We start from the raw sequence: 72,089 nt of genomic DNA on the forward strand, positions 1-72,089 counted from the left end.
AGCACAGGCGAAACAGCTGCGCGCAAATGAAGAGGAATTAGCTATCAAGCCGTCTTCCTGTAGTTCAGGATGATGTTCATGGACATAAACATGTTCCAGAGTAATAAAAATAGCGTTTCCCGAGCGAGATCCAGGGATGCCGACGATAGCCTATCTGTGACGGATGGTCCATCTGAGGACCGCAGGGGAAACCGCATCATCTCTGACTGCCTGGCTCCTTCCACTCTTACTAACGAGGGCTCCGGGCTCTAGCAATTAAACGGTGGGAGGAAGGTCAACACAGATGGAGATCTGAGGACAAATCATCTGGCCACCAGAAAGCGGACTGCTGTCTGACATTCTCACAGAGGCTCGCCTTGCCAAGCTTATGAGACAGTCTTCATCTTTCCTGTGATTTAAGAGCTGCAAAGCATATGGATATTGTGAGAGACAATTTTGCGGGTGTAATTATTAAGTCTGGGGAAAGAGCAGGGGAAGAAAGTAAGTATGGCCTTTCCAAAACTGTGACTGGGGAGTCCAGACGTTAAACTTGGCTGCTGTCTGTGAAGAAACGTGACAAGCACTTGCTTTGTGCCAAGAGACGAGTTACAGAGAAGGGTGTAGAAAGAAGACAACAGGAAAGATTAAAGGCCTGGGATTGGAGGGGATGTAAGGGCTTTAAGTGGCTATAGAGCCAGAGAGAGACGAGAACACAGTCAGGGAATAAGAGCGTCGTGGGGGCAAGTTGTTTGTTTGGGTTCTGCTTACGCTCAGTCGCTCAGTTGTGTCCGACTCTTTGCGACCCCATGGACCTTAGCCCGCCAGGCTCCTCTGTCCATGGGATTTTCCTGGTAAGAATACTGGAGTGGGTTGTCATTTCCTTCTCCAGGGGATCTTCCCAACCCAGGGATCAAACCCATGTCTCCTGCCTGTCCTGCACTGCAGGCGGATTCTACACCACTGAGCCACAGACCAAGCCTGGTTCTCTGGGCCAGCATTTCCCAGAGTGTACCTATTCCCTAGACCACGAGCTAGCTCTATTTAGCAACGCACATTTGGCTACCACTTGGAGTTTCACAGTGTTGGTCTCTGCATTAAATCCTCTAACAAGTCCTCCCGTGCGGGGCATTTTACTGCGCATTGAAACAGAGTGTTCAGAGTAGATGGCTATGCTGTGACCTGGTCGTTTAATTTTCAGGAATTTGCAAACAGGTTTTTAAAAAGGGTCATTGTTTTGAAAAATAAACTATATGTACATAGTTAAACACATTATCATAGGAACACTAACATTATCTTAATAAGCCTTAATAAGGTTGTGTTATTACATTTTCCAGTTCTTTCTTTTCATTTGTTTGAAGTGTATTCTCAACTGTTTTTTGGAACATTTTATTAATAGTTTCTCCTAATATCTTTGTCATATAATTCCAGCATCTGTGCCACTTTATTGGTGTCTGTTGACTGTCTTTTGCCATGCCAGTTGAGAGTTTTCTAATTCTTTCTGTACCAAGTAATTTCTGGTCACATCCTGGACATTTTGACTATTATGTAATGAGACTCCGGGTAAAATGTACAGAAAGTATTGGTGCTTTTGTTGTAGTAGACAATCAACCCAAGGAGGCTCAGGCTGCGAGCTCCCGCTCACCGTCTCTGGCTTCCGGGTCGGGTCGCTTTCAGGGTCTTTGCTGCGGTGTTTGGATCTGCCCCTCGCACTCGCTGCCCAGTGACTGGGCCGGGACCTGCGTGGTCCAGGGTTTCGCCAGTGTCACAAGGTCCTCACCACACTCCTCTCTTCTCTTGTGTCGTTTGTGAGGACTTCCCAGTGTCCTGGGTGCCCCTTTTGTCTTCCTAGAAACCTGGGGCTCTAGTCGCTCCCATTTCCTTTCATGATCCTATAAACAATCATTTCAAGACTCCTCCCCAGCCCACTCACTCACCTCTGGATTTTCCCACGCGTGTCAGTCCCTTTCTTACAGGGACCATGACATGGCACCAGGACACGGAACCGTCACCTCCCTTGCTATGGATGTGTAAATGCATTCACGCAGTTGGACTTTTCCTTCAGGCTCAGCCCAGATTCTCTGAGATCTCACACCTTTCGTATATGCCTAATGTCCGGGCTCCGCTATGCAACTGGCCTTGGTGCTTCTCCCCCAAACGCAGGCTGCAGCGCTGTTCATGCTGTGTCTGACCTTGTCAGCTCTACACCCTGATTCTCGTCTATTGAAGTAATTTGGAATTCTGATGTGATCATCTGCCTGTGGTTTTTAGTTACCCATCCCACTCGTAACAGAGAGAACACAAGGAAGCTTTGTGTGTTCTGAGGAGCCTGGCAAAGTGGAAGGGCTTTCAGGGGTCCAATTCCAGCTCTCTCTCCTGACTCCAGATGGTAACGCCCTCACCCAGACTTCCCATTAGCTTTTTCTGAGCATATCTAAACCTCCATTGTGGACAGAGTTTGAATTCATCCCTTTGGAGACTGCCCAGTGTCAGACAGGGGCTGTGTGGCAACACCTATTCCAGCCTGCTACGGGTTTAAGTAGGTGCCTTAGATGAATGCCCGATGGTGGCTGAGCACTCGCCCACCGGCTCTGGAGGGGTCTGGGTTTGAGGACAGTGGTGGGCAGACCTCCCCTCATGTCTAGGCAAGAGGGTTGAGTTAGAACTGATGGGAAGGAAGAGAAGAGTAGCGGTGGGAAGAGACACGGTGGAGGGAGGCAAAGAGAAGGGGAGGACACAGAGCGGGACCTGAAAGGGGGGAAGCCCCTCGTCCAAGTTCAGCCTGGGCTCCTGAGGGCGGGGACCCACTCACTCCAACAGAATTAAAATAACACTTGCTCAGACACAGCGAGTGAGAAACACTGTCTTATCAGGCTGGGATATCTTCAGAAAGACCTCCAAAAATCTCATTGTCAGAGCCAGTCAGCTGGGCAGGTGGCACCCTTTCCAGAGTAAACATTCGGGGACTCCAGGAGGGAACCCAGAGTCCAGTGAAAGAGAAAAGTGAAGACCGGAGAGAACTGAGGAAAATGTTTCTGTGGAACACTTCAGACCATCCTAAAGAGAATAATGTCATAAGCTCCAAGCACCCCATGTGCAGCTTCAACGATACTCAGCTCATGGCCAGCTGGTAGACCTCTGCCCTCACCCACACCCCCTCCACTGCTCAGCCTCCTGCACTGCTTGGAAGCAAATCCCAGGCTCCAGAGCATTTCCTTCCTGATCCTTGGATGTGTAGGGGGAGGCACTTAAACTGAGATGAATTCTTTGCAGAGGAGGTGCCTGTAAACTCCAAGAGAAAGAGAAACTTGAACAAAAACAAAAGTACAGCCAGCCAGGAAAGATCTGCAGGATGGAGAAGGGGGAACGGAATTCATTCCCAGGAATTACTCTCAGATTTTAACGTTTATTCTTTAAAAAGATGTAATATTCCATTACCAATCCTTGTTTCCCCCTTATCAAACACTACAACAGAAATCAGACAATTAAGAAACAAGACTGACGTTAGGAGTGAGTCTGTCCGGTCCTGTACAGTGGAACACGAAAGAAACACATTCGAGCAGCACTGGTCCGTGGTGACAACACTTTTTAAAATACATGGGCCATGACCGTACTTCTAAAGTTTATATTTATTTTGCTTCGTTCCACTAGATGTAAACTGGAATATTCAGTTGTAAAATAGCATTTTATTGCTTCTGGGTAATTCCCCAAGAGAGGAAAATAAAGTTTATTTCCCCTCCAAAAAGTGATAAATGTTTAATGAAACAGCTAGCCCTTTCCCCTTAAAGGTTAGGCATGACTTTTTAGAATATTTTTATAAGCATCTGATTTTTTCCACCTGAATTTGGCTGATGCATCAGAATCCAGGTGTGAGTGTGGAAAAAGGGGGAGAAACACCCGAGACTCTAAAATCAGGATTTACTCTTCAGTGCACAGAGTCATCCAGAAAAGTGAGGGTTCTGTCCTCAGGAAGGGACAGGAATTGCCGGGGAAAGCACCCACTCGGAAACCACGGAAAAAGGTTCAGAGCATCAGCTTTTGCTCAGCTGCTAGCTGCTGGAAAGACAGAGTATGAGGATCTTGTGTTTCACGCTCAGAGACACCTTTACCCACACCCTCCATAAGGGGCTTTTCAGGCATCGAGTCGTTTTTACCCCAACAAGTTTCGGGAAAGTATAAAGAGAGCCAGAAATAAACGTGTGAAATGTTTCTTAGAATAAGGAAAGATTTCCAAGCGAAAGAGGAAAAGTCTTGACAAGGCTTGTTTGGGATTTCCCCAAAGGCCGCCCCTTTGTCGGGATTTCCAGTGACCCCGGGGCACACTCTGCACCCATCAGGGCACCCGCAGCCGTGTCTCCTGCCCCTTCTCTCTCTGCACCCTTGACCTCCTGCCACGCGGTCACCTGCTGCCTCGGCTTTCTGCCTCTGGTCCCACTAAACAAAAGTCAGGAGCAGAAGGCTGCAAATTGCTCACGGCCGGCGTGCTGCAGGGCACCGGGCCTTGTTCCCTACCTGAGGACCTGCCCCGCCAAAGCCTGCACCCCCTCCCGCCTGGGCCCTGCCCGAACCAAGCCCACTTTCTCTTTCCCGGGGTTGTTTGCTCAGCTGGTGGCCTGGTGGAAGGCGGCTTCCTCTAGAACCTAAGGGGCTGTCTTAAAGCGGTGGTTTGGAGCGACAGGAGGGAGCCCCGCGGAGCCCCGGCCCGCAGCGGGGGGCAGTAGCTGTGTGGGCAGTCGGTGTTGCACACTCCGCCTGCGGCGTGGCCCGAGGCAGGCTCCTCAGGCCTCCCCTCCCCCGCCGTCCGTCTTCCTACCTCCCTGACTGCACACACGGCCACCGTGGCCCACGGCCCTGGGGACGCCCGTCTTGTAGAGTTTGGCAGAGCCGGGGGAGGGGGGCAGTTAGAACGCTGTAACTACCCTGAATGTTTAAAAATCAAACTCTTTACACGGCCAAGTTGATATGAAAGCATTCTTCTATCGTGAATACGAAAATAAACACAATATTCTGGAAGGGGTATAATCCTCTTTACCCGATGGCGTAATAATCAGGTAAAGAATGTGTTTGAAGTCGGGAACAGGTAGTTTTTTTTAATATATACAAGCTTGCACATAGAGTCATCAGTGCTGATGCCCGTCTTTTTCTGTTTCATCGTGTAGAACATGGAAAGCTTACAATACCTCCTCCATCAGCATGCCTGTCCTCCCAGCCCACACCGACCCACGACTGCCCACCCCCCGGCGCTCAGACCCCCTTCTCCCCTCTGACCGAGCCCCAGTGACGGCAGCCTTCTACAGCCTCACGGCAGCTCCTGGGGCAGCAGAGCGGTCACAGCTCTCACAGGCGGTCGGCTCTTCCCCGGCTGCCCCAGGCTGGGCCCCGTCCCTCCTCAGTCTGGAGCTGGTCCCCGGGCCTGGTCCCCAGACCCCTGCCCATCACACCCGGTACGGCTAGCGGACATCCAGGGGTGGTGAGTACAGCGCTCACTGCGGCCAGGACACGCCGGTCCCCTGCCGTCGTGGCCCCAAACACCCCTGCTCAGAGGAGTGAGCATGGCGGCCAGGAGGGGCGTCCAGGCCGAGGCCAGGCCAGCCCGCTGACCTGCACCCCGCGCCTGAGGCCACACTCCAGGGAGGGAAGAGGGCACCAGCCCCCAGGGGCAGAGGGTGTCAGCCCCCACAGCCCTCCAGGAGCCCTGAGCCAGCCCCAGAGTCCAGGGGAGGACAGTGCCTCCGGGCCTCGTGTTCTCGGGGGTCAGGGAAACTCCGCAGGGAAGACGGGGGAAGAAGGAGACCACCTGGCAGGCAGGGACGGGCTGGCCACCTGGGGCCTTTAGACTGGCCTCCCGTGGGGCCTGCACACCAGTCCTTCCGATTTCCTGTCGTCTAGCCTCGTCTCTCAGAAAGTCAGAGCCAAGGAGAACGCGTCATCTTCCTGAAAGGGACCCCACGGCTTCTGCAGGTGGTTCAGTGTAACCTGCCGGGAGGGGACAAGCCTGGGTTGGGAGAAGCAGACCTGTCCGTTCCCTGGGAAGAGGAAGGTCAGCGAGTGGGAACGGTTTATTCGCCTCTGGAAGGATTGGGTTTCAGAGGAGGAAGCCAGGAATAAGACAGCGTTTGTTAGCTCTGCTAATCCAGTAAGTGTACGTTGGACAGCGGAGCTGTTATTCGGGACTCTGCTACGTGCCCCGTGACGAGGAAGCGGTGGCCCGCTGAGCTCAGGCGCGGGCTGTGCTAAGCCTGCGTGGAGCTCTCAGCAGCTTTGGGCCGCGCTGGCCCTCCTTCAGGGAGGAGCACACCGTGGCCCTGCCCCCGGGGCTGTAGGGCTAGTCAGTTTTTGGAAGTGCCGTGGTTTATAGTGATTTTCATCAAACCAACTCCAGAATACAGGATTTGTGTTGCTGTGTGAGGTGGCTTTTCTCCCCAGGTGAAATATCCCAGCGACAGAGGAACGTGCTGAGATCAATTAACAGAAGTGTTTGTGTTCCCCTCCTCAGGCCTAGGGCGGGGTCAGGGCCGGCGTGAGCACCAGGGGACCCTCGGGATGGAGCCGCAGGGACAGGACCCTGGGCGATGCCCCACCAGACCCAGAGCCCGCAGAGGAACTGGGGCAGGGTGGTCGCTGCCACCCCCCGGCCCTTGGGGGCTCCGTCCCCTGTCGGCCTCCTTGTGGCCAGGCTGTGGGCCCGCAGCTCTGTCTTTTCTCCAAACACCCCGTCTGTTCCTCGTCTGGGGGGCAGGGGGTAGAGTCAGGGCCCAGGCAGGCGTGAGGAGGGGCTGGGGGTGAGGCTCTGGGCCCATCCCTCAGGAGCATCGTTCTGGGGACTGACCCGCGATGCTGGCCGGCCGGCCTGGACCGGCGAGTGCAGGTTCCTTCCTTGTCTCCACCGCAGGGGACCCGGCAGGGCAGGTGAGGACAGGCTGAAAGGGATCCTTTCTTTGACTGCCGTTCCCCTGACAATGACCCGTCCTAGGAAGTGCGTGGCCGGCAGCAGAGACAGTGACGGGCAGGGTGACTCAGAGGCTGAACCGCAGCCCAGAGGGAAGGCTGCCCGGGGCTCGGCTCTGGGTGCTGCTGCCAACTTAGGGCGTTGCCAGCGCCTCCCTCAGGGGCTCAGCTAGGTGGCAGTGGGGCAGCCTGGGCTTGGCGCCAGCTCCCGAGGTGGGCTTGGGGACAGGCCAGCACCCCAGAGCCTCCACCCCCTGGTCACTGGTCAGTCCAGGGGGAGCCCGTGGGCCCAGTCAGGACAGAGACTCTCTGGGGAGGTTTGGTGGAGAGACACAGAGCGTCCTGCCAACCACACAGTCATGGGGCGTCAGAGGCTTCTGGGATCCACCTGAGAGCAAGGCCCGCAGGTGGGAAAGCAGCTCTGAGAACCAGAGCTGATGGAAGGGCAGAGCCAGAACTCAGCTGCACCCAAGGTCAAAGCGAGCTCTTTCGTGCCGCCTCCTTTTACTCAAGTCAGTGATTTCTGTTCTGAAACCAGGGCAAGAGAGACAGATGGACAGATCCATCAGGGCCAGACCCGGGCAGGGAATCGGAGACCAGGGCAGGAGAGAGATGGACAGACCCGTCAGGGCCAGACCCAGAGAGGAAACCGGAAAGAGACAGAACCAGATGGGCCAAGGGGAGGAGGGGATCCACTGCGAGCCATGAGGCTACGTGAGCAGAGAGCACTTCTGACAATGGGAGCAGCTAGCAAAGCCAAAGGCCTCGGGGAGATCAGAAGCAGAGCCGGGAAGCATTCTCTGGACTCAGGGGTTGGAGAGCAGGGTTGTGGTTCCCACGGCTCCTCCCGCAAACTGCTCTTCTGGGCCAGCTCTGGGCCCCAGGCAGGGACACGATCCCTTCCACGTGTGTCTCGTGCTCCCGGAGGTCAGGGGCTCCATATCGTTCATCTTTTCTTTTTAAGCTATCTCATCGCATTATAACATACATGTAGAAAATGCACGCATCTCACCAAACGGCTCAGCCGTGTTTACATGTGCTCCCACTGTGTGGCTCCGGCCAGATCAGGATGGACACATTTCTAGGGCCCCAGATGCCCACCCCAGCCTTCCCAGTCAACACCCCAGCAGTCAGCTCTCTTCTGACCTTGTCACCGTCGTTGACTCGTGCCTGCTCTGACCTTAATATAAATGGAGCCGTAGAGGGTGTGGTCGCATGTGCCCACTTTTGCTTCCTCACGGGTCACCAGGGGGGACGTCCAGTGTGCCCCGTCCGTCCACGTCGCTGCAGGTTGCGCGGGTCCCCAGGGTTGCACCCACCCTCCTGTCACCGGATGTTCGACACCTGGAGCCTGGGTTGCTGCTGAGGAGTGACGCTGCCGTGGACACTCCTGCACACGCCTCCGGTGGGCACAGCACTCATTTGGGGGCGGCAGGTCCAGGAGTGGAGGCCTGGGCCTGGCATTTGACCTTCTATTCTCAGCAGTCCATCCTATGTATCAGGCCAACAGTGTAGGTATCTAATAAGTAAAAATTGCCCTTGAAATCATAAATAACTTTTCAACAAATCCCTTGAAAGAAGTTAAATTGAATGCCATTTACTAGGGTCTTTATGGCCTTATCAATAAATCTTTCAGATCGACTTCCAAGTAAGTGAATCAAAATTGGAAAAACAGGCCAAAATCTCAATTAGCAGAAGACATAAGCACCTCTCCTTAAAGAATTCATATAGAAGCTCAAATTGTTGTTGTTTGAACTATGCTATTTCAGGAAAATAAGCTAAACAGCCTTAGAAATGAATGAGAAGAACATGGAGAACTGCTCACAGAAGGCTCAGGGAGAAGACTGGGGTCTCGCTGAGAGGAGCGATTAGGCAGTTCTGGAAGGAGGTCGCGGTCAGGGCAAGAGCCACATTTCAGCAGGAATACGGCTTCAGCAGGAATACGGCCTCAGCGGCACGTCGACATGCGCCCTGGGAATTTCACGACAGAACCTCACCGCTCAAGGCACCAAATCTGTGCTTTTCTTTTGAATACCTGCTTCGGTTTCCACCGGTTAGAAGAAGAAGCCACTGGGGCCACACCAAGGGGGAGTGAGAAACGAGCTCTCCTGGTGGGAGCTGGCCCTGCCTGCCACCCCTTCCTCATCCCAGCTCTCTTGATGGGCAGAGTCTGACCACAGATTTGGCCTGAGTTTGCATGAAAGAAAGTGCACTCTTGCCTCAAAGAAAAGATGAAAGGAACTGCCAGATACGTGCGTTTGGGTTTGGACCCAAGCCCTGGTCTTTGTTCCGTCTCCTCGCTTCCCCGGGCCCTCTCCCCAAACCACCACCCTGAGGCAGGACTCAAGTCCAAGCCTGAAGTCAAAGAATTTGGGGTGTTTTTCTAGGCCTCCTCCTATCCCCTTGGAAATCCTTACAAGAGGAAGGGAATAGCCCCTTGCCTGCCCAGCGTAAACCTTCAACACAAGAGGAGGATGAAGAGGGTGAACTCCGGGCCCCTGCACGTCGTGGCTGGCAGACACTGACACGAAACAGGGGCAAGCTGAAAAAGCAGTGAGCACACAGACAGCGGGGCCCTTCCAGCGAGCCGGCCCAGAGAACTCACGGACGTGTCTCCTCCGCGGGCCGGCTCTCCCGTCGGTCAAACCAAGGGCGAGGTCCCGCGCTCTGCGGTCTCACTCGTCAACGACAAACAGGAGCTGAGAGAAGACAGCCTGGAAAAGCACAGCGTGGGGGGACAGAGGCCGTGCCCTCACCCGGGGCGCAGGGGTCGAGCAGCCGGGAGCGGGAGTCTGCTCATCCACCGGGGGCCGCGCACTTCCTGTAACGCCTGCCGGTGTTGAGAAGTACTGACCAGGGTGTCTCGGGAGCACAGGCCACTGTGGTCACAACCCCAAGGCACTGCTCACCAGGTGTCCCTGGGGGAGCAGAGCTGGAGTAAATGCTGTCGTGGATTGAATTCCCATGTTGAACGTTGGGCACATGTCCTGAAATACCCAGAACACTTCAGTTTTAAAGGAGACACCTCATTGTCTTGGTAAGCTTAGCCAAAATGTCAGGGTCACAAGTCCTGTGTTTTGGGGGTGATGAAAACACAAAAAGACACATACACACTCACAGAACAGGAGCATCGCAGATGGAGCAAGGAGGAGGCTGAAGAAGCTGCGAGAGACGGTCCACAGAAGCATCACTGCTCATTGCATGAGCCAACGTTGTCTAAGCGATCAATAAGTTACATTACAAAATCACAGCAGGGTAACAAAGACAGACATACTGACCAATGGAATACAATAGGGACCGAAAATAAGCCCTCACACATGGCCAACTGACCTTCTGCAAGGCACCATGACCATTCAACTGGGGAGACCACAGATTTCTCAACAAAAGGTACTGGGGAAACTGGATCTCCACATGCAAAACTTGGGCCTTTACACTATATATATGTATACACACACAAAAAGAAATTAAGTCGAAATCCATCAAAAACCTAAATGTAAGACCTAAAACTATAAAAGTCTTAGAAGAAACCGTAGGGGGAAAGTTTCATGACATTGGTTTGGCAGGAACCTCGTGAACACAATACCCAAACCACAGGCAACAAAAGTAAAAATAGACAAATTGGACTATATCAAAATTAAAAACTTCTGTGCATCGAAAGGCACCATCAACAGAGTGAAAAGGAGACCTATGAAATGAAAGAAAATATTTGCAAATCATATAAATGAGAAGAGGTTAACAAGAAGATAAAAACTCCTGCAGCTCAACAGCAAAAATCAAACAACTCGATTGAAAAACTGGGCCAAGAAGAAGATATAGAAATAGTCAAAAGTACGTGAAGAAAGGTTCAACATTACTAATCATTACAGCAACAAAAATTAAAACCACAGTGAGGTATTACCTCACACACATTAAGATGGTTACTATTTAAAAGAAAAAAAAAGTCGGGGCGGGGAGTGTTGGCAAGGACGTAGAGAAATTGGAATCCTTGTGTTCTGTTGGTGGTGGGATTGTAAAATGGTGCAGCCACTATGGAAAATGGTAAGGCATTAAATTAAAAACAGAATTAGCATATGATCCAATAATTCCACTTCTGGGTATCTCTCCAAAAGAATTGAAGCAGAGTCTCCAAAAGATATTTGCACACCCACATGCACTGCGCCAATGTTCTCAATCGCCGAGGGACAGAAGCAACCAACGTGTCCACTCGTGGGTGACAGATGGATACGACGGGGTCCATCCACACGAGGCAGTAATGGCCAGCCTTGGAAAGGAAGGGAGCCTGTGACCTGCGACAACACGGAGGAGACCTGAGCACCTCCCCCTGTAAGAGCTTAGCTTCCAGAACACACAAAACTCCTACAGCTCAACAACAGGCAAAGCATGGCCCGAGTTTAAAATGAGGGAAGGCTTTGAACAGACACTTCTTCAGACAAGGTAAACAGCGGGCCGATAAGCACGTGAAAGATGGCCCCCTGGTCCTGAGGAGCTCTCGCCTCACACCAGCTGGGTGGCTGCTGCGATGGCCAGTCTCATGTGTCAGCTTGAGGGGCCCAGACGTCTGGTCACACACTATTCTGCGTGTATCTGTGAGCGTGTTTCTGGGTGAGATGAACATTTGAATAGAAGACTGAGTCCAAAGGATTGTATTCTCTGACATGAGTGAGCCTCATCCAGGGAGCTGAAAGCCCAGCTAGACGAGAAAGAGCGAGTGAGAGCGGCCCCTCCTGCCTGACAGCCTCCCCCTGAGAGTCAGGCTCCTCCTGACCTCTGACTCAGACTTGAACCTTGGCTTTTTCTGGGTCTGGCTCCTGCTAGCCTTGAGTGAGTGTTCAGTCACTCAGTCACGTCTGACTCTTTGCGACCCCATGGATTCCCCTCTGTCCATGGGATTCTCCAGGCAAGAATACTGGAGTGCGTTGTCATTTCCTCCTCCAGGGGATCTTCCCAACCCAAAGATCAAACCCCGGACTCCTGCATGGCAGGCAGATTCTTTGCCAGCTGAGCCACTACGGAAGCCTGCTAGCCTTAGGACTGGGGCTAAACCACCGGTTCCCCTGAGTTTCAGTCTTGCTGATGGAAGATCTGGACATTTGGTAACTGCCATAATCACACAGGCCAATTCCTTAGAATAAACAGATATAAGCATGTATAAATGTAAACGTAGATAAGCATTATGTGTGCACACACACACATACACACACACCCTATTGGTTCTCCTTCTCTGGAGAATGGAGACCCTGGACTAATAAGTTTTCAAAAACAAAAGCTAACAAGCGTTGGTGAAGATGCAGAGAAACTGTAACCCTTGTACACGCTCGGTAAGAATGTAAGATGATACAATTGCTACGGAAAACAGTTCCTCAAAAAATTAAAAATAGAATTACCAAAGAATCCAGCAATTCCACTTTTGATTATATAACCAAAAGAACTGAAATCAGGATCTCAAAAGGATATTGGTCTACTCGTGTTCATAGTAGCGTTATTCACAATGACCAAAAAGTGCAAGCAACCCAAAAGTTCATGGAAAGAGGATGGATAAGCAAAATGTGGTCAGTTCATTCAGTGGAGTATTATTCAGTCATAAAAAGGAAGGTAATGCTAACACCTGCTACTATGACATGGGTGGTCCTTGAGGACATGATGCTCAGTGAACCAAGCCGGCCACAGAAGGACACATGCAGCTTGGTTTCACTTACAGAAGGTGCCTGACGCAATCAAGTGGATGCAAACGGAAAGCAGAGTGGTGACTGTCCTCCGCAGGGGTGTGGGGGGTGGGGGCGGGCAGGGGCAGGCAGGGGAGGGGAGGGGGCGGGGCAGGGGAGGGGAGGGGAGGGGAGGGGGCGGGGCAGGGCAGGGGAGGGGAGGGGAGGACAGGGGAGGGGAGGGGAGGGGAGGACAGGGGAGGGGAGGGGAGGGGAGGGGAGGGGGCGGGGCAGGGCAGGGGAGGCATCCTGAAATAGAGGCAGAGTTCCAGGTTTGCATGATGAGGAGTCCTAGAGACAGAGGCTGTGATGCTGACTGCACAGCAGGGGAATGGACTTAAAACCACCGAACTGTTCACTTTAAAACGGTTATGGTGGTAAATTTTATGTCATGTATATTTTACCACAGTTTAAAATAAGCAAACAAATAAAAATCATTTATGGGTGAAAAAGATCCATTTAAAGTACAAAATATACCAGAAGACTTTATGTTAACCTGGATCCAAAAGTTGATTGATATTTTTTCAGAGTCTATATTACAACTAACTTTTAAAAATTGCAATTTAAGTTTTAGAAAAAGTCAAAGAAGAATAATCATACTTATCCAAAAGTCTACTAAAATTTTCTTCCTTATGTAACTACATCTTTGTGAGACTAGGGTTTTCTCCTTGGACTTTTTCCCTTTATACATTCGAATCAAAACAATGTATTGCAATAGATTAAATGCAAAGCAAATAAGAGAAGCTAACAGTTTTCTACTAAGCCAAAAAGAAATGAGATTTGCAAAAATGAAAACAATGCCACTCTACTCATAATTTTTTTGTCTTGGAAAATATAGCCATTTTCACATAATCATGGTTTTTATGTCAAGATGTAACAGGTTAACTATTTTTATATGAATTAATAAGTATTTTTCAATTTGCTCAATATTAATTTCTAATATCATGAATGCATGTGTGTGTGCATAATCTCTCTGTCGTGTCTGACTCTGCAACCCCGTGGACTGTATCCCACCAGGCTCCTCTGTCTGTGGGATTTCCCAGGCATGAATACTGGAGTGGGTTTCCCGTGCCCTTCTCCAGGGGATCTTCCCAACCCAGGGACTGAACCCGTGTCTCCTGTGTCTCTTGAGTTGTAGGTGGATTCTTATCTGTAGGTGAATATCTGTAGATAAACTGTACATAAAGACAAGCTCTTTAAGGTCCTCAGTAATGTTTGAGTGGAAAGGGCCCTGCAGCCATGGCGCTCATGCCCCAGGACACGCGCACACCTCTGGAAGCAGCTCTCAACAGCGTCCCATGGGCGGGAGGCCATTCTTCTGCAGGTTGAGGCATGGCCTGTTTCTGAAAATGAACAGCATATATTTACGGAGGATAAATGACAGTGTGTTTTCTGTGAATAGCTACATCACTTGCATTCCACTTCCTGTTTCCACCATTTGGAGTATTTATAACGTTTTCCATTTGATCCTTTTTGGGGACAAATGGCTTGTTTCGGAAAAGCGGACAGACAACAACCAAGTAACGTGGAGACCGGGAGCTGCCCTGCAGACAGCACCCTCAGGGGGCCCCCCGCTCAGGGAGGGGAGGCCCTCCCAGGCAGGACCGGGAGCTGCCCTGCAGACAGCACCCTCAGGGGGCCCCCACTTATGGGTGGAGAGGCCCTCCCAGGCAGGACCGGGAGTTGGGCCCTGAGGATGGGACGCGGGGCCTGCGTGGGGCCGACGACCAGCCTTCTAGACCAGCTCCCGCCTGCACCGCGCGTTCAGTCATGACGTGTGAAACACAGAGGTGGTTCCCAGGAGACAGGACGGGGAGCCAGGCTTGGCGCAGACCTGGAGGATAGCTCAGTGGTTTCTCTCCCCAAGGAATCCAGAAAGGAGAGGCTTCAGGGCTGTCTCCAGGGCATCCCTGAAGAGAACCGGTGAGCAGAAATCAAGACCCTAGTGTGAGGGGTGGAGGAGAGACTGCAGAGTGGACGCCTGGACTGGGGGAGACTGGGGGCCACTGGGCGGCGCCCCCGGGGGCACTGACCCAAGGCTCCGTGTCCAGCCGGCCTCTCGGGGCACCCAGGGTCCAAGAACAGATGAGTCCTGCATTTCCCAGAATGGTTTTTCACGCTGGCTTCTTCTCTGGCTTGGAGGCCCAGCCCGTCCACTTGTCACATGCTGACTTCAGGGCAGAGTGCGAGCCACCTGACCATGAGCCCAGCCCAGAGCAGAGCTGCAGCCCCAGGGCCTTGGTGAGCGTCTCCCTTGGAGCCCTGACCCCCAGAAAGGCCTTCTGGGTTTGCCAACGTGCCCACGTGTCCCAGCACAGACACACGTCACTGTCAGGCATCACAGACACGGTGCGAAGCCTTTCTTTGTTTTCACTTTAATCGTCTGACCTTTACGGAGACAAATGCCTCTAGACTTGGCTCCCGACCCTGTAGCCACAGAAGCCAGCGAGGGGAGCTCATGGCCACGAGTTCTCCTCCTAAAACCTACCTCTTGGTCTGCCAGCCCGAGGTGCCACCTCTCCAGCCAGCTGGGTGGAGGGGACACGTCGTTGCTTAGGCTGGGCTCGTGCGGGGCCAGAATCGGAACCGGAGGGATGGGGCAGGTCTGCCCTGCCCAGCTCTCCACGAGGACCAGGGAATGTCTGGGAACCCCCACCAGGATGGATGCGGGGCTGGCCTCCGGGAACCCCCCCCAGGATGGATGCGGGGCTGGCCTCCGGGAACCCCCACCAGGATGGATGCGGGGCTGGCCTCCGGGAACCCCCACCAGGATGGATGCGGGGCTGGCCTCCGGGAACCCCCCCCAGGATGGATGCGGGGCTGGCCTCCGGGAACCCCCACCAGGATGGATGCGGGGCTGGCCTCCGGGAACCCCCACCAGGATGGATGCGGGGCTGGCCTCCGGGAACCCCCACCAGGATGGATGCGGGGCTGGCCTCCGGGAACCCCCACCAGGATGGATGCGGGGCTGGCCTCCGGGAACCCCCACCAGGATGGATGCGGGGCTGGCCCGAGCGGCAGGTGCTTCGCCTGTGCTCACGTGACCCTCCGGGAAGCACCTTCAAAGCACTTGCGTGCTCTTCTTTGTAGGATTCTATTCAAAATCGAATGGCTATTATAAAAGTCATAGCAAAGCATTTAGCCCTATTAAGTAACTGGACCATTTATCACAGTAAAGGGAAGGGAATTGGGGGCTAACGCACTTGTAAGCATTTCATTCAAGGGAGAAAGATGAGGGAAAACACATAATATATCTTAGGCAAGGCAACGTCCTGTTATCGTTAGAAACTGCTGGGACCTCATTACAGCCTATGAAAACATCATCTGTGAGCACTGAAAGGCAATAAATCTTCCACAGCCTGAAGAGAAGGTGGGCAAGGAGGGATGAAAAAGAGGGAGAAAGAGGGAAGGGGAGCATTACCTCCCGCTGCTGGATTTTCCCAGCGAGCCTCGGGCCAGGCTGCGCTGCGGGCTAGCTCCCGGAAGGGCTCAGCTTCCTGGTGCAGGTTGACGTGTAGGAGGCTCTGTTAACTACTCTGAAGTCATTACTGACAGTTAATAAAGTCAGTTTAGGATAGATTCCCCCCACCCCCTTTTCAGTTTTCATACTATATATATATAAAACCTCTCAGCAGTCTTGGTTCTTCCTTGGACATGGAAATTCCTTTTCTTAAACTTTATCCCAGGACTAAAATTGAGCCAACTCTGAAGAACTGAGCCGAAATGAAGCAGTGAAAATTAAAGTTGCTCACGTTGAACTCACTAAACATCGTCCCTGGGGCCTCTGTTATCGGCACACAGCCAAGGAGCATCCTCCAGGCCAAACAGCTTCACAAGATTGCAGGGACTTCATCTGTTCTCTCGTGGAATTGAAAAATGGTCACAGATAGTAAGTAATGGAAAAAATAAAAGAACGACAGCCTCAGCCATGAGCTATGTGGGAAACAGACAAGCAGAATCTGCGGACTAGTCACATCAACAAAAATGTGTCAATTGAGAAAGGAATCTCTTGATAAATAGAAACCACAGTGTATTCTATATCCCACAAATAAGATTCTTTTACCTATAAAGAGATTAGTTGGCTATTCAACTGACCAATGTGTTTTATGATAAAAATTCTTCAGTATCTGAGCAGTATTCATATGTGGAGAGGAAAAGACACTCACCATAGGTGGTATTTTCTTGTCCATTGACTATTTCTAAACACAGCGCTTCTCTAAATATTTTTGCACACTCTTGTCATAGACTTAACTACTACATAAGAAGGTAAATTATTAATAACTATTAAATATAAAATTATGAAGTTAACTAATTTGATACAACATTTAAACAAATGGCTGATAACAAAAGTTAATCAGACTTTTCCAAAGACTTAATGAGTATAAGTCTAAGCACATTAAGAGGACACATTTTGACGATGAAAATGAAATGGATCAGTGCACTTACAGCCAAGCTGGTTCGCTGAAGATGTAATTCTGTGGAGTTAAATTTGCTCCTCTGTTTTCACTCACACATGCACTCACACACACAGTTGCAAACACACACAGTGACATGCTTGCTCACACACTTACACATGTGCACACGCACACACACACACTCATGCACCAGCAAACGTTGTTGATTGGGCTTCTCGAAAGCAGTCGCCAAGCCAGACGTGGGATACAGACACTTGTAGGATCAGCATCTATGAAGCGGAGGGAGAAAAAGCAAGACTGAGCAGGAATTGAACTTGCTGTCGCTCTGACACAACCCACCCTGCAAGCCCAACAGACAGCATCGTGAGACTCTAGTCCCCCGGGGTGGTCCTGCACCAGCCTGACACCCTCACACAGCTTCCGGGTCCACAGGTGAGGCAGGGCTTTGCACACCGGGGCTTCCTCCCTTGAAGAGGAATATGGTGGGACATATTGAACTGTGTCTTGGTGTCATAGAGATAATAGACAGATAATCGGCAGTGATAGATATATAATAAAGAGATAACAGATAATCGATAGCGATAGATAACAGAGATGATAGATAATCAATAGTGAGATAATAAAGATAATAGATAACACATAGATATCAGTTCAGTTCAGTTCAGTCTCTTAGTCGTGTCTGACTTTTTGCGACCCCATGAATCGCAGCACGCCAGGCCTCCCTGTCCATCACCAACTCCCGGAGTTCACTCAGACTCATGTCCATCGAGTCAGTGATGCCATCCAGCCATCTCATCCTCTGTCGTCCCCTTCTCCTCCTGCCCCCAATCCCTCCCAGCATCAGAGTCTTTTCCAATGAGTCAACTCTTCGCATGAGGTGGCCCAAGTACTGGAGTTTCAGCTTCAGCATCATTCCTTCCAAAGAAATTCCAGGGCTGATCTCCTTTAGAATGGACTAGTTGGATCTCCTTGCAGTCCAAGGGATTCGCAAGAGTCTTCTCCAACACCACAGTTCAAAAGCATCAATTCTTCGGCGCTCAGCCTTCTTCACAGTTCAACTCTCACATCCATACATGACCACAGGAAAAACCATAGCCTTGACTAGACGGACCTTTGTTGGCAAAGTAATGTCTCTGCTTTTGAATATGCTATCTAGGTTGGTCATAACTTTCCTTCCAAGGAGTAAGCGTCTTTTAATTTCATGGCTGCAGTCACCATCTGCAGTGATTTTGGAGCCCAAAAAAATAAAATCTGACACTGTTTCCACTGTTTCCCCATCTATTTCCCATGAAGTGATGGGACCGGATGCCATGATCTTCATTTTCTGAATGTTGAGCTTTAAGCCAACTTTTTCACTCTCCACTTTCACTTTTATCAAGAGGCTTTTTTTTTTTTTTATGGTAGCTCTATTTTTTTTTAATTTTATTTTATTTTTAACTTTACAATATTGTATTGGTTTTGCCAAATATCAAAATGAATCCACCATAGGTATACATGTGTTCCCCATCCTGAACCCTCCTCCCTCTCCATACTCAAGAGGTTTTTTAGTTCCTCTTCACTTTCTGCCATAAGGGTGGTGTCATCTGCGTATCTGAGGTTATTGATATTTCTCCCGGCAATCTTGATTCCAGCTTGTGCTTCTTCCAGTCCAGCATTTCTCATGATGTACTCTGCATATAAGTTCAATAAGCAGGGTGACAATATACAGCCTTGACGTACTCCTTTTCCTATTTGGAACCAGTCTGTTGTTCCATGTCCAGTTCTAACTGTTGCTTCCTGACCTGCATACAGATTTCTCAAGAGGCAGGTCAGGTGGTCTGGTATTCCCATCTCTTTCAGAATTTCCCACAGTTTATTGTGATCCACACAGTCAAAGGCTTTGGCATAGTCAATAAAGCAGAAATAGATGTTTTTCTGGAACTCTCTTGCTTTTTCCATGATCCATCAGATGTTGGCAATTTGATCTCTGGTTCCTCTGCCTTTTCTAAAAACAGCTTGAACATGAGGAAGTTCACGGTTCACATATTGCTGAAGCCTGGCTTGGAGAATTTTGAGCATTACTTTACTAGTTGTGAGATGAGTGCAATTGTGTGGTAGTTTGAGCATTCTTTGGCATTGCCTTTCTTTGGGATTGGAATGAAAGCTGACCTTTTCCAGTCCTGTGGCCACTGCTGAGTTTTCCAAATTTGCTGGCATATTGAGTGCAGCACTTTCACAGCATCATCTTTCAGGATTTGAAATAGCTCAACTGGAATTCCATCACCTCCACTAGCTTTGTTTGTAGTGATGCTTCCTAAGGCCCACTTGACTTCACATGCCAGGATGTCTGGCTCTAGGTGAGTGGTCACACCATCATGATTATCTGGGTCATGAAGATCTTTTTTGTATAGTTCTTCTGTGTATTCTTGCCTTCTCTTCTTAATATCTTCTGCTTATGTTAGGTCCATACCATTTCTGTCCTTTATCGAGCCCATCTTTGTATGAAATGTTCCCTTGGTATCTCTAATTTTCTTGAAGAGATCTCTAGTCTTTCCCATTCTGTTGTTTTCCTCTATTTCTTTGCATTGATCGCTGAGGAAGGCTTTCTTATCTCTTCTTGCTATTCTTTGGAACTCTGCATTCAGATGCTTATATCTTTCCTTTTCTCCTTTGCTTTTCGCTTCTCTTCTTTTCACAGCTATTTGTAAGGCCTCCCCAGACAGCCATTTTGCTTTTTTGCATTTCTTTTCTATGGGAATGGTCTTGATCCCTGTCTCCTGTACAATGTCACAAACCTCATTCCATAGTTCATCAGGCACTCTATCTATCAGATCTAGTCCCTTAAATCTATTTCTCACTTCCACTGTATAATCATAAGGGATTTGATTTAGGTCATACCTGAATGGTCTAGTGGTTTTCCCTACTTTCTTCAATTTAAGTCTGAATTTGGCAATAAGGAGTTCATGATCTGAGCCACAGTCAGCTCCTGGTCTTGTTTTTGCTGACTGTATAGAGCTTCTCCATCTTTGGCTGCAAAGAATATAATCAATCTGATTTCAGTGTTGACCATCCGGTGATGTCCATGTATAGTCTTCTCTTGTGTTGTTGGAAGAGGGTGTTTGCTATGACCAGTGCATTTTCTTGGCAAAACTCTATTAGTCTTTGCCCTGCTTCATTCCGTATTCCAAGGCCAAATTTGCCTGTTACTCCAGGTGTTTCTTGACTTCCTACTTTTGCATTCCAGTCCCCTATAATGAAAAGGACATCTTTTTTGGGTGTTAGTTCTAAAAGGTCTTGTAGGTCTTCATAGAACCGTTCAACTTCAGCTTCTTCAGCGTTACTGGTTGGGGCATAGACTTGGATTACTGTGATATTGAATGATATAGATAGATATAGAGGTAGATAATAGATTGATAATGACTGATTGATAGATAAACAGACATACAGGCAGACTGATAAATGATAAATAGATGATAGATACCCACTCAGAATTAAGATTTTAAAAACACAAAAAACAATATAAAATAAGTATCTTAATATTTTAATAACTATCTTAATCATTTAAACTTTTTTAAATGATCAAGCAGGTTTTTAAAGAGAATCAAATTTGTAAACTAGAACTTCTAGAAATAAAAATAATAATAATTAAGTTTAAAAAGGCATTAGATATCTTAAACAGCAGATTAAACACAATCAACAAAAAATTACTAAACTGGAATATAATTATTTAAAATGCAACCAAAAGACAAAAAGAAATGGAAGAGAGAATGGAAAGATGTCATTTATGTAATTAGAGATTAGTAGGAGATAAGAGAGGTGATGGAGAAGAGGCAACACTCAAAAAAGAATGAATGAGAAATTCCCAGACTCGCCAAAAGACTCAAGTTCTCAGATTAAGGCAGTCCGGTTAATTCCCTGTGCGACAGAGAAAGAAAACCAAAGGTAGCTATATCATCATAAAACTGAAGAATATAATGGACAAAGATTTTAAATGCAAGTCAGGAAGAAAAGATATAAAGCTTTAAAAGAAAGGAATTATGTTAAAGGCTGACTTCTTATCAGCAATAATGAAATCCAAGAAAGAGTGACAGTTTTTCCAATATACTAAAGGAGGAATCCTCCTTAAATTCTATACATAATCAAATTAATTTTGCAAGAATCAAGAGAAAATAATTTAATTTTTTTGGAGAGTTTGGCTCAAAAGGCCCCTATAAACAGAAATTCTAAAGAATACAAATAGTACTAGAAATTAGAAGAAAAGAAATACCTGATAAATTTAAAAATTTTTGTCAAATGACATCTTTAAAGGAGTAAGAAAACAAGGCAAAGAATAGCAGAAGATATGTGCAATATGTATCGCTCACAAACCCTGGTATCCATCACACGTAAAGTGTTCCTACTAATAATTAATAAGAATAAGACAACTGAATAGAAAAATGGGCAACCAACTTAAACAGGCATTGCACACAACAGAAAACCCAAATGGCAATAAACCTTTTAAATGCCCCAAATGTATTAGTAACCCAAGAAATGCAAACTCAGATCACAATGGGCTGCCCCCATACTGGGTTGTCAAAAACCTTGAAGTTTGGTAACACCACGGGTCGGCTTGGATGTGAGGCAACCAGGGCTTTCCTACTCTGCTGATGGGCCTGCAAACTGAGAGCAGGACATTATGGAAGATAAAAATGGAGAGCGGTGTGAGACAACCTTTCTAAAAAGCTTCAGCTGAGATTGAAGAATGAAGAGTTAGTCAGACCAAGTAACTCATGGAGGAGAGAGCTCTTTGTGCAAAGGTCTGAATCTTTGAAAAGATTCAGAAAAGAACTCAGGGTATTTGAGGTCCTGGAAGGACAGGCAGCAGCAAGGACCCAGGGCCAGAGCAGCCGGAACGATGCCTGAAGGTGCAGCGGGAGACCCAGGAGCCCTCAGGCCATGCCGAGGACTGTTTATTATCCTGAGCCTCAGAGGTCGGAGAAGGGCTAAAGCCAAGAAATGACGTACTCAGATCTGCACTTTTCAGAGATCGCTCTGGTCGGTACAAGGAAATGGGCTGAGTGTATGCGTGGGCAGAAGTGGAAAACCGCCTGGCCGTTCACAGTCACGCAGGAGTCTAAGAGTGATGAGAGTCTGGGGAGAAGGAATCAGGCTGTGAATGTTCAGGAAGTGAAGTGAGCAGGCCTTGGCGAAGGCTGGTGCGGTGGTGAGGAGGACGTGGATGTGAAGGGTGACCTGGGGTCTGGGGGCTGACTTGTGCTTGGGGCCGCGCACGCAGAGGGGGGGCCTGGCAGAGGCCGGCTGGTGTGAGACAGACAACCGCTAATGCAGTTCTGCACGTGCTGGCCTTGAGGTGCTCGGTCTGCCTCCAGGTAAAGACGCAAAGGATGCATCTGATGTGTAAATGTAGGCCCAGCGGAGTCCAGGAGCAGGCTCACACATGCTCCGCCCCTCTTGCCAGCTATGCAACGTGATAACGTGTCAGTGCCTTGATCTTGGCCATGAACACTTACACCATGGAAACTGGCAAATGCTGCACAGTTCAAGGCTGTTACCCCTCTAGCCGCACGCACCCTTTGGACCGGCGCAGAAGCTGGGTCTGAGACACAACACCTGGGGGGCCTCGGGGCTCTCAGTTGGGCATCGTTAGCAGCAGTTCATCTTCCACCCAGAGTCCAAGGGGGAGTTTGCTCCCCCCGTCCCCATAATACTGCCTGCTGTTGACACACAAATGGCTTCCAGACAGTTCGGACAGGTTGGGGACAGTTTTACACAAAAAGGAGTGAGAAAGAGATGTTTGTCGATGGAACACAATTCTCCTCCTGGCTTTGGCCAGCTAGCGTGATGGGTTTTCGTGAACGCTCCCTTTCCCGCCTGGGGCCCTCTGGACCTGTTTCCTTGGGAGCCTCTGTGTCCTGATGCTGGCCCGGTGGATGCCAGCCCCAAGTGGCAGGCCTCTGGCACACCCAGCCCACCTGAGCTCCCATCCGGGCACGAGAGCCCAGCCCATGCCTCCCGCAGAGCCTGCCCTGCCGGACGGCACAGGGGGAAACATGGGGGCCTAGGGGCTGCCAACTGGAGCGAGGTGTGTGGCTCCAAGCAGGGCCCCCAGGGCTGCAGAGCAGCGTCGGGCATGGTCTTGGGGCACATCCACGATGCTGCCTGAGACGCGGCCACAGCCAGCACCTGGGTCTGGCCCGGGACACACTGGCCCCCCAGCCTATTTACTTACGGTCTCTCATCTTTGTTTCCTCCAACGGCTCTGTGGAGTTGAAAGCATGGTGTCACGGCCTTCCTCTGTTTTACAAATGAGGTAACTAAGGTTCAGAAAGTGTGGCTTTCCAGCCCCTTTGAATTATTGAGGACCACCCAGCGACTCAGTGCTAGGACGCCGTAAACTTCACTGCAAGCCTTCCCCACTTCTCTGCCGTCCAGCGTCTTGTGGTTGCCATCCTGGGTTTCTCCACCTCCTATCTTCCTCTGATTTGAATTCCAGGCAATGGCACGCATTTGTACGTACAACAGAGTATGTAATTCTACACACAATTTTGTCAGTTAGTGACAGCACACAGCTTGCCTTCTGAAACATCGAGACGGCCTGCTTCCTAGAAGGTCCCAAGAATTCCAGCCAGGAGTCATCATACAGGCTTTGGTATGCATGCATTAAAGATGGCTTTAACAACAACCTTCTTCTAGTTATGACAGTAGGGCATGGGTTCATATAAGATTTTAAAAAATCAGGGATGATCATCCATAATTAATGTTCAAAGTAAAAACAGTGATGTAATGGAAACATTAAGATAAACATCAAGATGATATACAGCCCACCACGAGGGCGATTCTCTTGAAAGCCCCCAGTGGCGTTCACAGTATAATGGATACACGCGAGTGTGCCTGCTCACGTGTGTGTGTGTTTCGAGTCTTGTCCCGCAGCCTCCCTTCAAAGGCGCACCCGGGGTGGAGGCCCCTGGTAGCTCTGGACACTGACACACAGTGAGTGCGAGGGGAGAAGCAGGGCTGACGGAACAGCCAACAGGATATTCCAGAAACATCAGGTCGTGGTTCCTGAGGCTGGATATCACACATATCGTGGCTTCCTCTTTGCTCTTTGGGACCACTCCCCGTGTGGAGGTCCTGGAGAGGACCTGGGCTGAAGCCCCCGCCAATGGCCGTGCGAGGTGCCATCTGGAAGCGGGTCCTCCATCCTCCCGACACCCCAGGCCAGTGTCAGGATGATGCCGCCCCAGGGACACCTGCCCATGACTCTATTAGAGACCCTGAGCAAGAACCACCCGCTGAGATACTCCTGAATTCCTAATTTGCAGCATGTGTGAGTCAATCACCCTCTTATTGGTTGAAGCTGGCGAGTTTGCAACAATAGATAACTAATAGGCTGGATTTAAACCAGGCAACCTGACTGAAACGCCAGCTCTGTCACTTCCTTAGATAAGAGGCCTTGGGAAACATGTCATCTCTTATTTACGAATTGTCTGAAATTGAAACAATCATATTTACCTCAAAGCACTGCTTTAAAAAGTAATTGTGAGCCTACAACACAGAAGTCTTGGAAGGACTTGGGGTCAACATTCTTGAGGTGACTGACTCACATAGCTCACCCCAAGCTCTCGCAGTGTGTTGCTGATATGCTGGCATTAGGCCCCCTGACCCCAGGCACACTGACTGCCCGTCCCTCTGGCATGACCTTTCACTGGCTGGAGAAAGTGCCCATGGGAGAGAGCTAAGAAAGAAAGTCTAGAAGCTTCAGGTAGCCTAGCCCACACCCCCCTCGCCCACACATAGAGATTCTGGCTGCAGGGTTTCCTCACCACATCTGTGAGACGTGGGTTCCAGGCTGCGTCTCTCAGAAGCTTGCGGTGGCCCCAGCGGCATCTGGTTGTCTGGGAGCCCTCTGTGGTCCCCGTCACTCTGGTCTCGCAGGGAGGCCCTGGCCTGCCCTGGGCCATCTCTCTGAAGGACGGGATAGTGCCTGCTCCACACCTTCAACGAGGCATCGAGGAAGCATCAGGTCTCACATGTGGCTGGAGATGGCGGTGGCTGAGGAAAAGACCACTCCTTGGATGCCGGAGGCCGCTGCTCCAGAGCCCAGCACTCAGGCCTGACGTCAGAGGCCCTCAGCAGGCCAGGGCCCTGGCCAGCCCCGAGTCGGCCTCCTCCAAGGCCTCGGGTGTCCTTCAGGCTCCCCGGGGTTCTCTACCTGCCTGCCGTTCTCACTGGTAACCTCCTCCACTCACCATTCCTGCCCACCCACCAGACGAAGGGCGGCTCACTTCCCCCTCAGGTCTGCACTGAGGCCCCTCTCCCTCTTGGAAGGGTCCTCCGCCTCCCTGGGAGCTCACCCCAGCAAACAAGACCATTTACGTCACCACTGTGGCTCCGCCGGCCTCTCCCTGTCTGCCCTCTGCCCCCCGTCTCAACACGCCGGTGCCCGTCATACAGCAGACGCTCAACAAAGAATTGTCGATTAAACGCACACACACACAAATGAATGCCTTTCGTTCCCCTTGGCTCCATTTTCCAAAGAGCAACATCTGCAGAGCAGAGTAGAATGCTCCTTCCTTCCCAGGAGCATTGTTGGCTGCAGCGGAGGAGCCAAGGAGGGGAGGAGGCAGAGACGGAGGGCCGGCCACGGGCCCGACACCCAGGTGGACGCCCACTGACAGCGCCTCAGCTGGGGAGCCCTCCCACAGGCGAGGCCAGGTCTGCGGGGACTGCTGCAGAGCAGCCCGCTTCCTGTCCACAGGGATCACTGCAGAAGTCAAGAAGAAAGGGGAGGAGTCTTGAATGAACTTGCTTGCTTTTCTAAACAAAATGACACCAACCTGGGCTGGACCACTTGACAAACTCCAGCGCTTTGTGGGTTCCCTGTAACGAGGAGCCCTCAGCTACCGAATGACCCACAGCAGACACACCGGGGGAGCCGGGGAGCCCGGGGAAGCGCAGGGGTGATGAGCAGGCGCCCCGGCACAGCCGGCCCTGCAGACCGAGGCCAGGCGTGAGTGAGCCCGCGTGCACGGCTGGGCTGGCTTCCTGCCAGGGGAGCCTCTTCACATGTCAGACATCTCATCAGAGAGAGGGGGAATGGCTTCCAGAAACCCAGGCCCCCGACATCTGGTTTAGAGCTCTTTCCTGTAGCCCGAATAAAGGCACTCGCAGCTTGCAAAGTCAGACCGGAGTGAACCAAGGGGTAGGAAGTTTTGACAACAGGCTTCATTCCACCTGGTAAATGAGAGAAAGAGGACAGGAAGTCCAGGGCAGGCCTTGCGAAAAGCAGTGGTGAGTGGGCGACCCGCAGAATGCAGGGCAAGCGAAGACACTGGAATTCAGGCCGCAGGACAACATGTCTGCTTGGGTGCTAAGGAGGTGGCTGGGGGCAGCACTGGCTCACAGCTTGTTTTCTGAGGTCCGCTCTTGCGGGGCTGGTGTTTCAGAGCCGAGTGTGGCACTGTATGTGGTTCCCCAAGACAGCGTGAAGCACCAGGGCCCACAGGTCAGGCTGACCCTGGCCGCCGCCCTGGGCGAGGGAGGGGCAGGGAGCCGGCGTTGACTGAATGTCCTTGAACTCCCACGTGTGTTCTTTGACGTCAACCTTGAAGCACAGGGCAGTGTTATCACCCCAACTTTATGGATCAGATCAAGCAACTTAAGTGCTCACAGCTAAGAAGTGGCAGTTTCCAGTCTGTCCGCGGCTGCTGTTCTGGGGTGAGCCGCCTCCTCCAGGCAGTGACCACAGCGCTGACCATCCAAGGGCACCTTCCACGCCAGGGGCAGAGCCGGGGTTTCCTGGCTCAGGGCAGGTTCCCTGGACCGACCGCCCATAGAAGCAGGGCAGGCCTTGGCCCTCTCAGGCTCCACTCTGCTCCACTCTCACAGTCCGCCTTCTGCGATATTGGAACTTAGCACATTTTCCATGAGACGGAAGAAGTATCAACGTAACTGCATAAAACTCACACTCACTTAGGCATTTTTTTTTTTTTTTCAAATTCAAAAACCCAAATTCCCCATCTGCTCACAGAACCTTGTCTGGAATTAACCAGACAGAGCGATACCCTTACATTACAGAGCGGGCGCAGAGTCAAGGAAATGGATTGCATTTACAGCAGTTACCCCTTTTATGCCAAGAAACTCATCTAACTGGGGTTGGAAAACCAACCCTCAAATGTTGGGTATTAATTGGGCCCTTGGCTGAAGCAGTCGCTCTATCAGCCAATTAAGGTCCTTGGAGCGAGGGTACACAGTCATCCGAAGCCAACACACGGGGCTCAGCCTGGTCACACGCCATTTCCCCCCTCCCTGGCCCCTTCATTCCCAGTCTGCCGGCGAAACCAGGGGCTTTGAAAGCTCTCCAGGCCCCAGCTACCCGTGAGTATTAAATAAGAAGCCCCAGCCGGTTCCTGAGACCTGCAGAACGTCTGTGAATGTTCACGAAGGCTCCTGGAGGAGCGTGTGTTCTCCTGGAGAGAGAAGCAGCGAATCAGGAGAAGTAGGAATCCCAGGGGCAGGCAGGCGGGTCGAGACAGCATGGAGACAGTCTCCACCACCCTTCTCTCCAACGTGGAGAGGAGCACATGCTTGGGACCCACCCCTTTCGGTTGTGGTGGTTTTCAGATCAGCAGGTACTAGCAACAGACGTGGCCAGCGCTTAGGGGCAAGACGCACAGACCCGAAGTCCAGCGTCACTGGACTCCCGCTGGAATCCACAGTCACCCTCCGTCCGGAACCCTGGGAAGGGAGCTGAAACGCTCAACTGTCCCTGCCGCCGACCTCGATTGCCCAGCGATTGCAGTGAAAACTGTCTCACACTGAACACATACGTTAATCACCATTGCGCTTGTTCTCTGGTGATTGTTTCCCCAAGTCCTCTTGGTCTCGGTCAGCCACCCTTCCCCATTAAAAACAAGTCTAAGATCGGACATGAATTGAGGCCTCACATCCGGATGGCTGTCCCCTAAGTGGGCCAGGCCGCTCCTGGTCAAGCCCTGGAGACTTTCTGGTGAATCTCAGAGAACAGATGTGCAGCCCCAAGGACAAGAGGCAATGAGTCAGAGGAACAGAGAATCAAGGCAACTGCGGTGCAATTTTGGACAAAGAGCACGGATCCACTGGAAATACTCCAATCCTCGAGGAAGAAATGGAGGATTTTCATGGATGGGATTGTGTGAGACATGGCCTCAGGCTCCCAGTGCCCCAGTCTCCAGGGACACACAGCTCCCTGCAGCAGTCTGTGTGGCCACCCACACACGCAGGTGTGACCGGAATGGCGGGCTGAGCTGGGAAGGAGAGGGGACAATCCTGGCTGACCGTCCTCGGCTCACAGATCTTGATGGCAAAAGAAGTTGTCACTGGCTGAAGGGTGGCTTCTCAGGGAGCAGCGTCAACAAGGTCTACGGCTGGAAGAAGGTCAACCCAGTGCTGAAAAGTACAGAGAGATTTCTTTTTGACCTTTCTGGTGCTGTTCCTGATACTTACCCAAGACTTGGCCCAATGGGCTTTGTCCAAGAAAAATTTAGTGGCCACCACAATAACTCATGGGCCGGCCTTAGAATTCTTTGCTTCCAAGCCAAGCAAGAAGAGAGTTATGGAAAAGAACCTCCGGGTGCACTCACCTGGCACCTGGACTCCCTCCTCGTTTGCCTTTGGAAGAGACAGCCCAGCCGTCCTTGGATGGACTGACGTGGGTGGTAACCGAGGAGAGACCCTGGAGCCGTTCCCCTGCCCACCCTTCTTCTGAACTGTCTCCAAGGGCAGAAGAAGCTGGCAGGTTACAGTCCATGTGTTCACAAGTCGGACACGATTGAGCAACTAAACAGCAAGTCACCAATGATGCTGCAGTGACCAGCCCTATGCAGTGCGTTAAGCACACGCATCCGTTTCTCTCCAGTACACTGAGGTCCCTTGGTACCTCGAAGATGACATGTCTGCACATATTCTACATCTTTTTAGTTTTGGTTATGCTTTACCCTCTTCCCTCACCTCTCCTACAATGTGAGTCCCACTGAGGCAGCAACTGTTGCCTGTTGGTTCGAGCCTAAGTCTCCAGTGCACAGGAAACAGCTGCTTAGCAGGCATTTCTGGCGACTGGATAAACCGGGGAGGCCTGAGGGTAGAAAGGCCTGCTGCTCCAGGAGCCCCCGAGGGCTGAGCGAGACCGCCTGCAGGGGACGGGAGGCTGCAGGTGAGGCTGGGATCAGAGACGGGGAAACCGGCGACAGGGAAACCGGCGTGAAGGGCTGGGACCTGCCAAGGAGCGTGGGAACCAGGGGAAGGATGTCCGTCAGCACAGGGGCCAGATTCGTGTGGACAGCTTCACTGGAAAGTGTGAAATTCTTGCTCAAAGCAGCTGAAGCTGAGGGGGGCTGCAGTGGGGGGACACGCAGTCCTGCGAGGGGCCGGCTCCTCTGGAGGACCTCTGTCAGGGGGGTGCTCTGCCCGCCTCCCTTTGCCTTTGGCCTGCATCAGGGTGCAGCCCTTTCCTTGTCACCGGTGGGTGTGTGAAGTGGCGAAGGAGGTTCCTGGCCTTTCTCACCCTTGCAGACGCGGCTCCAGGAGAAGAGCGGCCACTGCTCCCTCCCTGTGGCCACCGCTTCTTCCAGAAGGTCCTTCAGGAGTCCAGCTGGGCTCGAGGCTCCTTTCAGGGGACCCGCAGGGATGCTGACCTGCCCAGCATGGCTGGTCTCTGTAACCAGGGGCCCCAGATTCACCTGAAAATGTGTGTGCAAGTGTGTGCTCATGAGCGGGGCGGGTGTGCGCGTGTGCCCATGAGCGGGGCGGGTGTGCGTGTGTGTGCTCATGAGCGGGGCGGGTGTGCACGTGTGTGCTGGTGGAGGAGAGGCTAGGGAGTCAGGGGAGCTTGGGGAAACTGGGCTGAAGAAGCTGGCGCCCTGAAGATAAAGAGAGACATGTGGGGGCATCAATGGGGTGGGAAGTGCCCCTGAAGGGGGACGAGGGCCTGCTGGGCGCTGACATGGGCTCTAGGTGGGTCCCTGTGTCACTGACTGAGATAAGGGAAAATGGAACAGAATCAGGTTTACTGGGGGAGCTTTAGTTTCCTGGTTTTGTTACTCTCCTAACACATGTTCAGACATTTTCAATTTAAGTCAAAAGAATATACCTGGTAATTGCGATCAGTAAGAGGCAAAGGAATCTAAGGTGTATGGTGTCCTTTCCTTTGAGGCTTGAGTTCTAACACTGCTGCTGCTGCTAAGTCGCTTCAGTCACGTCCAACTCTGTGCGACCCCATAGACGGCAGCCCACGAGGCTCCCCCATCCCTGGGATTCTCAAGGCAAGAACACTGGAGTGGGTTGCCATTTCCTTCTCCAGTGCATGAAAGTGAAAAGTGAAAGTGAAGTCACTGAGTCTTGTCTGACTCTTCGAGACCCCATGGACTTCAGCCCACCAGGCTCCTCTGTCCATGGGATTTTCCAGGCAAGAGTACTGGAGTGGGGTGCCATTGCCTTCTCCGTGATATCTAACACAGACAACATTAAAAAATACACAGGGGTGGCACAGATGAAAAATGAAGTTTTTTTTTACCATAGATGTATAAACTTAATATATGCATATGTGTGATAAAATGGAGTAGAGAGATAGCATACTGCCTCAAATTGAGAAGGATTAGAATTTATCAGTTTTTCAGTAAATAGGTAAACTATTTTTAGTGCTCATGGAATAATTAAATACAGGTAATTAGAGAAAAGATCAGTTTTCATTCCAATCCCAAAGAAAGGCAATGCCAAAGAATGCTCAAACTACCACACAATTGCACTCATCTCACACGCTAGTAAAGTAATGCTCAAAATTCTCCAAGCCAGGCTTCAGCAATATGTGAACCGTGAACTTCCTGATGTTCAAGCTGGTTTTAGAAAAGGCAGAGGAACCAGAGATCAAATTGCCAATATCCGCTGGATTATGGAAAAAGCAAGAGAGATCTAGAAAAACATCTATTTCTGCTTTATTGACTATGCCAAAGCCTTTGACTGTGTGGATCACAATAAACTGTGGAAAATTCTGAAAGAGATGGGAATACCAGACCACCTGACCTGCCTCTTGAGAAATCTGTATGCAGGTCAGGAAGCAACAGTTAGAACTGGACGTGGAACAACAGACTGGTTCCAAATAGGAAAAGGAGTACGTCAAGGCTGTATATTGTCACCCTGCTTATTTAACTTATATGCAGAGTACATCATGAGAAGCACTGGACTGGAAGAAGCACAAGCTGGAATCAAGATTGCCGGGAGAAATATCAATAACCTCAGATATGCAGATGACACCACCTTTATGGCAGAAAGTGAAGAGGAACTAAAAAGCCTCTTGATGAAAGTGAAAGTGGAGAGTGAAAAAGTTGGCTTAAAGCTCAACATTCAGAAAATGAAGATCATGACATCTGGTCCCATCACCTCACGGCAAATAGATGGGGAAACAGTGGAAACAGTGTCAGACTTTATTTTTTTCTGGGCTCCAAAATCACTGCAGATGGTGACTGCAGCCATGAAATGAAAACACACTTACTCCTTGGAAGGAAAGTTATGTCCAACCTAGATAGCATATTCAAAAGCAGAGACATTACTTTGCCAACAAAGGTCCATCTAGGCAAGGCTATGGTTTTTCCTGTGGACATGTATGGATGTGAGAGTTGGACTGTGAAGAAGGCTGAGCACTGAAGAATTGATGATTTTGAACTGTGGTGTTGGAGAAGACTCTTGAGAGTCCCTTGGACTGCAAGGAGATCCAACCAGTCCATTCTGAAGGAGATCAGCCCTGGAATTTCTTTGGAGGGAATGATGCTAAAGCTGAAACTCCAGTACTTTGGCCACCTCATGCGAAGAGTTCATTCATTGGAAAAGACTCTGATGCTGGGAGGGATTGGGGGCAGGAGGAGAAGGGGACGACAGAGGATGAGATGGCTGGATGGCATCACTGACTCGATGGACATGAGTCTGAGTGAACTCCGGGAGTTGGTGATGGACAGGGAGGCCTGGCGTGCTGCGATTCATGGGGTTGCAAAGAGTCAGACACGACTGAGCGACTGAACTGAACTGAACTAAATTAGAGAAATGAGAATGAGTCGACAAAAAATGAGACTATGGTGCAAGGGTAGTAAGTGTTGATACTTAGACAGATGTTAGGTGAGACAGGTAAGTAGGTGGACAGATGGATAAATAAACTGGTTTCCAGTAGGGCCATAATAAATCACAAACCCTGGTGGCTTAAACAATAGAAGTATGTCCTCTGTCGGTTCTGGAGGCCCCGGTCTGAGATCAGGGTGGCGGCACCGTGCTCACCCCAGAGGTCCCGGGGAGAGTCCGCCCTTTGCCTCTTCCAGCTTCCGGCGGCTCTGGCGTCCTTGGCTTTGGCCGCGTCGCTGCAGCCTCTGCCCCCCGTCCCAGGGCCTCTCCTCTCCTCCTCGGTCTCCCCCTTTTGTATTTCCTATGAGGACACCTGCCACTAGACTGAGGGCCACCCAGATAATCCAGGAGGACCTCCTATCCAGATCATTCACTTGGGCACGTCTGCAAAGACCCTTTTTCCAGTTAAGGTCACAGTCACAGGTCTGGGATTGAAGACACGGACACGTCTTTCGGAGGGGTTGCCACTTCAGCCCCTACTATGCAGATAGATAGCATTTAGGGTTTCTCTGAAGAAGCTCTCTTTGGTCCACCCCTCCAGTGTTCATCCCTTCAATGTCCATCTTTCCAGCGTTCGGTCTGATTTATTCTCTGCTCCTACTTGCATAACTTCTGCAACTTACACAGCTGCGAGTCTCCAGCTTCGATTTTACCGTATCATTTTGGGCCACAAGCTCACAAAAGACTACATTTTTAAACAGAGGATTGTCAAACCAGAAGCCAGGAACTCTCATGAGACACTCTACAACTCACACCACGGGCCCCCAGGCTCTGTTTTAAGGACAGTCCTGTAATAAAAACAGCGTGTGCACTCCCCGCGGCCTTCCACAGGCTGACTCACAGACAAGTCAGTCACCTGCAGGCCAGCAAGCTTCTGGAGCGTGGTGGGTGGGGTAAAGCAAGCACTTGCTCGAAATCTGTCTTTTGGCCAAGAAACAGTCACCACGCCCACAGTCCCAAGACCAGGGTCCCAGGGACCAGCTGTCATATAAAGCATGTCTATGGGAAAAAAAAATTTTTAAGAGTGTCACATTTCTTTAATCTGCCATTACTTATTGCTAAAATAGCTTTTCTTTAAAAAAGGAATTTGCTTGGGCCAGTGAAAGAGGAAGACTGGGGTTTATTTCTGCTCAATTTCCAAGCTGCAAACAACCTAAAGAAAACAAGGTTTTCTCTGCATCCCAGATGGGTCAGGGTGAGAGCTTCCCGCACGGCTGTCAATGAAGGCGGATTGGAGAGTGATGGGGTGGCCTCAAGGCAGTGTGCCCAGGAGAAAGGAGGAATGAAAACTGATGGGAAACACTAAAGGAAATAAAGATGAAGAAGCCTTTATTAGGGAAGATTTAAATACACAGCAGCTGGGTAGAACAAATGTATTTGTTCATTTTAATTGATCAAGTGAAAGTAAAGTGAAAGTGAAGTCGTTCAGTCGTGTCCGACCCTCCGCGACCCCATGGACTGCAGCCTCCCAGGCTCCTCCGTCCATGGGATTTTCTAGGCGAGAGCACTGGAGTGGGGTGCCACATTGCCACTTCTCTCTTAATCTATAACTCATTTTTTCTTTGTATCAGTGAAAATTCTCTGAGTCAAAGTATAAAATAGCCAATTGAGTTTTTTTAAATAACCTAGCCATATTTCCATCAGTGTGCCAAAATGAAAGAGAGAAACTTGGTTGTTGCTTTTCAAAGAGTTAATTCTGATCACCATGTAGCATCTCTCTTCGGCAACAGGAGCCTGTCAGCCCAGCTACGAACTCAAGCCCTCAGCAGCAGCTCTGCTTCTAAACACCGTCTCATGTCTGGCTCCCTTCTGCTCCGTTCTGTCTTTCACTTTATGCAAGTGTTTCTGCTTTTTCCAACGTGCTCTTGGGTGTATATAAATGTAAATAAATAAATACACACACACACACAAACACACACACACATCAAATTACACGAAGAATTAAGGAAACGCTCTAAGTGAAAGTCACCTTTATGTCTCTGTTTGTTTCTGAATATTTCAGGCAATGAAAATTTAATTCATATAAATATTCATGAGTTTCTCCATCAATCCACATATACATCTTAACATGTATCTTCCTTTTTTCTCTGTGTTTCTGTTGAAAGCTTTTTACTTAAAAAAAATCTTGTAATACAGCATTCCTTTGAATAGAAACTCCATTAATAGGCCAGAATTATGTAGGAAATAAAGTGAACTGGGACTAGTATTATTCACTTATACTTACAGTTTAATACCATATTATTACATTTTCAGTTCCTATTATTAAAATGACATTTATATTCTGTTCAACTGCCAGGATAAAAAAAAAAATCCGCTCCTGAGAAGCATGGTGTCCAAATGTAGAATAAACTATAATGCCTCAAATTAACTGCTTCTATTACTCAACAAAAATAAAAGATATAATACAAATGCTAAAGGTTGCAGAGAACAGCTGGAAAATATTGCCCTCTTGATGGAAGTTACCTTAATTGTGAAATAATTCCCAAACCAGGATATCATTATTTAAATATGCTTTTCTGTCCCCTGGGAAATTTTTTATTATTCTGTGTCTGAGTAATAAAGTCTCCCTCTGTTGTTTACTTATAGTTATTGCTGTCAGTTGCCTGGCCAATAAAATACATAAACTATTATTTATCACAAGAAATACATGTGTTTTATAGACATCTATGGTAGATTTTCAGTACTTTTTACAGGTTCTGTAACCAATACCACATCTCTAAACATCCAAGGCACGCTCTGCCCCGAGGGCAGCCTTTCCCAGCTGCGACACTAAATGCTAGTCACCAGCTATTTTGTGAAATTTATACATTAATCCATATTACGACTCCGCATCTAGTTAGTACTCCATTCATTCTCTTGAGCACCTACGGGATGCCAGGAGCTGTTTTGGGATAAACTAGGTCTCACCAGTGAGAGAGGGCTGGGCGCTTCCTCATCATACAGACAGTGCAGACCCTGAGGCTACACCTGCCAGCTGAACTCAATTTTAAACAGAACTTCTATACCTGTGGCGGATTCATTTCGATATTTGGCAAAACTAATACAATATTGTAAAGTTTAAAAATAAAATAAAATTTAAAAAATAATAATAAAGTAATTTGGAAAAAAAATAAACAGAACTTCTTTACTGGGGAAGTAACAAGCCAACTATTAAAACTAAACTAAAGTAATAATTATGACGATGATGCTTATAATAATCATAATTCGAAGAATACTGAAAGAACGTCAAGGATGACATTTAATAGTGAAAATGTTGGTCGCTCAGTCGTGTCTGACTCTTTGAAACCCCATGGTAACCGCCAGGCTCCTCTGTCCATGGGAATTCCCAGGCAAGAATACTGGAGTGGGTTGTCATTCCCTTCTCAAGGGGATCCTCCCCACCCAGGAATCAAACCCAGGTCTCATGCACTGGAGGCAGATTCTTCACCATCTAAGCCACCAGGGAAGTGCTTTTTAAGTGAACAATGCAAAGAAATAGAGGAAAGACTAGAGATATCTTCAAGAAAATTGGGAGTTCTCAAGGGAACATTTCATGCAAGGATGGCACAATAAAGAACAGAAAAGGTAAAGATCTAATAGAAACAGAAGAGATTAAGAAAAGGAGGCAAGAATACACAGAAGAATTATACAAAAAAAGGTCTTAAAGATGTGGACAACCACGATGGTGAGGTCACTCACCTAGAGCCAGACATCCTGGAGTGTAAAGTCAAGCGGGCTTTAGGAAGCATCACTTATAAACAAAGCTAGTGGAGGTGATGGAATTCCAGCTGAGCTACTTCAAATCCTAAAAGATGATCCTGTTAAAGTGCTGCACTCAATATGCCAGCAAATTTGGAAAACTCAGCAGAGGCCACAGGTCAGTTTTCATTCCAATCCCAAAGAAGTGAAAGGCTAAACAATGTTCAAACTAATCACAATTGCACTCATTTCACATGCTAGCGAGGTCATGCTCAAAATCCTTCAAGCTAGGCTTCAGCTGGACGTGCACCAAGAGCTTCCAGATGTACAAGCTGGATTTAGTAAAGGCAGAGGAACCAGACATCAAATCGCCAACATTCTTTGGATCACAGAAAAAGCAAAGGAATTCCAGAAAAAACATCTACTTCTGCTTCATTAACTATGCAAAACTCTTTGACTGTGTGGATCACAACAAACTATGTAAAATTCTTAAGAGATGGGAATTCCAGAGCACCTTATGTGCCTCCTGAGAAACCTGTTTGCAGATTAAGAAGCAACAATTAGAACCAGACATGGAACAACTGACTGTTTCAAAATTGGGAAAGGAGTATGTCAAGGTTGTATATTGTCACCCTGCTTATTTAACTTATACGCAGAGTACATCGTGTGAAATGCCTGGCTGGATGAATCACAAGCTGGAATCAAGGTTGCTGAGAGAAATATCAATAACCTCAGATATGCAGATGTCATCACCCTAATGGCAGAAAGCAAAGAGGAACTAGAGAGCCTCTTGATGAAGGTGAAAGAGGAGAGTGAAAAAGCTAGCTTAAAACTGAACATTCGGAAAACTAAGATCACGGCATTTGGTCCTTTTTCTTCATGGCAAATAGGTAAATAATAGAAACAGTGACAAATTCTATTTTCCTGGCCCTGTGGCCAGTGACTGCAGCCATGAAATTAAGATGCTTGCTCCTGGAAGAAAATCTATGACAAACCTAGAGGGCGAATTAAAAACCTGAGATGTCACTTTGCCAACAAAAGTCCGTCTAGTCAAAGCTATGGTTTTTCCAGTACAGATGTGAGAGTTGGACCATAAAGAAGGCTGAGTGCCAAAGAATTGACACTTTAGAACTGTGGTGTTGGAGAAGATTCTTGAGAGTCCCTTGGACTGCAAGGAGATCCAACCATAGATCTTAAAGGAAATCAACCCTGAATATTCATTGGAAGGACTGATGCTGAAGCTGAAGCTCCAGTCCTTTGGCCACCTGATACAGAGAGCTGACTCATCGGAAAAGACTCTGATGCTGGGAAAGATTGAAGGCAGAAAGAGAAGGGAACAATAGAGGATGAGATGGCTGAATGTCATCACCAACTCAGTGGACAAGAGTCTGAGCAAGCTCCGGCAGACAGTGAAGGGACGGGGAGGCCTGGCGTGCTGCGGCCCACGGGGTCACAAAGAGTCGGCAACAACGAGCAACTGAAGGATAACAACAGCAATGACCACAAACCACACTGAAATTGTCATAACCAACAAGTGGGAGTGGTATATGTGTGTAAGAAGCCTCCTAGTAAAGAAAACAAAGAGGGATTAATGGTGAGCATATTCATTGCGAATGTTAAAGCATGCTTCCTGTCAGTTAGAGTCCCGCATGCACACATGCATGCCAAGCTGCGTCTGACTCTTTGTGATCCCGTGGACTGCAGCCCACTAGGTGCCTCTGTCCTTGGGATTCTTCAGGCAAGAATACTGGAGTGGTTGCCATGCCCTCCTCCAGGGGATCTTCCCGACCCAGGGATCGAACTTGGGTCTCTTAAGTCTCCCGCATTGGCAGGCAGGTTCTTTACCACCAGCGCCACCTGGGAAGCCCCAGTTAGAGTCCTGCAGGAGACTAAAGTTGACAGCAGCCAGTGGCCAGGATGAGGCAGCAGTTACCCACATTTTCACAGCAGTGTGGTGGATTCTAAACGACCTAATGCACTAAAGAAAGCTGACCCCCAAACCCGTCCAAGTAAGTGTCCTGGTTGGAAAAATCAGATGCAAACCCACATGTGGGCTATGTGTGTGTGAAATTACCATTCTGAGGAATCTTTTAATTTTAAACAGAAACCTCTTTACCCAGAGTTTGCAATGCCAACTGCCAACGCTAAAAGAAGATTACAATAATGATGATAAAAACCAAATCGGTTAGAAAGAAGGGAAAAGAAATCCTTCTTGTTGGACAAAGAAGTTAAGGATTCCTTTTCTCTAAGTTTCACATTCATCTTTTTAAAAACTTTCTTCCCATAAAATGTCATAGTAAGCACTTGTACCATCAAATCTCAAGGATAATTTTTAAGCAGTTTTGTTTTCACTGGCATTCCTGAAATGAATACAGAAACTGAACCGTCTGCCCCTTGCCTGTGAATTTCAGACCCTACACACGTACCTTAGCAGACTTTCAGAGACTGACTCGCTCTTAACCAAAGACTGTTTAGACTGCCTTCCCCCTCTGTTCACGCCATTCTCCAGAGCAGGAAAATGTATCGTGTATCCTATCATTTGCCCCAAACCAATTTTTCCAAGTTTCATGGTCATCATCTCCGTCTTCCCGGAACAGAGCATCTTGCAAACGTTGCCAGCAGTCATTTAGACTTGACCGCTGGTCACTTCTGAGACAAGGCTGTCCTGACAACCGGTACCTGGTTTCCCGACGACCAGGCTACGTAATGAGACACTGCCATCCTGCCGTGTGGCTGCGTGTCTGAGTGGGACGCGAGAGAGAGAGGCTCACACTCAGCCTCAATTACCTACCCCAGGCTGGTCAGGACAGACAGAAATAATTGGCATAACGCTTTCGTGAGGGGAGGGGAACAAAATTTAGGAAGCCAGAAACCAGAGAGGACACTGGCCACATGTTAAAAAACGCTCTGTGAGGCCCCGGACAGGGGGCGGGCAGGGAGGAGTTTCGGGAGAAGTGAGCCAGCGTTAGATCAGGGTGACCGGCTCTGCCCCTCATCAGCCCAGCGCGGGCTCGCTGCCTGGACCAGTCAATCTGTCTTCATTTTGCTGGCAGCTGACATTTGCCTGCAACACGGCATTCCTAAAAACGATACGATCCAAGAATGTCTTTTATTTACATTATGATATTCAGCACAGCCCTTACTTCTTAATTCATATAAGACATCTTAAACTTCTCATTTCAGCATAAAGCAATAGTCTGTGCTCTGATCAAAGACAGTAACTCTTGGGTTCTTTCCCCCTGGTTAATTTCAATACAATTATAGTCCTTCACAGAAAAAGCAGTTTTATTTCTAAAAGAAAGAATAACAGAAAAGAGTAGGCCGTGAGCCTACGACTTCAGCAAGGAGTCAAATTTAGAATAATCATTTAGAGATTAAATGTCCCTTCTGAAAGGATCAGTAATAATTGGAGAATGAGCACTTACCCATCCAACTGGGTTACTTTCTTTAGTAACATTTTTATCTCAGTTTTGGACATTGTAGCATGTTTGAAGAATTAATTCCTAATTTAAAAAAATTTTAGTATCAACTTCTGCTTCAATTTGGGGAATTTTTTTTCTACCAAAATTAAATAGATATATCTACTTGTATAATTATTTGCTATTGTTGATGGTGAAAATTTAATGTAATCAGAATTTTTTTTTAATCAAAGAGAAATATCATCACGATACTCCTCCGCTAACTCATCTCCTTCACATCGCATAGTCGTTATTTCGTGAATCAAAGACAATGTGTACATCAAACATTAATTGTACACCTGGGTGACCCAGCTGCCACTGTTTGACGTGTGTGTGTGTGTGTGTGTGAGAGAGATAGAACTTTATTTATTCCATCAGCCTTAGCCTTATTGATGCCTTAGCACAACTCAGCCATTCACAGCTGGAGACATACACATGTATGTTTATCATGTAGACAAAATCTGGGCTTTATCCATTCGATTTTCTTGGGTCGAGGGTTCACGGGCCACAAGCTAGGGTCTGTTGTTCAGTCTTTCCACTGACTGAAGCCGTTGGGAAAACCATTCATACTGGCTCTGTGTTTGCAGAGGGGAACAAGATACTATAATTTGAGTTTAACAGAGCATGGCCAGAACGTATGTACATTACCCAGAGTGCACGGAGGGCGCTTGGCCAGGAGAGCAGATGCGTGGAGACAGGGGCTCTTTCTGCTTGCCTGGCGCTTGTCTGGACCTCCCCTCCCGCCCTCTGGCTGCCGTTAGCACTTCCCTGGTGGAACCTGCCTGCCAGACTCCAGCTCAGCTAAAGAAGAAGATGAGAGACCACTCCAAGATGCGGAGAAGGAAGCGCCTGCGCTCACCTCCTCCCCTAACACAGTCTGCAACCACGTATAAAGGAATTCCCTTGGACAGGGACCTAAAAGCTACGTAAAGAGTCTCCACACGAAGGGTAAAGGAAGCTCTGGGGTGGGTGGGAGAGCTAGAGAGAGGGTCTCACGGAAGAAAAGCCCACGCCTGTGCCCTGGCGATCCACCGCTGGGAGGGGTCACAGAGGGGTGAACCTTTTCCCTGAGAAGCGAGGGATTGAAACTCCGTATCAGGCACCCCAGCTCCTGGATCCTGCACACGAGAGACAAACCCGCAAACGCCTGGCTTTGGAAAACAGAAGGAGAACTGTAAGACAGCAGGGAACAGGAAATCCTCTCCCAAAAGGTCCACGTGCGGACTCACTCAACCCAAAAACCACCACAAAAACTCCAGGTCAAAGAGCATGTGGACCGTATGAAGGGAACCCACTTACTAGTCTCGCCAGAGAGGCAGGAACCAGCTGGGATGCTCCCCAGGGACTGAGTCGCTGCTGGAGCCATTGCTGCTGTTTAAGGCTGCCTTGTTAGCGCCAGGGACAAGGGTGCTGATTTGAGGTTCCTCCTCTGATCTGTTAGCTCCAGTGGGTGCACGCTGCTGAGGACCCAGCCTACCCCAGACCCCTCAGAGCTTGACTGTGGCCAACTGGCTGCTTGCTCTGCTGGCATGACAAAATTCAACATCCCTATATATAAAAACCCTCAACAAAGTGGATATAAAAGGAACGTGCCAGAGGCCATATAGGACCACCCACAGCCGCGTCCTCAATGATGCAAAGCTGAAAGCTCTTCCTCTGAGATCAGGAACAAGACAACAAGGTCCCCTCTAGCCACTTTTACTCAACACAGTGCTGGAAGACGCAGCCACAACAATTAGGCAATAAAAAGAAGAGAAGGCATTCCTGTTGGAAAGGAAGATGCAAACTGTCACTCTTTGTAGATGACACGATACCATACACAGGAAAACCGAAAGACGCCACCAAAAAACCATTAGAACTGATACATGTATCCAGGTAAAGTCACAGGGATTCCCCACCAGTCTAGTCTCGTCTCTGCTGCCTTGCACATTGGATTTTAAGGACGTGACTAACTTTTGCTCAAGTTAACCATCTTCTTCTTTTGTTTTTAATGAGGTTGAGCAAGAAAAGACTGCAGAATAAACATGAAGTTGTAAACATTTAAGCACAGTTTTATTTTTGTTCACATCAACTCACCTGGGAGAAGGGGTGGGAAAAAGACACTTCGCTCTCTCTATGGACACACTGAACTCACCTCTCAGGCGCAAGCGAGTTCACGTCTGACCCTTTGCCCCACAACTCAATAATTGAGCCTCAGTTCCCGAAGCAGCTTTCTGTTTCGTCACAGGGAGCCGGGGGACGTGTGTGTGAGCCTCATGACACCTTCCGGCCCCGACTCCTAACTTCCATCCCCAGCGCGTGTCCTGGGGCAGAAAGTCAGATTGAGATGGAGCATGATTATCTCAAGGAACATGGTCAAATTAATGTGAGTGCTGTGATGCATGTCAGCAAAGAAATTACGTGGTCCTGGACACCTTGTACCCATGCGGTTTCACTTAGCCACACATCATACGTCAACAGACAGTGTTTGGCATTGAGAAAGTGTAGCCAGGAAAGCTGTCAGTCTCCTGCACACGCAGACCGTGTTTCTGATTCTCCAGCTCATCGTTCACATCCCACAGGTTCTGTCCTGAGTGGTTCTCACTATAAATAACTGTGTCAAGTCACTCATCACATGAGCGCACCCCTGACCTACCACAAAGGGTGGCTGGGCAGTGAAATTCTGTGTTTATATTTACCATTTCTTTTTAGTCATCATCAGTTCAGTTCAGTCGCTCAGTTGTGTCCAACTCTTCACGACCCCATGGACCGCAGCACGCCAGGCCTCCCTGTTCATCACCAACTCCTGGAGTTTGTTCAAACTGGTCCGTTAAATCAGTGATGTCATCCAACCATCTCATCCTCTGTCGTCCCCTTCTCCTCCCGCCTTCAATCTTTCCCAGCATCAGGGTCTTTTCCAATCAGTCAGTTCTTTGCATCAGGTGGCCAGAGGATTGGAGCTTCAGCTTCAGCATTAGTCCTTTCAATGAATATTCAGGACTGATCTCCTTCAGAATGGACTGGTTGGATCTCCTTGCAGTCCAAGGGACTCTGAAGAGTCTTCTCCAACACCACAGTTCAAAAGCATCAATTCTTTGGCGCTCAGCTTTCTTTATGGTCCAACTCTGAAAAAGTTTTTCCAGTAGTTATCATCACCACCAACCTATTACAACAGGCAATGATGCTTTCAGCATTGGTCACTTAAAACGTTTTATAGGAAACCTTGCATGTCTTAATGATACCAACCTGGTTCAGGTTGACAAAGACTTCTAGTTTATTACATGGCTGGTTGGTTCTCAAAGTGTCTACAAAATTCCACCACGATCTAGGGATGCCCTTATATTTTTTTATAACTTTGCCCACTCTGCAGGACCTACATACAGGCCATACTTTTATTAAGGTATATCTTTCCCAAATCTGCTAGCACACAGTAGATGCCCAATAAACCCTGCAAGAAAGAATAGGCAATCTTACATGGATCTCTCATGTACCTACTGCTGTGAAAGAAAATACACAAGGAACCAGCTGCCTCAAAGATGTTAAGAATCCCTAGGATTAGATGCACTTGAAAAAGAGGTCTGCCTCATGAGGATGTTGTTGAAAACCCTCACGGATGACTCCAATACAGACTAGACACAGTCAGCTCTGCCAACAGCGGGTGTGAGGTCAGGTCTGGAAACAGGCCATACTGGCCTCCTCAGAGAAACAGTTCCAGCCTTGAGAAGTCCCACCGCAAGAGCCCTGCTCAGCGGTCCTTAAACCACCCCTTTCCACCCCCTCCCTCCCTCTGTTTCCCTTCCTTCCTTCCCTCCCTGCAGCCCTCTCCCTTTTCTTCTTTCCTCACTCTCTTTCTGGTCTCAGAGCCCCTCATGAGGCTCGTCGAGGTGCACTCTTTATAGAAGGACTTTAGTCTCCCAGCATAGCTTGTGCGCAGAGAACAGAGCCTCCATCCCGGGGACAAAGTCTCCGCCTCTTCAGGGAGGGTTTCCTCTAGGAAAGGGAGAGCGCGAGCCTCCCCAGGGAGGAGCACCCCGGGATGCTAGCTTAGGGCAGCGGTTCGCAAGCATAAACACCCCACACACGGGCCTACCATTCTCCTATTGTGCTTATTATCATGAATTGCCGAGGTTAACCATCGGGCCAGGCCAGAGTGAACCTTCTCTGGAAAGTTAAGCAGCTTTTCGTTTAGAACACCCTTCTCAGTGGCAAACATTTTTGAACCAACAAATGAACTGACTGCTCCAGGACTTGCTATTTTTAACATCTTCTAAATGACCGCTCTTACTGTTCCGCGGTGGGTGGGCAGCTGCTTGTAATTACGGCCATCCATGTGGTCCACAGGTAAGCCAGGCTGTGGAACTGGGCTTTTGGTGAAATGTTTTCAACTACCCTGCTGCCACATTGCACTTGGCAGCCAAACCACACCCAGTGGAAATGTGCTAAAAGAGATGGGCCGGGCGAGGGCTCCCTAAAAACAGAGGAGTGACTCATGCTTGTAAACCATCATCACCATGGCAATTCTTGAAACACAGGCCAGGGTCGGGGCCAGTGGGAGGCGGGGTGGGGCCTCGGGGACCCCGGGGACTGTTCACGGGCCGTTTGTTCAGAACGTCGTTCCCCCGCTTGGGGTCCTTACCAGTGTGGGCAGGAGTGAAGTTGCTGCTGAAAAGAAAGGCCTCCTCGGCCAGGTGGAGAGGAAGTCTCCCTCCGGAATGGCTGCAAACACTGAAACAACCGTGTCCATCTGCACCCCAGCCTCATGGAGAGCGTGCGTGGCCTGGGGCGGGCCGCGCTTGGCTTTAAAATCGGGAGTTACTGAAACCAAGCAAGGAGCCAAATAAAAGCCCTCCAGAAAATCTGCCCTCTTTCTATCACTGTGACGGCCACCAAGCCTGTGAACGTGGAAGAGGCAGTTTGCAAGCAGCCTCCACTCCTAGACCCACATCCACTCGCTCTGCCCAGGTCCTGGCTGGATCTCTGTGGACCTGCCTGATTTCCGGGCCAGCTGAGCATGTGTGCACCAGTGTGCAGACCATGTGTGCACACTGACGTGTACACCATGTGTGTGGCGTGTGCTGGGTGGCGGGGTTTATGCGGTGATGTGTTGAGCGGTGTGGGGTGTGTTAGGGATGTGGATGTGACCACGTGTGTGTACAGCCAAGTGCAGATGCTCCTGGCATAAACAGGGAATTCCGACTCCAGACAAGAAGCCAGTGGTCAGCGCTGCACGCATCACTCAACCAGGGAGAAGACGGCCCGCCCGGCACACCCTGGGGGAGGGGGAAAGCGCAGCAGGACTGAGCGCCGCCTGGTGCCCACAGTTCCCGGGGCCGCCTCCGCTGGGGACCGTCACATATGGCAACAGGACTTCATCTTGACTATCGAGCCTTCTCTCTGGTCTGCCCTTGTTTTCTGCCCTGGAACAGAGGGGAGGCTGTCGAGAAGAAAGGATAGGGAGAGAGAAGTGGAGACGGGAGGGGAAAGAGCAGCACTTTGGACACAAGGCTGGGAGCCAGCCAAGGAGGGGGACACACTCCAGCACCCTGCCCGTCGGAGCAACGGCCTTGGCGAGTCCGGGGCCGGGGGGACTCATGGCTCCGCTCTGTCGTCACCCTGAGCGCGTTCTTGCCTGTGTGGTACTCGCTGGCCCGGGTGTGCAGGTTCAAAGCTGGCTTTGTGTGTCCGTTCCCGCGGGCGAAGTGTTGAATTTCCCCAAGTGCACACTTCCATACAATCATTCCTGTTCTTGTTCTTGATGAGAAGAACACGATCCTGCTATGGGGAAACCAGGTGTCCTGAAACCGTCGTCTTTCAGATGAAAGCTGGGGGGGGTGACGATTGTGGGATGTCATCTGTCATCCCCTCCAATTCACAGCCATCCCGCACCCCCATTTTCCTCGCAATAAAGCCAAATCAGAGCACGATCCTCGCCAACAGCTGATGGGCAGAAATGACAGCAGCGAGCCACGCGGGGCTCTGTGATCAGGGTGGACGCCCCCGTAACACGTCAACTGAACAAACTTCAACCTCTGTGTCCGTCCGTCCAGGGATTTTCAACACATGCAACAGACTCACTCACGGAACTTTACAACCAGAAGGAACTTCGGAAATCATCTGTGCAAACACCTCATTTTGGGATGAGAGTCCAAGGCCCAGATGCATAGAAGTACCTGCCTGAGGGGCCCGGGCCAGTTGCAAGAGCCAGGCCAGGGCCTGAAGACACGCTCTCTGCCAGGGACATGGGCCCAATGTAGAGCAGGCGGCTCAGGGCGGCTTTACTGGCTTCATTCGAAGAGGTGTTTGTAAGGGAGCCTGGTTGCAAATATCTCTCCGGAGACAAGCGCGTGGTTGGTGGTGAGCGAGGCCGCACCCCAGCCTCCAGGGGGTCGCCAGGAACACGTGCCCCTCATTCGTCTTCTGAAGAGCAAGATCCCTTTCCACGCCCTCTGCGGGCATCTGTGTGTGATCGGCCCGGGTGAGGGGGGAGGAGAAAACAAGGAGCATTCTTGGACTTGAAACCCGGCACTCAGCTCCCGTGAAATATGTGTCTGCGCATTTGTCTTGCTCAGAAAGAAATATGAGAACAAAGTTTCCTTCTTCAGGGGGAGGAGAAACAGGCCAATATATTACAAGCTCAGAGCATAAGAGACTTTGGCAAATACAAACTGGCCTGTCTGCTTTATTACTTCTGAGATGATGTGGAAGCTAGGTGGGTGGCAAAGTACAACTTCCTCCTGGAAAGGGGGTGAGCTTGACTGCCGATCCACCCCGAGCCGTGAGCCGTCTCAGGGTCGGGCCTGGCCGTCCTGACCGGGACCCCAGGCCGAGCAAGGGGAGCCTGAGGGGCAGGGTCCGCCACGCCTCGGGGATACACAATCTGCATGTCTGCATATGTCTTCATTTCTTCATTCCTCAAATTTTCCACGAACATACCTGGGCTCAGGGTCCGTGCTGCAAGAGTCTTGCAATTCTCCCGGCCTTTCTAACCCACACTTACTCAAGGCCTCAGCTGAAGTCCGATGCCCGTGCCGCAGCGTCCCATGGTGCTCGGGCGTCCCTTCCACGCTCTCGTGAACCGCAAGCCCTGCCAGGCGGGGAGTCACTGGGAAGACGCACATCTCTCTCCACGCACGCAGCACCACGCTCGGCACACGGCAAGCCCTCGGCAAGGACTGGCTGGCTGGCAGCAGGACACACACCCTCCCTGCCTTCGGAGGCTGCGGCGATCCGGGTGCCTCTTCAGACTACAAAAGGAGAAGCCCTTGTCTCTCCCCAGTCCCGTTTTCTTGACCCTTTTCTCCATGAAAGTGCTTTTACATGGAGCACAGACCGGCCCTCCACCTGCACTGGCCAGGAATTTAACTTAAAATTCCCGCAAAACGGTTGAGAGTGGGGAATTAGGGGCCCCTTGAATTCGAATCCCAAGTCTCGAATAAAGCAGAGCCCTAAACTCCATCTCCACACAATCTTGAGTCAAGAACTTTATCGGATTCTTTTCGGGGTTCTGAGTAGGCTTTTCAGTAACATTTCTGAATAATGTCCATTTTCCTCCTACACCGAGAGAACACTGTAATGTAACATGAGTGTTCAGAGTGGATAAATTGTCAACGAGTCTGCTTTAGCCAGTAAACTCCCCCTTCTACCTGAGCACCAGTCCTGCAGACCTAGCATCTGGCAGCGTGAAGCAGTCTAGAGATGGCAATCTGAAATGGTCTAAATTGGAAATCAACCTGAAATATTCATTGGAAGGACTGACGCTGAAGCTGCAGCTCCAATGCTTTGGCCACCTGATGCAAAAAGCTGACTCATTGGAAAAGACCATGATGCTGGGAAAGATAGAGCAGGAGGGGAGGCTGGCAACAAAGGATGAGATGGTTGGATGGCATCACTGACTCAATGGAAATGACTTTGAGCAAGCTCCAGGAGATGGTGAGGGACAGGAAAGCCTGGTGTGCTACAGTCCACGGGGTCAAAAAGAGTCAGACACAGCTGAAGGACTGAACCACCACAGCAGATCTGGGTGCCTGTAGCTGGGAGCTGCCTCGATACAATACCCACTTATGCACTGGGCTTCACGAGAATGGTTGCCTTAATTCCAGTGTGGTAATATAATAACCGGTTTATCATAAAAGTCAGGGGTGGACACACTTTTTCTGTAAAGGGCCAGAGAGTAAACCCCTCAGGCTCCCCAGGCCCTCTGGTTCCGCCGCAGTTGTTCAGCATGGAGAGTGCGTGGAGCAGCCAGAGACAACACCTCAGTGAGCGGCCTGGCTGGGTCTTGATGCCGTGCTACCTGCAAAATCAGGTGTGGGCCGGTTTTGCCCCACCCCGTCCCCGACCTGAACGACACACTGAGGCAAATGACACAGCAGGAATTCAAGGAAACTTCATAGTGGTTTGAGCAGACAGAAATCGTGGGAGAAAAGAATCATTTTGCAGAAGAGTATGAATGATGATACCAGGTGAAAAATGGAAAAAGATTTAAACCTTAATCGTCACCGTCGTATTCACCTTGAAAAGCGTGACTTGTTACAGAGTCCCTAGAGCACTGACGAAGAGATGAATCACACAAATACAAACGCCACTCAGACTGCAGAGGCCCGTGGTGCGCCTACAACATGTGTAAGTAAGAGCAGTTTAGATACAGCTTTAGGCCTGTACCTACGTTCATATTAAAGCAAAGATAATTTAAACTCTGAGGGATTCTGGGATAGTTTATTTCTCTAGAGGAGGTTCATCTGAACATCCCTGGAGGCTGAGGACCACTGGCCTGGACGGAGCTGTGTCCCCGCCTTCGACAGCCAGGAACTGAGCGGGACTGAGGGGTCAAAGGCCAGACTCCAGGCCAGACTCGTACAAAGGCCTTGTGCACACCCCTCGGGGTCGCAGCAGCTTCAGCTGGAGGGGTCCTGGTGGGTGTCGGCTTCATTCTGGCCTGTTTGGTTTTGTCTCCTTAGTTGCAACATTTCAGATAGTGTTTCAATCAACACTGAAGTGAGAAAACTCCCACGTGTGGGTCTTTGTGGAGAGACAGTGTAACAGAGTCTATGAAGCGGAAACACGTGTTTGCACATGCACACACACGCATGTGTCAGGCAAACGAGACTTTGTAGGGGCTTGGCATGTCCAAAGTCTGCTCGGTTAAGGCTTCAACTTCCTTCCAGTTGTCAGCTCCACTGCTGAGCATGGTTTTTTTGTGTGTATGTGAATATTTTTATACAATAAGGGAGGTTTCTCTCGATTTCTAATTTACTGGGAGTTTTGTGTTTTTTTTAATCATGAAGGAGTGTTGAATTTTGTCCAGTTTTTCTGCTGCCTCTATCAGCATGGTCATATAATCTCCCCTTTTATTCTCTGATAATCTGATGAATTAGATTGATTGAGTTCCAAATGTTAAACCACCCTAAATTCCTGGAATAAACCACACTCAGCACGATGTAGTATCCTTTTTATACATCACTGGATTCTGTTTGCTAATAATTTTGTTAGGAAATTCAGCATCTTGTAATTTTCCCTTTTTGTAATGTCTTTTTCAGGTTTTGATATTTAGGGTAGACTGGCCTCATAAAGAGAGAAAGTATTCTCTTTTTCCTATGTTCTGGAAAAGTTTGTGTAACATTATTACCATTTCATCCTTAAATGTTTGGAAGAAATGACCAGTGAAACCATCTGGACCTAATTTTATCTCATATAAAGGATCCTGGAAACCTGACTTCAGTTTTTCACAACAGGACAAAAGTGAACACAGACATCAGGTCAGAGGCTGGAGCCCCTGCCCACCCCCCGGCCGCTGTCGCCCACCTCCCACTCTAACCTCGTCCCCGGGACGTGCCGGAGCGGGGCCCCGAACCACAGCCTCGTCACGGAAGCCTTCCAGCAGGTCTCAGCCACACTGCGCGTTACCAAGGCCGCGGGAATGGTCACTGAGATAGCCCGCTTGGCATGCTTGGCTTGTTCTCTAGGGATCGGAACCTTGTCAGACTCGAAGTCCGGAGGGCCCTGAACAGGCCAGCACGAGCCACCTTCTGCTGGGGGAGCGAACAGGCCTGGACCTCTGGAGGTGTCAGGGCCTCCTCCAGCAGGGACACCATGCACGCTCGCCGTACGCGTCTGCTCAGTCTGCCCAGGGTTCCCGCTGCACCTGAGGCTCTCTGCGCCCCCCGGATGGAGCAGCGCCAGCCTGGAGTGTCCATGTCACGGACACAGTGTCCCAAAGGGTGGGTGTCACGGCACTCACAACCCCCAATCCCAGCGAGACAGCCCAAAGGAGCCCCGAGGGGATGGACACACAGACACATGCACACTTACCACACACACACACACACAGATACACACAGACACATGCACACACATCTCACACACACACAGACACACACACAGATACACACAGACGCATGCACTCACATCACACACACACACAGACACACACACAGATACACACGGACACATGCACACATATCACACACACACACAGACACACACACATAGACACACACACAGATACACACAGACACTTGCACACACACACAGAGATACACGCAGACACACGCGCACATACCACATACACACAGATACACACAGACACATGCACACACACAGAGAGAGATACACACAGACACATGCACTCACATCACACACACACACAGACACACACAGATACACACACACAGAGATACACACAGACACATGCACACACACAGAGATACATACAGACACATGCACACATCACACACACACAGAGATACACACAGACACACGCGCGCACACCACATACACACAGATACACACAGACACATGCACACAGAGAGAGAGAGATACACACAGACACATGCACTCACATCACACACACACACAGACACACACAGATACACACAGGCACATGCACACACACAGAGATACACACAGACACATGCACACACACAGAGATACACATAGACACATGCACACACACAGAGATACACACAGACACATGCACACACACAGAGATACACATAGACACATGCACACACACAGAGATACACACAGACACATGCACACACACAGAGATACACATAGACACATGCACACACACACAGATACACACAGACACTTGCACACAGAGATACACGCAGACACACGCGCACATACCACATACACACAGATACACACAGACACATGCACACACACACAGAGATACACACAGACACATGCACTCACATCACACACACACACAGACACACACACAGATACACACGGACACATGCACACATATCACACACACACACAGACACACACACATAGACACACACACAGATACACACAGACACTTGCACACACACACAGAGATACATGCAGACACACGCGCACATACCACATACACACAGATACACACAGACACATGCACACACACAGAGAGAGATACACACAGACACATGCACTCACATCACACACACACACACAGACACACACAGATACACACAGGCACATGCACACACAGAGATACACACAGACACATGCACACACACACAGATACACACAGACACTTGCACACAGAGATACACGCAGACACACGTGCACATACCACATACACACAGATACACACAGACACATGCACTCACATCACACACACACACAGACACACACACAGATACACACAGACACATGCACACATATCACACACACACACAGACACACACACATAGACACACACACAGATACACACAGACACTTGCACACACACACAGAGATACACGCAGACACACGTGCACATACCACATACACACAGATACACACAGACACATGCACACACACACAGTGAGATACACACAGACACATGCACTCACATCACACACACACACACACAGACACACACAGATACACACACACAGAGATACACACAGACACACGCACACACACAGAGATACATACAGACACATGCACACATCACACACACACAGAGATACACACAGACACATGCGCACACACCACATACACACAGATACACACAGACACATGCGCACACAGAGAGATACACACAGACACATGCATTCACATCACACACACACACACAGACACACACAGACACACACAGGCACATGCACACATATCACACACACACACAGACACACACACATAGACACACACAGAGATACACGCAGACACACGTGCACATACCACATACACACAGATACACACAGACACATGCACACACACACACAGAGATACACACAGACACATGCACTCACATCACACACACACACAGACACACACAGATACACACAGACACACGCACATACATCACACACACACACAGACACACACACAGATACACACGGACACACACACATCACACAGACATACACACAGAGATACACACAGACACACACATCACACACAGATACATAGAGACATATGCACACACACACACAGATACACACAGACACGTGCACATATCACACAGACACACACAGACACATGCACACATACCACACAGAGAGATACACACAGACACATGTACACATAACACACACAGAGACACACAGATACACACAGAGATACACACAGACACATGCACACATCACACACACACACAGAGACACACACAGACACACACAGACACATGCACACATCACACACACAGAGAGAGACACACATGCAAACATTGTGCACACGCGCAGATACACACAGAACATGTACACACACATATGCAGAGATACACACAGACACAGGCACACATCACACACAGAGATACACACAGAGACACACACGGAGTTACACATAGACACATGCACACACATACACACACAGATCCATACAAACATCACACACACATAGACACATGTACACACACACAGAGCTACATACAGGCACACAGATACACAGAGACACACACAGAGATGCACACACACAGACACACACACACAGACACACACAGATGCTGACCTCCACTTCTCCGTGAGGAACCCCAGGCCTGCCTGCACGCAGGACAGAGCTCACCAGGTTTGGGCTCCATGAAGACGTGTCGGCCCCCCGCACAGCGGCAGGCAGGGGCCCATTCCCAGGGGCCGCCACGCTGATGACAGGACGTCCATTGCAGGGTCACCCTGGGTGTCGTCTGGGTTGGCTAGAGGATGTTTTGTACCCCTAACCCGTGCCGAGTCGTCCCCTCTGACGCATGTTGTGAGGGTTGGCAGTTGTGGGTCCCTCTGAAGCCCACTTTAAGTGGCACAAGGTCCGGCTGGTGCCAGGCTGCTCTTCCGGGTGAGCTGGGGAGTAGCCGGCCCATCGCCCTCAGGTGCCCAGGGTGCTTCTGTCGGTGAGCTGCTGGCGGCTGGCATTCCTCCTCGGAGGCTGGAAGAGCCTCATCTCTAGAAAGACGTTTCCCACTCCAAGGTTACTTTGAAGTCTTTTCCATGCTCAGTAGCGTCTGCATTGTTTCAGCTGTTTTACATTAAAGCTTGTTAGATCTGGAGTCTATATGGAGATAACAGTCGAAACAGGGATTCGATCTTATTTAGATGCTTGTCCTGTAGTTCTGACTCCATTTATTACATGATCCACTCATTCTTCACAGGTTCTTCATGGAACCCTTTTATCAAATACTGACTCTCTGGAGGTGTCAGGGCCAGTGCCCCCCACAATTTATCTTATAAGCTTAAACCTGTGATTTATTCCTCTGGCCTATCTGCACTGGCTCTGCCCCTAGGACGAAGCTAAATGCTGACGGTAACTGGGGAACCCTTGACTTGTTCTCACTGTAGTGAGAATGTTTGTGTTTCCTCTTGGTGTTGGTTTGAAGTTGAGATATTTTATTTTAAGGACGTAACCAACGATTGCTAATTACGGCAAAATCTCAGTGACTTAAGTGCAAGTGTTTTGCACTGTTTTTTCATCACTCAAATCACAGCCCACCCTGGATCATGGGGCAGTGAGGGGTCTGCTCTCGCAGCCTCTGGGGCCGACCCACCTACTGGTGCCACCACTGCCCGCGGCCTTCAGCGGCCTTATGGAGTCTCTGCATCTGGACAGCAGGAAAGAGAAAACAGAGAGGCGATTGTTTGGGAGGTGCTCTGTGGGCCAGGCCTAGAAACGGCTGACATCACCTCTTCCTACATTTCATTGAAAAGAACTCTAGCAAACAAGAGAAGCTGACCAGTGGAGCCCACCTCTGGTCCAGGAAGGAAAGGAAAGAGGCTCTGTGAGTGCTCAGCTGTGTCCATGACTCCTGTTACTGCCCACCTGTCTGCGTGGTCGTCCGTACACGCACTCTCAGGGTTCTGAATGTGTCGTTTACTACACATTCTGACATTACCAGTCAGAACGGGCTCTGCTGTGCTGCAGTAACAGACAACCTAACGCTCTCAGTGCATTTCACACTGAAGATCCACCTGCCCAGTGCAGGTCAGAGGAGGGACTCTGCTCACCCCAGTTACTCAGGGACCAGCCCAGCGATGCTTCCATGACAGCCGTAGCGTGAGAAGAACAGGCTGGAAAAGCAGGCCCCGCATCCTGCTCACTGAGGACGTTGGCCGTAACCGCAGCTGGCTGCTAGGGTAAGGGAGTGCCGGCCCCCCTGAGCCTGCTCGCAGAGGTGTGAGAGGCGGGGTGAGCTGTGGGAGGAGCTTCCCCACTTCATGAGCATAAAACTACGAATGTGTGTTCCAAAGCCCATCTGGTGTCTGATCTAGAAATGTTTTCAAGCCCACAGACGTGCATTACTATGGTTGGAAACTGTCACCTCCCTCCAAGGACAGGATTGTGTTCTCAGATGGCTGAGACTTTGGTCTGCTTGTGCCCGAGCAACACCATCAACCCCCAAACTCAACAGAGCCTGTCTAGGAAGTGTGTCTGCATTTGTCATAAAGCAGATAAACCAAACATAACAGGCCGGGCTAAGCCATTCCATAAGCCTCCATGCCAGGGACTAACACTTGTTGTGGCTAAAGCCTGTAGTTCAATTGGAATCTGTCAAATACCACAGGGAAGCCAAAAACTGAACTGTCTGTGAGCAAAGGTCAAGAACTGTGGAAATTAAATACAAAAATAAAATCTCTTTGGCATTTCCATTTGCAACAGTCTTCTCCTTCGATTTTAGAAGCAGATGACCCCCCTTTCCTTTGTGGACAGTCAGGTACAAAGCATTACAATAAAGAATTATCTATTCCAGGGAAGTATGTCATCAACAATGTGAATTAAATTCCTGTTAGGTGTAGCAGCTCTTGGAATGTGGGTTATTCGTTTTTCCACTTCCAGTCATTATTCAGGTTTCTAACATGAACCTTCTTGGTGGTTGGATAGGCCAGAATAGGTCAACGTGAAACCTGAGTTAAAAATGCAGTTTGGAAGAGACGGCCTTTCCAGGTCTGTCCAAAGTAAGCATGTGGCCTTGCAGGAGAGCATCGCCCGTCCACCCCCACGTGTGGTCCCTCAGGTGGGTTTAGGAGCAGTGACTGCCCTCACCCAGGGGTTGGAGCGGAAGGTCTGGGTAAGCTGGGAACCCTCCTGTTAAAGAGAAAGAGGACAGGGGTCTTCGGGGAGCCCCGGCATCTGGACTCAGCCTGAGCCCTTGCTTTTCTCTGCCCCACTGGGTCCACCTGATTCTGCAGTCCCAGTTGGCCCCGAATCCCCGCTTCCGCTCACAGGACTGAGACCCGCCGCGCCCCGGGTTCTGTGCCGAATCCCGGAGCCACAAAGCAGAGTAAACCTTGGGCCCGACTCTCAGGAACGTCACATCGAGGAAGAGAACAGGTCTGTGAGCAGGGCAGAGCCGGTCGGTCGTGCTGACAGCCCTGAGCGTGCGTGTGCAGCTGCGCTCACTGCACGTCCTTGGGGTCATCAGAGCTGGGAGCCCCTCCTCCAGGCTGGCGGGACTTCTGGGAGCGGGAGGGGACTTCTCTGGAAGCCCCCTTTACAACCTCCTTCAGAGGAAGGGGAGGCCCTCCATCAGCAGGCTCCCGCTGCCCCCCCGAGGTCATTCCACGCTGGCCCCTCGCTCGCCACTCTTCCTGACCATGCTGAGTTAGGGGGTCCTCGAGACCCTTCAGGCTCAGCGTGTGATCTGTGCAAACGCCCTCGGTCGGGGCTGTGGATCCCGGGTTCTGTCCTCCTGGAGCCCTTCTGCACTCTCTCCCCGGGTCCCCCTCCCCTGGACACTGGGCCTCACCCCCAGGGGCCCATGACGCCCTGGGGCTCCCTGGTGTCCTGCCTGCTTTGCTTCAGCCCTGCACGCCCGCTGTCTCAATTTCTCCATTTCCGGCCCCATGGCTGGGACAAGCCTGGGTCTCTGGATACTTGGCAGGCGGAAGGCCCTCCTCCCAGCTGGTCCAGCCGCCCGTTCTGTGGTCTGGGCTTGGCCACGGCCCACAGTTGTGCAAGCAGCACGTTGCACAACTTCTGCTGGGTCAGAGGACAGATGCACACTCAGCCTCACGTGGAAACACACGGCTTTGCAGAACGCCGGCACGGTGTGCATGCCCGCGACGACGCCCTGTCTCCACACGTTCCGGCAGCGCCTGAGTCATCAGCTCCTGACCGCGGCTGTCCTGCGGGTCTGAGGTGGTTTCCATCACTGCTGCGTCTAGAGAGGGACCATCGGGGGCCCTAGGCTTGTCGTTCACAGTCTGTCTTGCTCACAAACCCACGTCTGTGAGGGCCATCTGGAGCGGGTTTCCTCTTCACGGTGTGCTTCACAGATGACACCTGATAGCCCGCCCTCCCAAATACTGACTCTGCATGACTTCCTTGGGTCCTCAGAGCCGCACGGGTGCAGTGAGGCTAACCCAGCTTCTGGCCAAGCCAGGACAGGCCTGGACATCCCACGGTGGAGGGTCAGGGCCCTGGGGACACACGCACAAGCCTTGCCATCGAGTTCTCGAAGCTGATGTGGTGACGGCTGTGCAGTGATGTGAATGTACTCAGCCTTGCTGAGCTCTCCACTTGGCCGTAATGAAATCACGAATCCTAGGTATGTTTTACAACAGCTTCTAAACCAACTTCTCGCTTCGTGGAGAAGTGGCTGGGAAGTTCGAGAGGAAGCCAGGAACACCAGCTCGAAGTGACTATGGTAGAGGGGGCAGGAGTCGGGTTCAGACAGGAGCGGAGGAGGTGCAGGGGTGGATGGGGAGATTTGGGAATCCCCGCATTTCCTTCTTAACATCACTAACGGGCTCCTGAAAATCACAGATTATGCACGAAAGCACAAAGAGCATGTTTTCTCTCGTGTGTGAATGGAAAAAAGGCATCCTACCCTGCAGGATGGCAGATTTCCAAAAACACAACTGGGTCACGAAACATACACCTGATATCTAATGGTAGGACGTGCAAAGCTTAAATAATCATTTCCTGATCTTCAAACAAGCGACGTGACTGCTACAAGCGACACACTCGCTCGGTGTGCAGGCAGTGACGTGCACAGGTGGTCATGCTGTGACACACACACCACGATCCCTCAGTCTATAGACAGTAACACACACAGGTGGTCGTGCTGTGACACACACACCACGATCACTCAGTCTATAGACAGTAACACACACAGGTGGTCGTGCTGTGACACACATACACATTTACTACGGGAGGGGGCATAGGACATAGGAACTCATTTGGTTACAAAATTCAAACATTTTAAAAAGGCTTTTTTTAAAGGCTCTTTCCTGTGATGAACGGTCGCACACGCTGTGCACAGGTTCTCGGGTGGGGGTAGGGGTGTGTTATTCTCTGTCATACCAGCTGGAGACCCCAGCGGGGAAGGACAGAACCAACCTGAGTTCATGGTGATGCTGACCTGCCGACACTGAGTCTCCCACCTCTGATTTCTTACTTTGTAAAAGAATAGATTTCCTAATTGTTCAAGGGGGAAAAAGCATTTATATTCATTCACTTTGGATTTTCCAACTGATATTGATGGTGATTGCAGCCACCAAATTAAAAGACACTTGGAAGAAAACCTGTGACATACCTATACAGCTCATTAAAAAGCAGAGACATGACTTTGCCAACAAAGGTCCTTATAGTCAAAGCTGTGGTTTTTCCAGTAATCATGTACAGATGTGAGAGATGGTTCATGAAGAAGGCTGAATGCCGAAGAACTGATGCTTTCAAATTGCGGTGCTAGAGAAGACTTTTGAGAGTCCCTTGGACGGCAAGGAGATCCAACCAGTCCATCCTAAAGGAAATCAACCCTAAATATTTATTGGAAGGACTGAGGCTGAAGCTGAAGCTCTAATACTTTAGCCACCTGATGCAAAGAGTTGACTCACTGGAAAAGACCCTGGTACTGGGAAAGATTGAGGGCAGGAGGAGAAGGGGATGACAGAGGATAAGGTGGTTGGATGGCATCACTGACTCAATGGACATGGGTTTGAGCAAGCTCTGGGAGACGGTGAAGGCCAGGGAAGCCTGGCGTGCTGCAGTCCATGGGGTCGCAGAGTCGGACACGACTGAACCACAACAGCTGCTGATGCTAGCACCGTCTCAGGGCTGCATGCCCTTGCCTGCTGATTCTTTTCACACTAAACGTACACTCATGTTCACTCGTGAACACTGAAGTACCCGACGAAAACTGCAGGTGAGTTACAGGAACGAGGGGAAAAAGCTTGTCTTTAGATAACCTGCCATGTTATGATTCCTACTTGTAGGATTTAAAACTAACCTTTATTATTAAAGTCTTTTTTGAGAAACAAGAAAGATTTGCTATTTTATCCTTAAAGGGTTGAGGTAAAAATACAGCCAGTCCTACAGGGGCTAATCCATATTAATTTAATATAAAAATAAAGTATGCCAGCTTTTTCTAAATTTGCTTTTCTAAGTATGTATCTGAACTAGATGTCTCGGGAGTCCTTATTAATAAAACATGAGGGAGCCCTGGGGAACAGTGCTCAAAAGAAGGAAGAGGCAAAGAAATTTCAGAGTCTGCTCTGCTTGGAGGAGGACTAAAAATACACACAAGAAGAAAACCGAGAATTAGAAAAAAGTTCAACAGCACTTTTAAAAATCTCTCCTCTTTTCTCCTTCCATATGTGATTCAGCAGAGGTGTAGGCTGTCAATAAACACAGCAGATACTGAATGAATGAGTGACTGGGAGGCTCGTCACCTGGGGTCCTGCCTGTGGAGGGTGGAGAAGGGAGCCGGAGGGGCCATCCTGGGGCGTAGAGTTTGCAGGAGTTTCCCGCCCCCTGAAAGCGTGCACCCGCCCCTCTGCGAGCAGGTCTACTCCTGGAGCCTGCTTGTGGCTTCCTCCTCCTGATGTGAGGCCCCAACTGCGAGATCACACGGGCCCCAGTGGGCGCTTGTGTTGTGTATTTTATGCATCAACACACAATATAGATTAAAAAATAAAGAACCCAAAGGCTGTTTTAAAATACGACAAAAACAAAGTGGCCCAATTAATGTGGGAACCAGAGTCCGAAAGAGTAGTTCGATTATGCTGCATTAACCTCTCATTCGAGTAGGAAGTCCCGTTCAAACACCCACTGCTCATTGAACTCACATCACAGTCCTGACTCAGAAACACGTTTTGACCCTGTAGACGACCTAATCTGGCCCCCAGGCCCTCTGTTTCCCGACAAAACAGGGCTGGACCAGGGGGTTGCCAGGGGGCCTCTCAGTCCTTGCCGTGAGCATAGCATGAACTAGCGTCTGAAGGAGTACGCATGCCAAGAACTCCGCCGAGACTCTGACCACGGAGTAAGAACCTGGGCTGTTCTCCAAGAGTCTTAGAACTTACTTGAATTTTAAGTTGCCTCGTGGATACAAAACAAATCTGTTTTTAACTGAAATATTTGATTGGTGTATTCATACAGACATACTTTTAGGTATCTACCTCAACTCCCAGTATTGCAAAAGTTATTTTCAAGTCTGAATCTGTAATTAATAGGTCTTGTGGTGGGGAAGGGTACTGTTGTTCCTTAGCTGACTGTTCTAAAATCCTGCCTAGGAAAAGACTTTCCTGTCTTCAAGTTACAGATGTTGGAAAATGTAAGTATAGCATTATCATTTGGTGTAGATTTAGATATTTTAGCTGATCTAAAATTATAAAATACACAAAATTTATGCATTTATGGAGATTTCCCTAAATCAATCCTCCTCCCCTTCACCCCCACTTTAAAAAAATTTGGTCTGTTATAGCTGCATAAATTGTTCTTATATGTCTTTCTTTCAAGCAGCTTCAGCGTTTTAGTGTTTGCAAAGATCCTGTTACAAAGCTAATACAAAAGTAATGTCAAATACAGACATGTTACAAAAGTAGAAGCAAAAATGGTTGGTTAAATGAATTTCTAAAATCAGACGTGCAGGTCCCAGCACACCTGTTGAGGAGTGACTATTTGCAGCAGAAGGGTATATACAGATACAAACTTCAGGGACACAGTGATTAAATCAAAATAACTCCATTGAAATTATAGTGTTTTTGTCAATGAAGAATGGATTTAAAAGACAATGAGTCAGTAACTGTAGACTCTCACCGTAACCAGTAATTTTAAACATTCTTCCCAAAAAACAATTAATGAATGAGATGCCAACAGCTAACATAAGTTTCAGCCTCATTTTCTTAGTACCTCTTCACTCTGGGTACATTTTCTTGAAGAAAAGACAAAAAGAAAAACAAAAAAACAACCTGGAACTAGAACTATTTACAAAAGGAATTATTAGCGCCACAAAGATTTATAACTGCCTAAGTTCCATAAGAATACGGAGATGTTTTGGGGAAGAATGGATACAGGTGTGTGTGTGGCTGAGTCCCCTCGCTGTTCACCTGAAACTACCAAAATGTTGTTAACCAGCTGTACACTGGTTGTAAAAAATCAAAAATTGTAAAAAATTCAAAATATTTCCGGCATTAAAAAAAATTTAAAAAAAGAATGTGAAATGGTTTGTAGCTATATGTGATCCCAATACCTATCAACTCATATAGAAAAAAAATCACACATAAAATCACATTTCTGTGAAATCCACTGGCAAGCAGAAGGAAAGACAGACACTTTCCTTTGTAAATAATATTTATATAAATAAACAGAGCTTTGCATTTGCGTCTCTGTTAATGCTGATATCCTTGATTGGGACAGCAGGTGGCGGTGTGCACTGCTTGCCAGAACAGCCGGAACCTGGCTGGAATTTCTCATTGTTTCAAAAGTAATTCCCAAGAAATACAAATGAGTTAATCTTATCTGTGTTTTGAAACTTTCAAAGATATTATTCCATCCTATCAGAGACTACCGTGAACTCCCTTTGTAAAGCCTGACGATCCATCTATTTCTCTTGGCTCGGTGTGGCGCATTCAAGAGACGGGCGTCTTTCATTTCCAAATCTTAGTAGCGGTGGGATACGCTTTATCTATTTCACAGCCAGACAAGCACCACTGTTTACCTTGCCGAGGACAGAGCTTTGGAACGACGGGGAAATTTTCCTATCAACACACAGAGCAACATACCCGTGAAACACAAACAAGCGTGTGTTTGGAGAGAGAAACACGGCAGGGGTGCAGCCGCTGATTAGCGTCTAAGCCCACTATCCAGGCAGGATCTTCTGACAGGCCTCTCGCTGCCTGTGTTTTGATTTGATATCACTTATCTGTGGGTGGAACAGCCTCTGACAGGAGCCCTTTGGATCCTATCAACAAGATACGAGACACATTTATACACATGCCAACCGTGCATCTTCTGAACAAAATTTTCTCACTCTTTTTTTATTACCAAAGTTTCCAGGCTTGCTCTACACATTCCTTCCAGGAGGCATTGCTAAAACCACAGATGAGTTATTTACCCCTTTCAAGCAGGGCGTGGGGTGGCAAATTCCTCTTAAAGGGCCAGATAGGAAATGTTTCAGGCTTTGAGAACCAAGAGGTAAAACTGAGGATATGATGTAGGTGCAGCGGTAAAGAATCGCCTACCAATGCAGGAGACGCAAGAGACACAGGTTCAGTTCCTAAGTCGGGAACAGCCCGTGGAGGAGGAAATGGGGACCCACTCCAGGATTCTTGCCTGTACAATTCTATGGACGGAGGAGCCCAGTGGGCTACAGTCCAGGGGGTCCAAAGAGCCGGACACAACTGACCACAACAAAACAGCAACTTCTACAGCTATTTAAAAATGGGAGCACCATTCTTAGCTCAAGAGCAGTACAATCCCAGCCGCGGGCCAGCCTGGACCTACCAGCTTAGTCTGACAAGTTTCTAGAGAATCAACTCTGTGGTGGGTTTTTCTAGCCAAGCACATGAACACTCTCAGAAACATAGCCTGTAGCCTTGTTTAAAATACTGTTTAAAATGTTTTCCTGTTTAAAGCTATATGGTAGAGTTTCATACTAATCTTATATTTTAAATATATTGTATTATTATCACTAAAAAATAAAAATCTCATACCTGAGATCAGAAGACTTGGTCCAAAAGACATCTGTGATGCTCTCCAGTGGGCTGGACTTGGTGAGGGACCGCAGCGTGGGTGGGGGCGGGGAGCAGAAAGCAGCCAAAACTAAGCCCCCAAGACGCATTTACAGCATGCGCCTTGCAGTAAAGGCCTTAGTTAGAAAGCCTCTAAGCGCTCTGTGTGCATGAGTTTTAATTTCAGTTTAAGACTGATACTTTTTAAGAATGATCAGCACCGCAGGCCTTTAAAGAAAAGATCCCCGTTCCGGCCGGCCCTGCACAGCTCCCCTGCGCCTGGTGTCCTGGTTTGTCCTCCATGGAGATTTGAGCGGCTAATGAGCTAATCTGTAGAACTTAGAATGAAATGTGAGTTTGGGGTTGACAGTTTCTTTCTTCCATTTCACGAGATCATAGACTACTTCACAAAGTAGATTAGCTCGTAGGAAAGGAATGGCATAAAATAACAGACTTGCTCAGTAATTATTTTATCTTTGACTTTGCAGTTTAGTCAGAAATATTCTTGGAAGCTTGCTTTTTAGCAATGAGGAAAAGAAACCTAACCCACTCAGCCTGCGTGCTCAGTCCTGGTGTGGAGGTGGGAGGGGCCTTCGGGAAAGCCTGGCGCGGCCCCTTTGTCCTGCAGGCGAGGAAGCTGGGACCCAGGGCCCAGGCGCCCTGCCCCGGAGTCACACGGCAGGGGCGGGCTGAGCGCGCGCCGTCTGCCTGCTGCTCAGCCGCTCAGGCCGTCTGACTCTTTGACCCCATGGACCATAGCCCACCAGGCTCCTCTGTCCATGGGGTTTCCCAGGCAAATATGCTGGAGTGGGTTTCCATTTCCTTCTCCAGGGGATCTTCCCGACCCAAGGAATCAAACCTGCTTCTCCTGCTTGGCAGGTGGATTCTTTACCACTGAACTGCCCGGGAAGCCCAAATTAATAGAATGTTGTTGTTTAGTCACTAAGTCCTATCCCACTCTTGCAACCCCGTGGACGGTTGCCCGCCATTTATGGCTCCAAGGGTGGCCCTAACAGCAAGTTATTTGTCTTTCAGTGAACAGGTCTTTACTTAGACTCCCGAGGTAAGCACAAAATGCACGCTAATTTGAATGCCTCCCAGCACTGCCCAGAGGGCCAGTACGAACGGGAATTCGGGGCACACGTCTCTCTACTCCAAGGTGGTTCTGTGCCCACCTTAGGGGGTCCTGGGCAGTGAATTTGCTCCCCAGCCTGTAGACACCCAGGGACCTGAGTCCTGACTGCTCTGGCTGGGGACCGGCCACCCTGCATCTGTGGACTGCCAATCGTGGCTCAGGGCAGCCCACGTCTGCCTTAGGCCAGAGGGACCCCAACCCTGGGCTCTGCTCACAAACAACGGGCCAACCCCTTCAACGGACAAAGTCAACACAGCCACTCACACCTCTCCGTACAAACACGTCACACTGCGTGCTTATGACCAAGTCACATCAGCAAGGCTTGCTTTCAGAGTTAAGGCTTGTGCTTTATGGGACACACTGTGACCCTTTAAATACATCTTTCCCCAAAAGTGCTATCTGCTTGGGGACTCCTGGCTATCCAGGGGGCTCGCCCAGGGGCCCCATCGAGAGTCTGTGCGTCTGGATTCCAGACTTTTGTGTTGCCGAGTCAGACCACCTTCAACCCAGCACCTCACCACCAGCACCCAGCCACTCTGCTTGTCTGCCCACCCACTCCAGAAAGAAACAGGGCTTTATCTTACTCTCTGGCTCCTTCCAACATGACAGCAGGTGAATGCCAACAGAATGCCACGTCCAGTGTGCCACCCCCCAGGGGAGGGGACCCTGCCGGTGCCGCCCTGCCCTGCGTGCTCCCACCCAGCTCCCGCTTCTCGGAGACGTTCTTTCCAAGCTCGGGGCCCAGAGGAGCTGTTATCACGTGACCCCTACACCGCCCAGACATTGGCTGGGCCAAGCAAAGCCTGGTGCAGGACTGGCTTTAGTGGGAGTGGTCGCCAAGAGCTTTTGCTTTGGTTGTAAGGTCTTTAAAAAGTGACCCTGAATCCCCTGGACCCCCGCCCTGGATCTGTGATGGAGCCTGTCTGGAGCAGGAGAGATGGGAGAGAGAGACAGACAGACACAGAGACAGAGAGAGAGAGACAGGGGGAGACCAAGGAGCAAGCCTGCAGGGCGGGCTGCCCGAGGACCCCGCTCTAACTCACTGGATACAGCGTGAGCTCAGAGGCGCCCCACCGGCCCCAAGGCAGGAGGCGGAGCACCCGGCAGGGCCCCGTGGCCTCCAAGAGCCTCAGAGCAAGCTGGGAAGCGCCCTGGCCCACGCGGGCTGACACACGGCGGGGCTGGCTTCCGCTTGCCTGCATTTCACGCTGTCGGCACAGTCGTGGGTTTTTCAGGCGATCAGTTGTCAGCATTTACCGAGCAACCTTTTCTGGGTAAACCTGAGTCCCGGTGTCTCAGGGACAGTGTGTGGAGGACCCAGCCCTGGGCTGGTCCTCTCCCCAAGCAGGGCTGGGCAGGCTCTAGCGAGGTACCAGGCCTCCAGACCAGGCAGGCCCAGCGTGTGACCTGAGTGTCTGAGAGTCCTGGACCTGACCTCGTGTCCACAGCCCACAGGCCAGGAGGACACCAGGCCTGCCGGAAGCCACCCCGGCGAGGTTGTCCTGTAGCTGCCATCCGACGGGAACGTGCCTCTCTCAAAGTGCACGGTTGGGACGCATTCTCAGCCGACCGGTAGGCGCCCAGCCCAACACTTTCCTTTTAAATCACATGTCAGGATGACAAACATTCAGGAGCATTGTTACTGAGATGCTGTACATAGACTGTACTAGCTACTATGGAAAATAATGTTGTATCACTTTTTACCAAACTTCAAAGTGTTCTATTGAATCCTAGAGCAAATTTCCCCCAAGCTGACTGGTCTTTAAAATATCACATTTATTTATTTGGCTTCACCAGGCCTTAGTTGGGGCACGTGGGATCTTTAGTTGCAGCGTGTGGGATCTAGTTCCCCGGCCACGGATCAAACCCAAACCCCCTGCATTGAGAGCACAGTCTTAGCCCCTGGGCCACCAGGGAAGTCCCATCGCGAAGCTGACATGGCTTGTGATCCTCGTCTGCTTCAGATACACTGGAGGGAGCGCGTGGCCTGATTAAAACAGAAAACTCCTCTGGGATCTCAACAAATACTCTCCCTGGGCTGCATTTACCATCACAGCTCCGCTTGCAGAGGAAGTCTCTCTCTTCCGTTTGCAGGGTTGGGGTCACAGGGCAGATGGGACTACTGTTCAGCCCAGGGCCCAAGGGTTGTATTTAAGGACTGGGTGACTGGCAAAATAGTGGGTTATTTGACACTCTTGCCCGCCGTGTGGTCTGTTTCCTCCCAGGAAGAGGCTGACGAGAGGCGACTTGATGTAGACGGAGCGCCGCGAGCAGTGGACCGGTGACTGTGTGCTCACCCACGCAGGACGCGGGGCGCATCTTCCCCTCCGCGGCACCCTCGCTGGGGGCCGCTCCTCTGGCTTCATGTTGTCTTCTGTGCTGGTGTGTGTGAGACGGGGTGACCTTTCTGGGGTCTGCAAGCATTCCTGTCAGTAGGTGTTGGGCTGGGACCAGCTGACTGTGCGCTGCCGGCCACGACTTTGCTCTGGCCTCTGTCTCATTTCTGTTCTAAAGCTCTTTGCAAAATGTTCTGCCAGACTTACAGTCCAGCTGAGGGGCTAGTTCCCATTCTTGCTTCTCTTTTCAAATTAGGTCTCCAGCGTCAGTCTCAGCTCCATGGACAAAATGAGATGAGAGCGCTGTTTTAACTCCCAAACGTCATCCAAAGGGATATTCTGTCTAGCCTGAAAATCTGCTACAGTTTCATCATTTTCGATTTTTGTTTTTGTTGTTATTGAGAGATAAATGACAAGAGATAATTATATGTCAATATTATATTGTATGTCAATATTATAATATTATAAAATATAATAATTGTAATAACGTAATGATTGATAAGTGTATATATTGCAAACTGATCGCCAGAATAAGTATCGTTAACATCTGTCATAATATGTTGTTATCAGGAAAATTCTCTTTTGGTAAAAGAGCTTTTGCCATCTGCTCTCTTGGCGATCTTCAAACGTGCAATCCAGGACTGTTGGCTGTGACCCCACCACACTGCACGTGCAATCCAGGACTGTTAGCCGTGAGCCCACCACACTGCACGTGCAATCCAGGACTGTTGGCTGTGACCCCACCACACTGCACGTGCAGTCCAGGACTGGTAGCCGTGAGCCCACCACACTGCACGTGCAATCCAGGACTGTTGGCTGTGACCCCACCACACTGCACGTGCAGTCCAGGACTGGTAGCCGTGAGCCCACCACACTGCACGTGCAATCCAGGACTGTTGGCTATGACCCCACCACACTGCACGTGCAGTCCAGGACTATTAGCCGTGACCCCACCACACTGCACGTGCAATCCAGGACTGTTGGCTGTGACCCCACCACACTGCACGTGCAATCCAGGACTGTTAGCCGTGACCCCACCACACTGCACGTGTAATCCAGGACTGTTGGCTATGACCCCACCACACTGCACGTGCAATCCAGGACTGTTGGCTATGACCCCACCACACTGCACGTGCAATCCAGGACTGTTGGCTGTGAGCCCACCACACTGCACATCACTTGCCCATGAGTTACTTACTTCACAACTGGAATTGGTAATTTTGGCCCCTCCCACCATGTCACCCCACCTCTGGAAACTACCAGTCGTTCTCTGTGTCTATAAACTTGGTTTGAGTTTTTTTGGTTTGTTTGTCTTAGATTCCACAAATAGATGAAATCATGCAGCAATTTTTCCTGTCTGATTTATCTCACTAAGCATAAGATCTTCAGCATCCATCTACGCTGCTCCAAATGGCCAGATTTCACTCTTTGTTATGGCCGGATGATATTCCAATGTGTCTATATGGGGGGAGGGGGTATGTAGACAGAAAGGACTAGATTGATAGGTAGATAAAATAATTTCTTTATCCAGTCATCCATCAGTGAACACTTAGGTCATGTCCATGTCTTGGCTATTGTAAATAATGCTGCAATAAACATAGTATCTTTTTTAGTCAATGTTTTCATTCTCTTCAGATATATGCCCAGGAGCGGAAGTGCTGATCATATGGTAGTTCTATTTTTAATTTCTTGAGGAGCCTCCCTGCCGTTTTCCACAGTGGTTGCACAAATGTACCTTCCCACTAACAGTGCTCAAGAGTTCTATTTCTGCACATTCTCCGCAACGCTCACTGTTTCTCACGTTTGTGATAGCAGCCAGTCAGGCAGGTGTGAGGTTACTTCTTGCATGATTGACTTGCATTTCTCTGATGATTAGGAACAAGGATTAAGGCTGAAGACAGTGCAGAGAAGAGGACTCAGATTCAGACAATCCCGTGAGAGCGGGTGACCGCCAGTGGAACATAATGCTTGTGCACCCCAAGACTCGGGCCCCCGACAGTCAGCCACCTCCAAAGTAGACCCCAGAACCTGTGCTGCTGGCAGGCAGGACAGCAGCAAGAAGACTCTCTTGAAACTCAGCTCTCAGGACACAAAATCAGGACGGAAGGGAGCCTTGTCAGTTCTACTGACGACCCACAGCAACATGCGCCCAAGTGGACACAGGTCTGAGGAGAGCAGCAAGTGCATGAATCTGTGAGGTCAGCTCAACACCAGGCTTCTAGAGTCTGGTCCTATCCCACTGGTCTCCTTCTTAGAGCCTGAAGCCAAAGACAGCAGACAGGGACGAAGGAGAGCGGCCTGAGTCCACCAAGGAGGCCAAAATAATGGGAAACAACCACAAAATCTGGGTTTCAGACTGAGAGTCAACAGGTGAGCACCTCAATGCAGAGCCACCAGGCCAGCACCGTGAGCGGGTGGGGACGAGGGGCCCCGGGTGCCCCCTGGCTGCAGGCTGGGGTCCAGGACAACAGCAGACGCAGCCCACCGCCCAGCAGGACCGTCACACCAACCGGGAAGACAAAGGCCAGGCCGGGGAGCAGAGCCGTTCGTTCAGAGCTTGCTCCAGCAGGGAGAGAGCAGGAAGGCTCCCCGGTGGAGAAGGGGAGCTTTGGGGCACCCGGCTGCAGCCTGTGGGTGTGGGGAAGCTGTGGACAGGCTAGCTGGGGGGCGTCCATGGGGCTCATCGGGGCTGCGTTCTCAGATCTCTGGTTGGTCTTGTGTTGGAAGCGGCAAATTTAGGGAAGCTGTCCGCTGGGTTCATCGAGTCCCAGCTGCTGTGGGGCCAATTGTCCCAGAGGCTTGGCTTCCTGGGCTAGGGCTGCAGAGGCTGACTGTTGGCCGCAGTGTTTGCCGGGCAGTGCAGCAGCTGAGGTGCCCAGTCTCCAGCCTAGAGCCTTCAACCCAGCAGGGTCCCTCCCTGAAATCTGTCTTCTCTGGATGAAATGGGCTGCATAGGAGGCTATACATGGCAGGGTTCTTTTGAGAGAAGAAAGGAAAGACTGAAAGCAACCCAAACGTCTCCCCCACGGGCACAGGATGCATGAGCGGGGCACAGCCCGGCCCCAAAGATAGTCCGTGACCCCTCCTCAGCTCCCAAGCCCCCACACAGTGCCCAAGCACACCCCTCGACCCGTCAGACTTCTCCAATGCATTTTTAAGGACTTGAAGCAAAAGTCTGCATTATTTATCATTGTGTCTATTTCTCTCCAACCAGAGGCTGGGCAGTCACGAAAAGCAACAGAAAAACAGACGCAATTCCACAAATCAAAGCACTGGTTTTTGAGGAGCAAGTCTGTTTGGCCATGAACATGGCTGCTAGAGCACGTTATAGAAACAATGCGGTGTCTTATTCGAATTAAACAAGGTTCTGCGGACATAATCTAAGAGAGACGGTCAATGGGCTTATCCAGAGGTCCAGACAGTGAATATTTTAGGCTTTGAGGGTCATTCTGTATCTGTCACCTACCTTCGGTTTTGCTTATTTGTTTTTAACAATATTTGAAAATGTCGAGCCTTCCTCATTTCTAGGGCTGTATAGAAAAAGATCACAGACTGGATTTGGGGCTCACAGATCAGTTCAGTTCAGTCTCTCAGTCGTGTCCCACTCTTTGTGACCCCATGAATCGAAGCATGCCAGGCCTCCCTGTCCATCACCAACTCCCGGAGTTCACTCAGACTCACGTCCATCGAGTCAGTGATGCCATCCAGCCATCTCATCCTCTGTCGTCCCTTCTCCTCCTGCCCCCAATCCCTCTCAGCATCAGGGTCTTTTCCAATGAGTCAACTCTTCACATGAGGTGGCCAAAGTACTGGAGTTTCAGCCTCAACATCAGTCCTTCCAATGAACACCCAGGACTGATCTCCTTTATGATGGACTGCTTGGATCTCCTTGCATTCCAAGGGACTCTCAAGAGTCTTCTCCAAAACCACAGTTCAAAAACATCAATTCTTAGGCACTCAGCTTTCTTCACAGCCCAACTCTCACATCCATACATGACCACTGGAAAAACCATAGCCTTGACTAGACTGACCTTTGTTGGCAAAATAATATCTCTGCTTTTGAATATGCTATCTAGGTTGGTCATAACTTTCCTTCCAAGGAGTAAGCGTCTTTTAATTTCATGGCTGCAATCACCATCTGCAGTGATTTTGGAGCTCAAAAAAATAAACTCTGACACTGTTTCCCCATCTATTTGCCATGAAGTGATGGGACCAGATGCCATGATCTTCGTTTTCTGAATGTTGAGCTTTAAGCCAACTTTTTCACTCTCCACTTTCACTTTCATCAAGAGGCTTCTTAGTTCCTCTTCACTTTCTGCCATAAGGGTGGTGTCATCTGCATATCTGAGGTTATTGATATTTCTCCCGGCAATCTTGATTCCAGCTTGTGCTTCTTCCAGTCCAGAGTTTCTCATGAGGTACTATGCATATAAGTTAAATAAACAGGGTGACAATATACAGCCTTGACGTACTCCTTTTCCTATTTGGAACCAGTCTGTTGTTCCATGTCCAGTTCTAACTATTGCTTCCTGACCTGCATACAGATTTCTCAAGAGGCAGGTCAGGTGGTCTGGTATTCCCATCTCTTTCAGAATTTCCCACAGTTTATTGTGATGCACACAGTCAAAGGCTTTGGTATAGTCAATAAAGCAGAAATAGATGTTTTTCTGGAACTCTCTTGCTTTTTCCATGATCCAGCGGATGTTGGCAATTTGATCTCTGGTTCCTCTGCCTTTTCTAAAACCAGCTTGAACATCTGGAAGTTCGTGGTTCACGTATTGCTGAAGCCTGGCTTGGAGAATTTTGAGCATTACTTTACTAGCATGTGCTGCTGCTGCTACTGCTGCTAAGTCGCTTCAGTCATGTCCGACTCTGTGCGACCCATAGACGGCAGCCCACCAGGTGTGTGAGATGAGTGCAACTGTGCGGTAGTCTGAGCATTCTTTGGCATTGCCTTTCTTTGGGATTGGAATGAAAGCTGACCTTTTCCAGTCCTGTGGCCACTGCTGAGTTTTCCAAATTTGCTGGCATATTGAGTGCAACACTTTCACAACATCATCTTTCAGGATTTGAAATAGCTCAACTGGAATTCCATCACCTCCACTAGCTTTGTTCATACTGATGCTTTCTAAGGCCCACTTGACTTCACATTCCAGGATGTCTGGCTCTAGGTCAGTGATCACACCATCGTGATCATCTTGGTCGTGAAGCACTTTTTTGTATAGTTCTTCTGTGTATTCTTGCCACTTCTTGTTAATATCTTCTGCTTCTGTAAGGTCCATACCATTTCTGTCCTTTATCAAGCCCATCTTTGCATGAAATGTTCCCTTGGTATCTCTAATTTTCTTGAAGAGATCTCTAGTCTTTCCCATTCTGTTGTTTTCCTCTATTTCTTTGCATTGATCGCTGAGGAAGGCTTTCTTATCTCTTCTTGCTATTCTTTGGAACTCTGCATTCAGATGCTTATATCTTTCCTTTTCTCCTTTGCTTTTCGCTTCTCTTCTTTTCACAGCTATTTGTAAGGCCTCCCCAGACAGCCATTTTGCTTTTTTGCATTTCTTTTCCATGGGGATGGTCTTGATCCCTGTCTCCTGCACAATGTCACGAACCTCATTCCATAGTTAATCAGGCACTCTATCAGACCTAGGCCCTTAAATCTATTTCTCACTTCCACTGTATAATCATAAGGGCTTTGATTTAGGTCATACCTGAATGGTCTAGTGGTTTTCCTTCCTTTCTTCACTTTCAGTCTGAATTTGGTAATAAGGAGTTCATGATCTGAGCCACAGTCAGCTCCCAGTCTTGTTTTTGTTGACTGTATAGAGCTTCTCCATCTTTGGCTGCAAAGAATATAATCAATCTGATTTCAGTGTTGACCATCTGGTGATGTCCTTGTGTAGAGTCTTCTCTTGTGTTGTTGGAAGAGGGTGTTTGCTATGACCAGTGCATTTTCTTGGCAAAACTCTATTAGTCTTTGCCCTGCTTCATTCCGTATTCCAAGGCCAAATTTGCCTGTTACTCCAGGTGTTTCTTGACTTCCTACTTTTGCATTCCAGTCCCCTATAATGAAAAGGACATCTTTTTTGGGTGTTAGTTCTAAAAGGTCTTGTAGGTCTTCATAGAACCATTCAACTTCAGCTTCTCCAGCGTTACTGGTTGGGGCATAGACTTGGATTACTGTGATATTGAATGGTTTGCCTTGGAAACGAGCAGAGATCATTCTGTCGTTTTTGAGACTGCATCCAAGTACTGCATTTTGGACTCTTTTGTTGACCATGATGGCTACTCCATTTCTTCTAAGGGATTCCTGCCTGCAGTAGTAGATATAACGGTCATCTGAGTTAAATTCACCCATTCCAGTCCATTTTAGTTCGCTGATTCCTAGAATGTCGACGTTCACTCTTGCTATCTCCTGTTTGACCACTTCCAATTTGCCTTGATTCATGGACCTGACATTCCAGGTTCCTATGCATTATTGCTCTTTACAGGATTGGACCTTGCTTCTATCACCAGTCACATCCACAACTGGGTGTCGTTTTTGCTTTGGCTCCATCTGTCATTCTTTCTGGAGCGACCCGGGGAGCACCCCTTTCAGCCCTGCCTAAAAGCCAAAGTTCCCTGACTTCTTTTTTAAGAGAAGAGAGAATATTGGAGAAATGTCTAAGTCTGAATATTTAAATATGTAGGCAGGTTTCAAGTGGACTCTTTGGGCAAAGACACTCTTCAACAAGAGACCGAAGTGGTGGCTGAAACGTTAGAATCTCCTGGAAGACTGGCCCCTCAAGGGGCCGCGTTCCCCAAAGTCGCCATGTCTGGGACACACTCTGAGAACCGTGCTGCGGGGACAGGAATGCCAAACGCACGTCTCCGGCTCCTCGTTTTGTGTGCTCTTGCCTTTGCTGCGTCGTTAAAACTTGTCTCGTGACTGAAACAAGGCTGTGACGCGTGGATTCCGGTCTCAGTGGCCAGCGAGTCAGGCCCTCTGCCAGCGTC

This window comes from Bos grunniens, chromosome 23 (genome assembly GCF_055505025.1).
Source record: "Bos grunniens cultivar Pamir isolate PY7600 chromosome 23, Bosgru_T2T1.0, whole genome shotgun sequence".
NCBI lineage: Eukaryota > Metazoa > Chordata > Mammalia > Artiodactyla > Bovidae > Bos > Bos grunniens.